Here is a 72089-nt window from a genome sequence, read left to right on the forward strand (position 1 = left end):
TATTTTATCTTGCAGGGTTGTCCCCTGTGGTGCATGCAAGTGTTAAATTGAGTTGAGAAATGTGCTCGCAGCACTTCTGTGTTTGTGATCGAAAATTAGGTCATGATCGTGACTAATTGAGGGGAAGTAATTATCTCACAGACCCTTCATTATCGCACGTCCTATTTGTTGTTTTTGCTGTCAAGCCTAATTTAATATTGTGTTAATTGGCTTAACATATGGCCTTATCCTTCACAACTTTGAAGTGGTAAGACATGCATTCAGCCACTTTTATCAGTTGAGCTTTTACCCAACATTTAGCTTGAAATTGCAAACACAGGGAACCAGAAGACATTAGACACCGGACAAAGCAAACAAAAAAGAACAGAGCTTAATGTAAGGAACTAGATGAGGGGACTAATAAGAAACTGCGGAAATCAATGAACAATCAACAAGAGGGAGAAAATAGGTCATGGGGAGCACATGGGGAGAAAAACAAAACACAAAGACTGTGTGACATATCGCCCCCCTTGAGAGGAGGATGACGAGGGTGGAGACAACGGAGGAAGGAGCCAAGGAGCCAAACCAGAGGAGTGGAGTCCCAAGGTGCAGGATGCTTGACAACAGACCAAGGCAGAGCCAGTGAGACAAGGGAGCCTGGCAGAGCCAGTGGACTGTGGGGCCGCGACTGAGAGGAGGAAGCTAGGAGCCATGGTGGAGCCACTGGGTCGACGAGCTGAGGCAGAGTCCTAGGTTGTACTCACACTAGGCACGGTTGCCATGAACCGGGCCCGAGTACGATTGTACCCCCTCCCCACTCCCCCTCTAGCCTGCACTCACATAGGGTTTCAGCATCCGTGCTGGAGCGTGCTTACGCCACTATGGTGTGACAGTTTCAGGATAAACAGGAAGAGCTCTCGCTGAACGCAATTTAGTCCATCGCTCTTTTTACTTTGTGGATAGTAATTTTGAGTAGTTTGTTCCGCGGTGGTCCACAGCCTATTGTTAAACAGGTCTATCGCCTTTGTGGCACGAAAATTTTTGCACAATCGTGCTGCTCATATGAGGAGGTTTGCAAGGTACCAGCTGAAGTGCAGCTTTGATTACGGACTATAAAAACGTTGATTACCTCGCAAAAACGCGATGTCACATGTCCTGTTCCGTGCTCCAGCACGGTTAGCACTCACACTGCATGCGAACCGCGCCCGAGTCCAACTGAACCGTGCTCTAGCCCACCTCTTCCAAGCGGGCCAGGGACGGCTAAACGAGCCGCGCCCGGGCACGGTTCGGAGCACTCACACTAGTCAAACGAACCGCGCTTTGGTGGTCAAACGCACCTTAAATCAAAGAACAATCAACAAGAAAGAGAAACTAGGTCACAGGGAGCACATGGGAAAAAAAGACAGTCCTAGGTGTGACATATCAAGAGTGGCCAAGGAAGCAAGGCTGCAAATGTCCGACTACAAATAATTTTGTCCTATGAATTATTACATCCTGAGTCTGAAGATTTATTTATCATTTTGTAATATTACTTCTAAAACCTACTGAATTTCAATTTAAAACAATATATCAAACTAAATTTTGTTCAATGTGAGTAGTGCTTGTTCATGCAAACCTTGTACCCACAATGCTTTAAGGTAGTCGCCAGTGCTTAATGGTAAAAGTTGATATAGAAAAAGTTATTAAAAATCATTCATTTGTCATCATAATCATCATAATACACATTATCATTTATGTCTTGTGCAGTCAGTGAGGATGTTGTACAGTAAACTGTAAAATATGATGTCTGTTTATTGTTTTATAGGTATCAAATTACATTCTATTCAGCCAAAAGTTGTATTGACCACTTTTATGGTACTTCGCTGGATGTGAATTCATACATGGGTTTGGACAAACTAGAGGGTGAGTTTTTTTTTATTTCTTGTTGAACTAGCCCTTTTAATTGCCAGAGTAAGTCCAAAAACTCGGTGTTCAAAGGTAGCCGTCTACTTGCGAGTGTAAATGAGGACATGGGCACAGCGGTGACTCAGCCTGGGGATTCGGTCCCCTGGTGGGACTTGCAGTAAACAGCAGCGATATGTCTCATCAGTAAGTCCCCACAGACAGAGGTATACTGGGACACATCACCTTCGTGCCACTTTCAACATCCCTCAGCCTAAATATCAATCATCCTTCCTCTCTCTCCTTTAGCCATTCACAGCAGGTCATGTTTACCTGAGCATTACAGCCATCTCCGGCTTTTGTGAATGACTTTGAAGAGTCCTGCGTGAGCTGCCCTCGCTGTGCCATTGAATGCCGAAGATTGTTTCCATAATTCATGGATCCAAACTGTGCTCTCACCACCAGGACTGCCAGTATATCTGTGCTCATGTTTTGTATTTTTCACACCCTGTGGACTGGAAGTGACCGCTGATGTGTCACAACATATCAACAACCTGAGTCCACTCTGACAGCTCCAAAGCTGCAAGCCAGTGCAGAATGTTCACTAATAGGAGCCAGTCAGCTGTGAGGCTAGTATTTCAGTAGCAGTAAATTAATAAAAAAAGACAAATTAATATGCTAAGAAGTTTAGTTCTACTTCATTTTTTAACAGAAATCCATTGCTATCCACCTTTTTCTACCTTTTAGAGTAACATTTGTAACATGGGTCTGATTTCCAGTCTCATCCTCATCCAGCTATTTTTAGCTGTACAAAATAGTTTGTTTTGCTGCTTGATTTTGAGTTTGTAGTAACACTGGTTTGTAGTGCAAAACAGTTTTACCTTTTACTGCATTCTTCTTGTTATTTCCCTATTGCAGATAATGAACTGGAAGTCTCACCCATAAGCTTACTTCTGAGTTAAATCATTGCTTAGTATTATTACATCTGTCTGTACAGTGGTTCGAAATCAAGCAATCACTTAAATAGGACCTACCTGACAAAGTGAAGTAGACCAAAAGATCCTCAAAAGCTACACATCATGTTGAGATCCAAAGAAATTAAGGAACAAATGAGAAAGAAAGTATTTGAGATCTATTGTTACACCCGGCTCAATGATGTAACATAAAGGGAGACGACACAGCGAAATAAAGCCAAACGTAATATTTATTATAACAAAATTAAAATTAACATAACTAAAACATCAGTATCAGTAGGTTCAATCAGTGTGAAAAGAGAGTGAATGGATGCAGTAAGTGTTGTCAGTGATAGGGAATGGATGCAAAATGAAACAATGTCACAAATTGGAGCGCAGCTCTGGCCAACTGCCCGAGGAACAGCGGTGCCGACGAACTCTCGCACGGTGTTTAAATAGGAGCGATGACGACCATCAGGTGCGCTGAAGTCACGCCCCAATCTCAAACCTAAAAAGAAACGAAAACAACCAAACCAAAACAATGCTGTCCTAACACAAGTAAACACATCATGCAGTTTTTAAATGAAGGGTTTTTTTATGAAGGGAAAAAAATCCAAACCCACATGGTCTTGTCTGAAAAAGTGTTTGTTATGTTAAAACATAACTGTGGTTTATCACACCTGAGTTCAGTTTCTCTAGCCACACCCAGGCCTGATTACTGCTACACCTGTTCGAAATCAAGCAATAGGACCTACCTGACAAAGTGAAGTAGACCAAAAGATCCTCAAAAGCTACACATCATGTTGAGATCCAAAGAAAGTAAGGAACAAATGAGAAAGAAAGTATTTGAGATCTATCCATCTGGAAAAGGAAGGAAAGGAGGTGAAGTGAGGCCAAGTATGGTGACCCGTACTAGGAATTTGTGCTCTGCATTTAACCCATCCAAGTGCACACACACAGTAGTGAACACACACACACACACACTGTGAACACACACCCGGAGCAGTGGGCAGCCATTGCTGCGGCGCCCGGGGAGCAGTTGGGGGTACGGTGCCTTGCTCAAGGGACTCACCTCAGTCGTGGTATTGAGGGTGGAGAGAGTGCTGGTTATTCACTCCCCCCACCTACAATCCGTGCCGGACCTGAGACTCGAACCTGCAACCTTTGAGTTACAAGTCCGACTCTCTAACCATTAGGCCACGGCTGCCCCCTGTTATAAAATGTTATAAAGTAAAATGTTAATAAAATGTTATAAAATGTTATAAAGCCATTTCTAAAGCTTTGGGACTCCAGCGAACCACAGTGAGAGCCATTGTCCACGAATGATGAAAACATGGAACAGTGGTGAACCTTCCCAGGAGTGGCCGGCCGACCAAAATTACCCCAAGAGTGCAGCGACGACCTATCCAAGAGGTCACAAAAGACCCATAACAACATCTAAAGAACTGCAGGCTTCTCTGGCCTCAGTTAAGGTCAGTGTTCATGACTCCACCATAAGATAGAGACTGGGCAAAAATGTAATTATAGGACGAAAACCAATGCTAAGCAAAAAGAACATAAAGGCTCGTCTCAGTTTTGCGAGATGATCCCCAAGTCTTTTGGGAAAATACTCTGTGGACTGATGAGACAAAAGTCGTAAAAGTAACACAGCATTTCAGAAAAAGAACATCATACCAACAGTAAAATATAGTGGTGGTAGTGTGATGGTCTGGGGCTGTTTTGCTGCTTCTGGACCTGTAAGACTTGCTGTGATAAATGGAACCATGAATTCTGCTATCTACCAAAAAGGACAATGTCCGGCCATCTGTTTGTGACCTCAAGCTGAAGCGAACTTGGGTTCTGCAGCAGGACAGTGATCCAAAACACACCAGCAAATTCACCTCTGAATGGCTGAAGTCCTGACCTGAATCCTATTGAGATGCTGTGGCATGACCTTAAAAAGGCAGTTCATCGAAAACCCTCCAATGTGGCTGAATTACAGCAATTCTGCCAAGATGAGTTTGCCAAAATTCCTGCACAGCGCTGTAAAAGACTCATTGCAAGTTATCGCAAACGCTTGATTGCAGTTGTTGCTGCTAAGGGTGGCCCAACCAGTTATTAAGTTTAGGGGGCAAACATTTTTTCACACAGGGCCATGTGGATTTGGATTTTGTTTTCCCTTCATAATAAAAAAACTTCATTCAAAAACTGCATGCTGTGTTTACTTGTGTTATCTTTGATTAATATTTAAATTTGTTTGATGATCTGAAACATTAAAGTGTGACAAGCATGCAAAAAAAAATAATAAAAAAAAAAAAAAAAAATCAGGAAGGGGGCAAACACTTTTTCATACCACTGTATGTTTGAAATGAAAACTGATTACGCTAGTATGAAGGAAGCCAGAAGCATCACAAGCAATATAATAGTCTGAACTCAATATATAACAAATAAACACCATAGGAAAAATTATTTTATTCCAGACAGAAAAGAAAAAATAAAGTGGACAGAGTAGCTTGCAAAGCATCAAAAATAGAAACTGATCACACACAACAACAAGCTTAGTTGATTCAAATGGGAGCAATCTAATTTTGTCACATATTTAAACCCTCATAGTTAAAAGCACCACAAAAATAAAAACCTGTCACTGATTCTTTTACACGCTCTATTTGGTGTACAGGTATGTCACTTCTCTTTCATGACCAAACAAAAACATTTAAAACCTATTTCAAGAGAGTGGCCTTTGTGACAGATTTATAATCAGTTTGAAATATTTTGCCAATGTAAAATCCACAGAACATATGACAAAAAGCAAAAATAATTCATTTGAAACCACATGGGGTTGAGGAAACAATGACACTTTATAGAATACATAGAAGTATTATCTTTCTGTTTAGCTGCAAACAACAAAATGTTCATTATAAAAAAAGAACCGTTAGATCACCTTTAGTTAGATTCACTAAACTCCTAATGCAAGCATGAGACAATATCAGCCTTGAAAATACAAATATGATATCAATATCCAAGCCAAATACCAGATGAAACTAAATAACTCCATAACTGAAAAAAGGACAGCAGGTTTCTTTAGAGAAGTAACTGTGGAATGTGAAATGGATCATGAAAACATACATTCCATGAATCATGCACATCTCTTTTTGTAAGAAAGCTGAAACACAAACACTATCCAGCTATCTGTAGTGTCTCTATAGTGAACAGTATCTCTTGGCCTCTGTAAGTTTCAGTCTCTCATAAGGATTGATCCAGAGAGACATTCTGCTCAAAAGAGCCCATGTGTGCTGTTAAGATCTCACTGCAGGGGGATTGTATTGAGTGCTGAAACTTCAAACCAGCACTTAAGAAACCTGCACACAGATGGAATAGTAACATTTGTTATATATCTCTAGATACACAGGCAGGCATATGACTCAATGCTTTGCACTAATGTGAACATGAATAAAACTATGGCTTCTTAAAAACATGTATGCTTCCGCAGAGTACTCATGTGTGCATGCATGATTCTGTTGGGTATATACAACAATTGATAATTAATATTTTATGAAGCATCTTTATTTGAAATATACATTTACATTTAGTCATTTAGTGGACGCTTTTATCCAAAGTGACAATAAACGCAATCAAATCAACAAAAGAGCAATATTATGTACTGTAAAGTCTCGGTTAGTCTAATGCAGTATATGTAACATATTTATATATAATGAATAAGAAAGGGCCTGATTGTCCTAATGTTGCATAAGGCAAATCTGCAGGACCTGGCAGTTCTAACAATGTCATCTGTGAAATTCAGCTGATCATCAGTCCATGGGCGTATAAAATTTCTCATGAGCAATTTTTGAAGGGGACACAAATAATATATATATAATACATTCAAATTGTACTTATAAAGATACACAACAATAAAAACAAGGAATTAAAAAAGGTTTAAAATTTTATTTAAAATGAATTAAGACACTTAAGAACAGAATAGAAATTGATTATACAAAAAATACAGTGGGGTCAGTTCGGACATAGCACAGTGCTCATTTAGTAAATTCACAGCTCAACAATATGCTAATTGTGGCCGTTAATGTTAAGTTAACATTATGCCAAGTCATCACAAATAAAACAATGCATGCGAAACGGCTTTGGCGTGTTAGTTGCAGTGCACTATGCAACAAGCTATTGCAAACAAGCTAACGTTAACTAGATAAGTAATATTTTAATTGCTAATATAGCTGTCACGCCAGGCCAGCAGAGGGAGCCCTTACCCCCACTGACTGTTGCTGCTCCCTCTGCTGCCTCTATGGTTACTTCCTGTTTATCAGACATAAAAGCCAGCTCATCACACACACACATCGCGAAGTATTGTTTTGCTCCAGCGGACTCTACCAAGCGTTTTCCTTTGCTCTCAGGTTTCCTAGTCTCCTTGTTGTTCCCTAGCCATAGTTCTGTTTTTGTTTTCCCAGTCTTAGTCTTAGTTTTCTAGTTTCTTGTTTTCATTTCATTGTTTCATTTGGACTGCCCACTTGGATTTTGACCCACGCTTGTTTATTGGATTACGCTATTGGATTATCTTCGCTGTTCATGTTTGCTGGTGTTTTCGACCCTGTCTGCCTGTCTACGATCATCAAAATAAAGCCTTGCATTTGGATCCTCACTCTTGGTCGTCCCGTTTGTGACAGAATACTTCGCCACACCCGGATCCAGCGGCTTTATCCACCAGCAGTTCACCATGAACCCAGCCACCCAGATTATCCGTCTCCGTCAAGGTGAGCGTCCCATTGAGGAGTACATTTTGGATTTTATTACACTGGCAAAGGCTACTTCAATGGATGAGGCCTGTTTAATGATATTTTTTCGTGGTGGACTTTCCGAGCCATTTGGTTCCCTGATGCCACTACACCAGCCTGGCTGGACCCTCCAGCAATACATTTATTTAGCACTGCAGTTGTTTGGCTCTCCGTTCACTATGGGTGTTTTAGAGGAGCTACAGCACAAGATGTCTGCCAGCTTAAAGCCTCAGCACAAGATGTCTGCTAACTCTGAGCCACAGCACAAGATGTCTGCTAGCCCCGAGCCTCAGCACAAGATGTCTGCTAGCCCAGAACCACAGCACAAGATGTTTGCTAGTCCTGAGCCACAGCACAAGATGTCTGCTAGCCCCGAGCCTCAGCACAAGATGTCTGCCAGCCCAGAGCCCCTTCAAAAGATGGCTGCCATCCCAAGACCCGTTCACAAAATGGCCGCCCATCCAGATCCTGTTCACAAGATGGCTGCTCTTCCAGACCCCGCTCACAAGATGGCTGCCTTTCCTGAGCCTGTTCACAAGATGGCCGCCCTTCCTGATCCTGTTCACAAGATGGCCGCCCTTCCTGATCCTGTTCACAAGATGGCCGCCCTTCCTGATCTTGTTCACAAGATGGCCGCTCTTCCAGACCCTGCTCACAAGATGGCCGCCTTTCCTGAGCCTGTTCACAAGATGGCTGCCACCCCCAAGCCTGTTCACAAGATGGCCGCCATCCCCGAACCTGATCACATGATGGCTGCTGTTCCTGAGCCAATTCCCAAGATGGCCGCCCTTCCCGAGTCTGTTCACAAGAAGGCCACCGTCCCAAAGCCCGTTCACAAGATGGCTCCCGTTCCTGAGTTCCTGGTCAAGATGGCCGCCACGCCAGAGCCTGCTGCAAAGATGGCCGCCACGCCAGAGCCTGCTGCAAAGATGGCCGCCACGCCAGAGCCCGCTGCAAAGATGGCCGCCACACCAGAGCTACCACACAAGATGGCCGCCTCGCCAGAGCCTGCACCCAAGATGGCCGCCATGCCAGAGCCTGCACCCAAGATGGCCGCCACGCCAGAGCCTGCACGTCAAGCCATAATCCTGATGCCAACGCCTGCTAATGCTACGTCAGCCAAGCCAGCGCCTGCTCACGCCACATCAGCCAAGCCAGCGCCTGCTAACACCACATCAGCCGAGCCAGCATCTGCTAACGCCACGTCAACCAAACCATCGCCTGTTAACGCCATGTCTGCTGCTCCGGTACAGTCAAGTCACGACACAGCTCCTGTTCTTGTCAAGTCAAGTCACATCATGGCTGCTGTCTCTGCAAGGTCAAGTCAAGTTACAGCTAATGCTCCTGTCAAGTCAAGTCAAGTTACAGCAGTTGTTCCTCCTGAGCCAAGTCAAGCAGCACTTCCTGAGCCAAGTCAAGCAGCACATCCTGAGTCAAGGCAAAACACCCCAACACTTCCAGAAGATAAGCAAGTTACCACAGCGCTTACAGCGTCACATCAAGACACAGCAGTACCACCTGAATCATGTCCAGCCGCCGCTGCCCCAGCAGAGCCAACTCAAGTCACAACCACTCCCTCAAAGCCATGTCAAGTCACAGCTGCTCCTGTCACGCCAAATCAAGTCACAGCTGCTCCTGTCACGCCAAGTCAAGTCACAGCTGCTCCTGTCACGCCAAGCCAAGCCACAGCTGTCCCTCTCACGCCAAATCAAGTCACTGCTGCTCTTGTCATGACGAGTCAGGTCATAGCTACTTCTTCACTGCCAAGTCACATCTCCCCTGAGCATCCAGAGCCTTCACTCCTAAGCCATGCAGAGCCAACGCTCCCAAGCCATGCAGAGCCAACGCTCCCAAGCCATGCAGAGCCAACGCTCCCAAGCCATGCAGAGCCAACGCTCCCAAGCCATGCAGAGCCAACGCTCCCAAGCCATGCAGAGCCAACGCTCCCAAGCCATGCAGAGCCAACGCTCCCAAGCCATGCAGAGCCAACGCTCCCAAGCCATGCAGAGCCAACGCTGCCAAGCCATGCAGAACCAACGCTCCCAAGTCACACAGAGCCAACGCTCCCAAGCCCCACGCCCAATGACCCGGAGGGCATTCCTCTGCCAACTGTGTTACCTGTTATGGCTATCGCCATTTTGAGTGTGTGGGCTGCACACTGCGCCCCAGTTGCCTCTTCGGCCCATGAGTCTGCCCACAAGTTTGTTCTGGAGACCTCATCTACAGGCATGTCCGCTGCGCCTATACCTCTTTCGGAGGTGGCGTACATAGCGGAACTTCACGCCCTGCCCGCTCCGCCAAGGCTTCACGCTCTGCCCGCTCCGCCAAGGCTTCACGCTCTGCCCGCTCCGCCAAGGCTTCACGCTCTGCCCGCTCCGCCAAGGCTTCACGCTCTGCCCGCTCCGCCAAGGCTTCACGCTCTGCCCGCTCCGCCAAGGCTTCACGCTCTGCCCGCTCAGCCAAGGCTTCACGCTCTGCCCGCATCGCCTGTGCTCCCTGCTCTGCCAGCACCGCCAGTGCTCCCTGCTCTGCCAGCACCGCCAGGGTTCCCTGCTATATCTGCTCCGCCAGGACTCCTTGCTCTACCTGCTCCGCCAAGGTTCCTTGCTCTGCCTGTTCCGCCAAGACTCCTTGCTCTGTCTGCTCCGCCAAGGTCCCTTGCTCTGTCTGCTCCGCCAAAATTCCCTGCCCTGCCTGCTCCGCCAAAGTTCCTTGCTCTGTCTGCTCCGCCAAGGTCCCTTGCTCTGTCTGCCCCGCCAAGACTCCCTGCTCTGCCTGCACCGCCTAGGTTCCCTGTCATCTCTGTCTTGGCGTCTGGGGCCGTTCCAGAAGTCTCTGTCTGCCCAGGAACTGCCACGAAAGTCGTTCCTGAAGTTCTCGTCTGCCTGGTCACGGCTATGGAGGCCACGTTCTCCCATGAACTCTCTACTTCTCTCCTTGCTCTGTCTGCCTCCTCTATCTCTGTTCTCCCCAGGTCCCAGTCCATAATGCGGCCTCCTGTTCCGCCCTGGAGGGCTTCTACGCCTCCTGTTCCGCCCTGGAGGGCTCCTGCGCCTCCTGATTCGCCCTGGAGGGCTCCTGTGCCTCCTGCTCCGCCCTGGAGGGCTCCTGCGCCTTCTGCTCCGCCCTGGAGGGTTCCTGCGCCTCCTGCTCCGCCCTGGAGGGCTCCTGCGCCTCCTGCTCTGCCCTGGAGGGCCGCTCCGCCTCCTGCTCCGCCCTGGAGGGTTCCTAAACCCCTTGCTCCGCCTTCGGCTCCGCCCTGGAGGGCTTCTACGCTTCCTGCTCTGCCCCGGAGGGTCGCTAAGCCTCCTGCTCCGCCCTGGAGGGCTCCTAAGACTCTTGCTCCACCTCAAAGGACTGCTCTGCCTCCAGCCCTGCCCTGGAGGGCTCCTGAATCTCCTGCCCTGCTCTGGAGGGCCTTTGCCCAACCTGTTCTGCCTCAGTCTCCTGGCCCCCCCACCGCTCCCCTGGACTGTTTCCTCCTGTTGTTTTTTGGAGCGTCTGGAAGCCGCTCCTTGGGGGGGGGCTATGTCACGCCAGGCCAGCAGAGGGAGCCCTTACCCCCACTGACTGTTGCTGCTCCCTCTGCTGCCTCTATGGTTACTTCCTGTTTATCAGACATAAAAGCCAGCTCATCACACACACACATCGCGAAGTATTGTTTTGCTCCAGCGGACTCTACCAAGCGTTTTCCTTTGCTCTCAGGTTTCCTAGTCTCCTTGTTGTTCCCTAGCCATAGTTCTGTTTTTGTTTTCCCAGTCTTAGTCTTAGTTTTCTAGTTTCTTGTTTTCATTTCATTGTTTCATTTGGACTGCCCACTTGGATTTTGACCCACGCTTGTTTATTGGATTACGCTATTGGATTATCTTCGCTGTTCATGTTTGCTGGTGTTTTCGACCCTGTCTGCCTGTCTACGATCATCAAAATAAAGCCTTGCATTTGGATCCTCACTCTTGGTCGTCCCGTTTGTGACAATAGCAGATTCATGGAAAATTACATCGGTAATCAGCATTTTTGTCGCAACTAATTAATGAATGAGTCTGCATCAACTACATTAAAGAGAATCGCTTTATTTAAAGTGAATAAAATACCCTACTTACTGGAGTTCAACATTAATTTAGCCGCAGCCACACACCTGACTCATGTGTGTAGAGCAGGCAGTGGGCCAAACCACTGTGAGGAAGGGGTGGGGGAACTCAACTGTTTCTAAATGCATTTGATGCATTTCTTTTTTTTTACATACTCCAAGGTTTCAGGCTGTCCTCGAAGGTGTTATGGTTGATGTGCCTAGCTGGATGGAGAAATTGTGATGAAGTGATGGGTTTGCTAAAACCACAAGCAGTTCTGTCTTGCCAAGGTTGAGTTGAAAATAATGGAACTTCATCCAGCAAGAAATGTCTGTTAGACTTGCTGAGATGTAAGCAGCTATCATTGTATCATCAGGATGGAATGACAGGTAGAGTTGAGTGTCATCAGCATAGTAGTGATATGAAAAGCCATGTTTCTAAATGACAGAACCCAGTGATGCCATGTAGACAGTGAAGAGAAGTGGTCCAGTAACTGAGCCCTGAGGCACTCTAGTAGCTAAATGTTGCAAGTTGGACACCTCACCCCTCCAAGATAGCTTGAAGGACCTATCTGAGAGACTCGAACCTCAGTTCCTGAGACAGAAGAATATGATGATTCGCTTTCTGACCCTCCATAGCAAAGGTCCTACCATGGTAATGACACAAAAATGTAGCAAGGTCTAATAAATAGTCCATGTGACATCAGTGGTTCAACCGTTATTTTATGAAGCTACAAGAATACTTTTTGTGTGCAAAAAACAAAAATAAGAATAAAGTTATTATTTAAAGTTATTGTTTTCTTTGCGCACAAAAAGTGTTCTCGTAGCTACAAAAAAATACCAGTTGAACCACGGATGTCCCATGGATTTGAACAAAGTCCTTACTACGTTTGTGTGTCTTGACCATGGTAGGACCTTTGCTGTCTATGGAGGGTCAGAGAGCTCTCGAATATCATGAAAATTGTCTTAATTTGTGTTCTGAAAATGAACAAAGTCCAGTTGTGGATGAAGTACCAGAAAGCCACATTTAAGTAAAAAGTACATATATCTTACTAGAAAATTACTTTGGTAGAAGTTGAAGTCACTCTTTAGAATATTACTTGAGTAAAAGTTTTAAAGTATGTGATATTTATTGTACTTAAGTATGAATGTTTTTATATTAAACATACTTAGGCATTGAAAGTAAAGTACAAGTAAATGCAAAATAAGAACGGTGCAAATAAATATATAAATAATAAAAAGTGTTTATACACATTTTGAGCAGCAAGATTGTGTTCCGTTTTAACCATTTTGTATCTTTTGGTAAGCATAAGAGTCACTTCATCCAGTACTAGTCTCTTTAACAGTCTCTCAACATTAGAAAACATTTCTGGAAACTGCATCAGAAGTGCATTTAGATGTATTTACACAGTGATTGAAGCTCAGAGGGGACATGGATACATTCAACCTGCAGTTACAAATGCATAAATAGTTAAAAAATAGTTACTAGTTAAATATGCTATTTTTTAAAACATAAAATATTGAATACTGACATTTGAAATTATTTAAAACATGAAAAAAATGGTGCCAGGTGGCAGTCAAATGATTCATTAAATGGCTGATTCAGTGACTCACTGAATCAATCATTCAACCGATTTGTTAAAAAAGCTGATTCATTTAATTTGGAAACACCGTCCTGTGTGTTGCTCAGAGATGCAAAACAGTGCTGTGATCTTTGTTTGGAAGTATTTTGTTGGCAATATTGCGTCTAAAATGTAAGTCACCTAATGCTAATTGTATTAGATGAAATTGTCCACTGTTGTGCAAGCACTTGTTTTAAAACAAAGGTTTTTTTTAGAAGTTGCAGGCGTCAGACCACTGATTTGTCAAAACTGCTTTCTTGCTTGAGATAAGTATTTTGTCTGTTCAGAATTTAAATATCTGGGAAGTGTCTCTAAAAGTTAATGCTCTGTCGTGTTGGAAGTATCCCCTACACTAAACCCAATTCTAAACCTACCTGATAGTGTTAACAAATGCAAAAGTTATATAAAATCGCATATGTTGATACAGCCATGCAACTTTCTTATGCAAATTAATTAGAAAATTCATGCATATGAAGCTGTTTATGTGACGACAAAGTTCAAAAGTATCAGTTCCCTTCCAGGTAACTCGAGCTGCGTCAAACCGCTTTGGGAACACCTCCGGCATGACCGCGTCCTGAATCATGTGTGCAACTATCCAACGAGAGTGTGAGACGTCACGGGTGTCATGGCGTCACCGACTGGGAAGCATAAGAACACGTGCGGTGGAGTACAACGCCAGCTTCTGTTGTTTCAGCAAGCGCTCTGTGTCTGTGTGTGATCGCTCTCTGTTTTGTACAGTTAGTACAGCTTTTGTTTTGAAAGTGATGTCTGTCTTAACTAAGAGGGTTAAAAGCAAGCAGCACTACAAGCTGTGTGTCCCTCCGTGCACTCGTTTCATAACGAGTGGGGATACACACAGCTTGTGTGTTGCTTGTGTGGGTGCCAAACATGCAGCATCAGCTCTCAAGGGGACTGATTGCCCGCATTGTTTGAGCATGCCACTACGTGTGCTTCGGTCAAGGAAGGCTCTCTTTGAGAAGGGAGTCTTTACCAGCGTTCCTCGTGGATCTGGTCCCTCTTCCGCTGAGGCGGGGCGGCGATTGCACTTGTGGGGTTCGCAATTAGATCTGACAGAGGGAATGGAGATGGGCGAGTCCCTATCTCTTTCCTCATCTGCTAGATCTGCTTTTTTCTCTTTGGGTTCGGAAGCCAGCTCTGCGGTTTCTTCCCCCCAAAGAAATGGCTCGGCACTTCTCCTCTCTTCCTCTGAGGAGGTTGATGTGGAGGGTGTCGATGACGAAGCACCGCACCCCCAGTCCCCCCAGTATGAGGAGCAGTTGGAGGTGGTTTCTCGTGCTGTGTCTGCTCTAAGCTTAGACTGGCCTGCCGAGAAACAGGCTGAATCGTGGAGAAGCAAGCTCGATGAGCGTTTTCTGCGATCTCGGCTGTCACCTCCCCGCAGGAGCCTTCCATTTTTCCCTGATCTCCACACTGAGGTGTCGAGGTCATGGGGAAATCCCTTTTTGGCGCGTCTCTACAGCCCGTCTGCCGCTCATTATTCACACGTGGCGGGCTGTCAGAGCGCGCTTATGGGGAAATGCCTCGGGTGGAACAGACGCTTGTGGGCTATCTGTCCCCCGATGCTGCATCTTCCATGAAGGCTCCAACCCTTCCCTCTAAACCTCTCAGAACTACTTCTGCTCTGATGGGAAAGGGTTATGCGGCAGCAGGTCAGGCTGCTGCGTGTCTGCACACCATGGCGGTGTTGCAGGTGTACCAAGCCGACCTGCTTAAACAGCTGGACGAGGGGCGATGGAGCTCCTCCTGGCTCCTCACACCGGGAGGTACAGAAACAGAGCGTCGCCTCCCCCTTTGGGTAGGGAGCAGAAGCACCAGCGACGCTCTAAGCCAAGCTCTTCAAAGCCCCAGACTGACCTGAGGGAAGTCTTGAGGGCCAAGAAGAGCTCGGCCAAGAAGCCCTGACGGTCAAGGCCCAGTGCTAATGAGGACAGTCCCCTCTGGGGAAGAGCGGCCAACACCTCAGTATATGGTGCCCATCTCTCCTCAGTGTCCTCAGGGAGCCACTCTGCCAACCCTGCCACCCTTGGTCTCATAGCGGTGCTAGGAGGCTCGCGACCTCCTCAGAGGTCCCTCGAACAGCTAGCTGGGTTACTCAGTCCCAGTTTTGGGACCCCCGGCTAGCCGTTCCTTTAAATCCAGAGGTCAGTCTCGAGAGGCTAATTCCCCTAGTAGACTTTCTGGCAGCGTGGAAACTTCTGCCAAACGTCTCTCAGTGGGTCCTGCGCACTGTAGAAAAAGGTTACCGCATTCAGTTCGGTTTGCCTCCACCCCCTTTCAGCGGGGTCTTTCCCACCATGGTGGGTCCCGAGCAGGCTCTGGTCATGGAACAGGAAGTAAAAACTCTCCTGGGGAAGGAGGCCATCGAGGTGGTCCCTCCTCATGAGCGAGAGTCCGGGTTCTACAGCCGGTACTTCATTGTTCCAAAGAAGGATGGAGAGCTGAGGCCTATTCTAGACCTACGTGTTCTAAATCGCTTGGTCATGCGCCTCAAATTCAAAATGCTGACGGTGAAACATGTGGTCTCACCCATCAGGTTCGAGGACTGGTTTGTGACTATAGATCTCATAGATGCCTACTTTCACGTCTCCATTCTTCCCCAACACAGGAAGTTCCTGAGGTTTGCTTTCAGGGGCGAAGCCTACCAATATCGGGTTCTTCCTTTCGGCCTTGCACTCTCACCCCGCACTTTTACGAAGTGTGTGGATGCAGCACTGGCTCCTCTGCGACTCCAGGGCATCCGCATACTCAACTATATCGACGATTGGCTGATTTTTTCCCAATCACTACAGATGGCAGTTCAACATCGAGATGTTTTTCTGTCACACATGAAAGTGCTGGGGTTAAGACTAAATGCCTAGAAAAGTGTGCTTTCTCTATTACAGAGAACCACTTATCTCGGTCGCGAGAGTGAAAGAGGGCCGGTCACTCACTGTAAAGCAGTTTCAAAAACTGCTGGGTCTGATGGCAGCCGCGTCCAACGTGATTCCTTTTGGCCTGCTGTACATGAGACCCTTACAGTGGTGGCTCAAAGCCAAGGGGTTTTCCCCGAGGAGAAACTAACTCCGCATGTTCAAGGTCACACGGCGATGCTTTCGTGCTTTAGACATGTGGAGAAAACCTTGGTTCTTGACTCAGGGCCCAGTGCTGGGAGCTCCTTGTCGCCACGTCACGCTTGCGACAGATGCATCCCTCACTGGTTGGGGAGCAGTCATGAGTGGCTGCTCAGCCCGCGGTCTGTGGAGGGACCATCATCTCACTTGGCATATCAATTGCCTAGAGATGATGGCCGTGTTTCAGGCTCTGAGGCACTTTCTCCCAGACCTAAGAGATCACCATGTGTTGGTGCACACCGACAACACAGCAGTGGTCTCTTACATCAACCACCAAGGAGGTCTGCGCTCGCGCCCCTTATCCAAGTTGGCGCACCAGATCCTTGTGTGGGCCCAAGGGAACTCCTCTCACTGAGAGCAGTGCACATCCCTGGGCACCTCAACTTGGGAGCAAGTTGTCAAGGCAGGGGCTGAGGCCCGGGGAATGGATGCTTCACCCCGAGGTGGTAAAGCAGATCTGGAGAATTTTTGGCCAGGCTCAGGTGGACCTCTTCGCGACCCAGCAGAATGCGCAATGTCCCTTCTGGTTCTCTCTTCATCATCCAGCTCCTCTGGGGCTGGATGCTATGGTACAGACGTGTCCGAGGCTACGTCTGTACGCATTTCCCCCGATTGCTCTGCTCCCGGGAGTTCTGGCGAGAGTGCGCCAGGACGGGGCCCGGCTCCTTCTAGTAGCCCCGTGCTGGCCGGGTCGAGTCTGGTTCTCGGATGTAATATCCCTTCTAGACGGCTCTCCCTGAGAGATTCCCGTCAGACCAGACCTTCTCTCACAGGCAGGGGGAGAGATTCTCCACCCTTGCCCGGAGCGATGGAAGCTTTGGGTGTGGCCCCTGAGGGGGCACAGTTCGTAGCTTCGGGTCTCTCAACTGAGGTTGTAGAGACCATCCTCCAATCCAGAGCTCCCTCTGTGAGGAAACTGTATGCCTTGAAGTGGAAACTCTTCACTTCTTGGTGCGGGGACCGCCAGTTAAACCCAGTTGACTGCCCAGTTGGTTCAGTGCTGGAGTTGAAGGTGTATGTGGTGGCCATAGCTGCTTACCACACCCCTCTTGGTGGCTCCTCAGTGGGCAGACACCCCCTTGTTACACATTTCCTCCACGGTGCGCTAAGGTTGAGACCTCCAGTACGCTCTCGCGTCCCTCCCTGGGACCTGGCTGTGGTGCTTGAGGCCCTGTATAAGCCTCCCTTTGAGCCTTTAGAAGAGGTCTCCGACCGTCTTCTTATCCTAAAGACTGCCTTTCTGCTGGCTATTACCTCCCTCAAGAGGGTTGGGGATCTTCAGGTCCTCTCAGTGGCCCCTTCATTTTTGGACTTTGTGCCTGGTATGGCCAAAGCCTTTCTGTACCCCCGAGTGGGGTACCTTCTGAAGGTCCACACGGTAGCACCGCGGCCTGTCGTACTGCAGGCCTTTCATTTCGACCAGGCGAAGCTTAATCGTATGTGTCCAGTGCGAGCACTGGACAGGTATGTCCACAGAACTGCCCTGTGGAGGAAAGCTGACCAGCTTTTGGTTTGCTACGGCCCTCCGAGGAGAGGCCGTCCAGCGGCTAAGCCTTCCATAAGTCGGTGGATTGTGGATGCCATCACGGTAGCCTATGAGTCTTCTGGTCTCCCCTCACCATTGGGAGTCAGTGCTCATTCTACCAGAAGTGTCTCTTCTTCTAAAGCCCTACTTTTGGGCCTTTCGTTTGCCAACATCTGTAATGCTGGGGCTGGTCTACGCCCCTAACCTTTACCAAGTACTATGGCCTGGATCTCAGAGCCTCTCCAGGCTCTTTTGTCCTCTCGCCTTCACGGGATGGGACATCCTAGAGACACTTCCCCCCTCTAGCCCTACTTTTGGGCCTTCTCCTAGCCCTACTTTCAGGCCTTTTTATCGAGCCTCTCATGGTTCCTTCATCCCCTTGCTCACAGGCAGGGACATTCCTCAGTATGGCAGCGTGGGCATTCTTGTTCCCAAAGCGTTTTCGACGCAGCTCGAGTTACCTGGAAGGGAACGTCTCAGGTTACGTATGTAACCCTAGTTCCCTGAAGGGAACGAGACACTGCGTCTCTATCACATCACTGCGAAGGTCTTATGGGTTTGAAATGGCATGAGGCTGAGTAATTAATGACAGAATTTTAATTTTGGGGTTAACTATGACTTTAAGTTTTGGAAGCTGCTCTTGCAAGTCTTAGGGCTTCAACAACCAAGAGCAGGATAATCTTGTTTGAATGTCCACTACTAAAACCAGACTGGCCCTTCATTATTTTATTTCTCATCTAATCTTCAAAGACATTGCTCTGAAACAATATCATGAAACTTGTTTAATTGTGATTTTCCACTTCATACAACTCTGAATCAAACCATATTCTGCCAAAACCTTAATGTCTGACATTGATGTTTTTCTGAGACAGCAATAGCTTTTTTGAGTGCATTTGCTTAATTCTCGTTAATTTGCAACCATTTTTGGCTTGGCTTGTTTACCCAGGAGTATATGTTGTTTACAATCAAAGTCCTGATGAAACAACAAAAATAATGCTTTATTACATTAGATGGTGTATAATTGCATATGTAAATTGCATGGTGACTGTACACAAAATATTTGACATTCCTAATGATAACTTTTGTTCAGGTTAATTGCACAAAAGTTAATTGTCATTCATTTCAGTTAAATATACGCTCATTAAAATGCTGATGAATATGTCCTTGCCACAGGACAGGCTCTGAGCTGGGACATGCCTTTAAACTGGTTGGATATTGTGTCCTATGTGTTTTCATTAGCACAGCTAACAACTTCAGAACCCCCCCCCCCCCACCACCACCACCACCACCACAAAATCCATATTAAAATGCTGCATTGAATTTGGGGTAATTAAATATTCTCTTGGCATGATTACTTTGTAATGACTGAACTACCATTCAGCTAATCACAGGCAAGTTTCATGAGCATCAAGTGGAACCTAACAACTGTTTTTGCTAAAATTTCTTCCTCTTCTGTTCAGCTGAAGTAAAGCAAGCCATATAGACAGAGATATGTTTAACATTATTGTTGTTGTGGTTTGTATGCTGGAAGTTAAGAACTGCATTAAAAAGCAGCTGTGGGATGTGATCTCATTGATATTGTTACGGAGACGGTGAGAAGGTGGATCCAAATGCGAGCTTTATTTGACAAGATGTAGTCACAACAGGCGGGGTCAGAGATGGCAAACAGTAACAAACGAAGATAATCCAAAGTGTAATCCGTAAAACACAGGCAGAAGGTCAAAATCCAGATGAGCAGTCCAAAGTGAGAAATAACAACAAATCTATGAAACTGGGATAAACTATGGCTAGACTAGGAAACAAACAGAACTGAGACAAGGCTAGGAAACAAGGAAACTATGAACAAGATAAACGCTACAATAAATGCTAACAACGATCAGTACACACAGAGGGGGAAGGGAAGGCTTTATACCAAACACTAGGGGTCACATGACAAACAACCAATGGGAGACAGACACATGGGGCAGGAGAACCAATGAGAACATGACACATAAGGGCAAAGCATGGTGGGTTGAGTGAACACATAACATCAAACAGTCCATATTGGAGTGCCCTCTAGTGGGGCTGCCGGTCACTTCGTAACATAGCCCCCCCAAAGAGCGGCTTCCAGACGCTCCCAAATGACAATGCACAGACAGTCCTGGAGGGCGGTGGGGGGGAGCAGAGGAACGACGGAGGGCCAGGTCCATGTGGCGGTGGAGGAGCAGGAGCCCACCAGGGTGGCGCAGACGGAGCGGGAGCCCACCAGGGCGGCGCGGAAGGAGCGGCAGCCCACCAGGGCGGAGCAGACGGAGCAGAAGCCCACCAGGGCGGTGCAGACGGAGCAGAGGCCCGCCAGGGCGGCGCAGATGGGGCACATGCGGCCTCCATGGCCGTAACAGGGCAGATAGGAACTTCAGGAACGGCCTCCATGGCCGTAACAGGGCAGATAGGAACTTCAGGAACGGCCTCCATAGCCGTGACAGGGCAGACAGGAACTTCAGGAACGGCCTCCATAGCTGTGACAGGGCAGACAGGAACTTCAGGAACGGCCTCCATAGCCGTGACAGGGCAGACAAGAACTTCAGGAACGGCCTCCATAGCCGTGACAGGGCAGACAGGAACTTCAGGAACGGCCTCCATAACCGTGACAGAGACGACAGGGAGCCTTGGCGGTGCAGGAAGAGCAGGGAGCCTTGGCGGTGCAGGAAGAGCAGGGAGCCTTGGCGGTGCAGGCAGAGCAGATGGCCTTGGCGGTGCGGGCAGAGCAGGGAGCCTTGGCGGTGCGGGCAGAGCAGGGAAATCCGCCATGAACGCCGCCTCGAAAAGAGGCATTGACGCAGCGGACTCTTTGACTGGCGAGGCTTCTGGAGTGTGCAGTGTCACAGTGTGCAGCCCACACACTCAAAATGGCGATGGCCATCGTGGGCAGTGCGGTGGTTAACAGGACGCACACCGGGCTTGAGAGGGGAAGGCTTGGAAGCGTAGGCTCTGCGTGGCTTAAGGGCGTCGGTTCTGCAGGTATGCCTGCAGCCCGTACTGACACTAAAGGAGGGTCCATTATGCTGGCAATCAAGACCTGCCGAGGCTTTGGCAGATCAGATGAGGCGTGGCGTGGCTCAGGATGCTCGGGCGAGACGTGACTTGGGTCTGGACGCTCGGGCAAGACGTGACTTGGCTCTGGACGCTCGGGCGAATGTGTAACCTTGCTTGACCCTGAAGTAACAACTGTGACTTGACTTGGTTTTAGTGGAACAGCTGTGACTTGACTTGATGTTGGGTGAGCAGCTGTGACTTGACTTGGCCTTAGTGGAACAGCTGTGACTTGACTTGGCTTTAGTGGAACAGCTGTGACTTGACTTGGCCCTGAAGGGATGACTGTAACTTGACTTGATGTTGGGCGAGCATCTGCAACTTGATTTGGCTTTGAGGGAGCTGCTGTGACTTGACTTGGCTTTGGCTTTGAGGGAGCAACTGCGGCTTGGGTTGACGTTGGAGAAGCAGCTGTGACTTGACTTGGCTTTGAGGGAACAGCTGTGGCTTGACTTGACCTTGCTGGGGCAGCTGCCACTTGGCTTGACTTAGCTGGAACAGCAGAGGCTGGGCGTGACTCCGGAGGTACTGCTGTGTCTTGATGTGTCTCTGGGAGTGCTGTAGTGTCTTGACTTGACGTAGGGTGTGGTATGGTGTCTTGGCCTGACTCAGGAAGTGAAGTTGTGTCTTGACTTGATTCAGGAAGTGCTGCTTGACTTGACTCAGGAGGTGCTGCTTGACTTGACTCAGGAAGTGCTGCTTGACTCGACTGTTGAGTTAACACATAACATCAAACAGTCCATATTGGAGTGCCCTCTAGTGGGGCTGCCGGGCACTCCGTAACAGATATAATTTAACCCTTTTTCTGGTATTCTTCTCACAGCTAGAGAGTAGGATTCTCCTCAGTTTTTTCGCTCAGTAGGTACGTTTACTGCCCTGTGGCCTGCCCTCCTGCTATGACTAATTGCAGTGTTTTTTCCCTTTGTGTGTGTCTGTGTAAGTGTGTGCTCTAAACCCTAAAATTTCAAATATGCTGTTTTTTCCAATTGTGAAAAGAGCTTATGGAGCTGTAAACATATTATCTTCTTTCTGTGTGTTCTTTTTATCCTTATTATTATGGACTTTAATATTCTCAGTTCGTTCTCAATTAAAAAAATGCTTCACATAATCATGCAATGTCATAACTGTTATGCGAAGAGAAAAGGACCCAGAGGCGAAGGCCGGGGAAAAAACTAACAAAGTCTTTATTTAGACAAAAGGCTTAGAAAAAACTCTGGCTGTCTGCTGTCCTCTTTCAGTTGAAGCGCAGACAGGGCGAGAACGACTCAGGAAGAAACTTGAACAGAAAGTCACTGTGTAACAGGTGCACGCAAACCCCGGTGGCGCGGCGTAGAAGAATTCCTCAGCAGGCACGGAAGAGCCAGCAGCGAGAGTCCAGTGACAGGATAGTCGCAAACCAGGGAGACTGGGCAGACACAGAAGACTCCAGACAGTTACTTGGTAGATGACAGGTAGGACAAAAACACGACAGTGTTAGACTGGACTGGACAAGATTTAACTTGACTCGGACAGAAACATATACGAGAGACAAGACTTCGTAGATCAGCATGTAGATGTGAAGAGCAATAATCTGGCAGTGAAGCCCAGAAACAAACAGGTAGAAATAGAGAGCGTAATTAGCGCATAGTGGGGATCAGGTGCCGAAGCAATCGGCGCGAACCCAGATTGCAATAGCTGACAGCTGGGGAAGAGAGAAAGTGAAAGCGATGACATAGATAGAAACAGACTAGATGACGAGACTCAAACCCGGCTCGTGACAATAACTAATAAGTATTAGTATCAGTAATGGTAATGTCTAAGCACATGTAACTTCTATTCAGTTAAAATAATAATAATCTAGGATATGTTTCTTACGTTTAAGTTTTTTTCAACTAAAGCACCCAATACAGGCAATGGTGTGAAAACAAGGATGTTGAGGACATTTTTTAAAACATATAAAGTGAATAAACTAATCTGCTAAACTAACTAATCAATTAACCTTTTCATAGAAACTATAGAGAAATTTATATTTTGCCCCCTCATTGAAGTCGTTGGTTTATGCATACTTATTTTAGCAACTTGTTGGTTCTCTCTGGACATTTCTGAATCCAAACTGTTTTCCTATAGGCCTTGTTCAGATTATTAGCAAAAATCAGATTTTTTTGCATATCCAGATATTATCCAGATGAGTTTTTGAAAGTCTGGACAGCAAAAAAAAAAAAAAAGAAAAAGAAAAGAAAAAAAAAAACACACATGAAATCAGACCCCCCCCCCCCCCCCCCCCCCCAAATATGATTCAAACCACATATGGAGGTGGTGCTCTAGCTTTTCACATCATATTTCAAATTGTTTTTCCGTCACTCTTAACGTGGCACACAGCAATAACATCAAAACCGATGATGGAAATGTTGGAAGACACTGCACCCCTTGCTGCACAGAGAAGCTGGTCGTGACTACAGCATGCAACATCACAATACTGTATATTGTATACTGGTCTCCTGTCACTGATTTTTTCTTGTGTGACAGAGGATTTCTGGACTGTGACTCAACAAGGCGCTTATTTGGAGAGCAAGATGATGCACCTCCACTTTTCCTGCATCCATACTGAAAGCCTTGTCACATATGTGGGTATGCCTACGTCACTACTAAAGCAGCCAATGCAGATTGATTGGTTATGTCTGGAGATACAAATTGGATTTGATCATTTGCAATTTATAGTGCGGACAGTCTGTCTGAAAAGATCTGCAGTCTGAAAATAGCAACTTAAGTGTTGTACTTTCAACTCAAGATAGAATGCTGTCAGTAGCCTACCACTATACTGCTGACTTGAAAAAAATCGAATCACTGTTATATTTACAGTGCATATTATTTTCGTATTTTATGCTGATTAACAAAAGGCATCAGGAACATACATTCTGACCCCCTTTATGAAATCCTAAACAGACAGTTTTCAGTATGTCAGTCATGTCAGATTTAGACTGTTAGAAGTATAGTGTAGCTTGTTGAAAAAAAAAACAGTCATTAGTTGATCTTAAACTGGTGTAAGCTGATTATAAGCTGGTCATTAGCTAGTCATGAACAGGAGCTAGTTGCTTAGGACCAGGACCTGATCAGCTTAAACCAGCTTATAACCAGCTCAGGACCAGTTTAAACCAGCTGCCATGCTTCAAAACATACCTAACCAGCATATGCTGCTTTTTTTCAACAGGGTAGTGTTTGAGTAACTGGAACACTACAAAGAAGAGTGAACTGTAATTTGGTGAACTGGTTCATTAAAAAGAACCGGTTCAAAGAATAATTCATTAACGAACCAGATATCACTATCATTATCATTAGGATGCATGGAGGTGCTAGATGGTGAACTTACCTTACTCCATACATCCTGGTTAACAACCTCCCCAAAAGTGGGTGCTGGTGTTTCAGGAGGGAACTAATCCTACACCAGGGGTGCAAAACAGTTCCTAGAGGGCCACAGCTCTGCAGAATTTGGCTTCAACTTTAATTAAACACGTCTGATCCAGCTAATCAGGTCCTTCAGGCTTATTCGAAAACTACATAGTATGTGTGTTGGAGCTGGGTTAAAACTCTGCAGGGTTGCGGCCTTCCAGGAAATGAGTTTTGCACCCCTGTTCTACACGATCCTCCAGGTAACCCAAAGTGATGTCTGGACAATTGGGTGGGGCAACACAATGGGATGGGGGTTTCATGCTCTAGTTAAAATCTTTCACTCCAAAATATCACTTCGAAAGTGACATTGGTTGTGAATGGTTTCATGTTGACTTAGGACATAACTACAAAGATAACTTATTTCACAGGCACAGAAAATATCGATTTCAAATGTGATGAAATAGAAACAGTTTTACCCTGTAATTGTATTAAACATTACACCAGCAGACGTTTGGTTATTCTAGTCTTGTGTGAACTAAAAAAAGCTTAAAGTGAACCCAATTTCCCATACACAATCATTGTTAGTATTCAGCTTCCCTAAAAATACACCAAATTGGATTTAAAACCTCTACTACAGCTAAAAGCAAAGCAACAGTGCCACTGTAACCCAACACTAGGCCTGAAGCTTCTGTAGACTGCAAGAATATGAGGAGGATCTGTTTGAGATGGCTTTCTGCTTCATGTAATCTAGTTTGTGGGCTTTTAAGAGCGGCCTGCCCTCCTTAATATCTTTACCGTATGTTACCATAACATTTTTAGAAGGAAGCTAGGTTAATCTTTCATTTTGGCTATTTTGAAACCTGCATGGATTTTGAACATGATCTTTTGGAAGGAGTCTCAGATCAGCCATAGGCAACACTTTTGTTCCAGAATATCATTTCCTCTGTACTTGCGAATTGGAGTTTGTAACTTTTGTCCTGTGGCTTGATTTGGAATTCTACACCACATTTCCTCGCCTCCATGTGCATCTATCCTGTGTGTCTGACTTCATAGAGCTATCCTCAAGCTTTGAAATGTCAGCATTGGCTTCCTGTATCTAGAATATATCATTTTTATTCTTTCTTTTGTGAGTGTGTGTGTGTGTTAATGTGCAATACTACACAACAGCCATGTTTTTTTTTTAAAAGTAGATACATATAAGATATTTGATTACAAGGTGTTGTGTTGCATTATTTGCTGATCACCTATAAATTGAGCAGTGTTTCAGAAGCAACATTTATAGCACTGAAGACATACTAAAAGAGTTTTACATGCATGCCAGACCTCTACAGCTCATATCACACGCTTATCTGTCTCTGCCGTTGATAGTCCTTCAAATCCATCCCATTATGTGCGCTATAGAGTTGTCAACTGAACAGTGTCATTATTATGACAATAAACAAACATAATTTGAAAATGTCACTGCAGAATTTCCCCATCCGTCTCCTTTCTACAGCAGCACACCCAGCATATTTCTCGAACACAACTATTCTATGCAATGATTATGTAAGATTGAAACCCATTTAAGGAACCAAAGACTTGCACTGAGAGATGCTGAGTTCAGAACTCCATTAAAGGGATTAGTCCCCCCCCTCCAAAAAAACCCTATCATTATTTACACACACTTATGTAGTTCAAAATCTGTGTGCCTTTCGTTTCTTTTCATGAAACGCAAAGATATTTTGTCTATGAAAAATCCAGAGAACTACTGGAGCCCTCTGACTTTTATTGTTCATTCTTGTTCCACAGAATGACATGTGAGTAAATGATGACAGCATTTTTTATTTTTGGATGAGCTATACCTTCAAGTGTTCTGAGATATGCAGCCTCTGTCCTCTGTGTTTGCACTGCAAAATAAACTCTAAATCTAAAAAGGACAAGGAAAAATGTATGATATATTTTCTCCTTACATTTCTACAACACCATAACAACACCATCTGCATTGCTTTTCTATTGACTTGATGGCTGAATATATATGGAGAAATGAAGCAGCAGAACATTTAATCATATATTCTCATCCTCTTGTACTGACTTGATAACTTGACAATGCGCACTGTACAGAAAAGTGGTTTCCTGTACAGTATGAAAATCCACAGGAGTTATCTATAATTCAACAGTATTCTACTGGTTTGTAATTTAAAATTTGTCTATACATATTTTAGTAACCCCTTAGGGTGGTCACTCAAATCGACAGACGCGGCTTGGGCTGGTTCGTTGCACCAAATTACATGCCTAAAAAATAGCTGATTCTTCAATAATCCTGTAATTAAAGTGCAAATGCCCACAGTCAGTCTATATAGGCGAGCAATTGTTGTATCGAACTGATGCCCCAGTTAAAATGCAGTTGTGTTCACTTTTAAACGATTGTATTGCTTCAATACGAATACATTCTGATTGGATTGATACAGGTGGAAAACAAAAAGGAAAACGAAAAGCAATAGTTTCATCATGCTGTTTCTCATTGTGTTCTGAACTTGTATGCTTTTTTGTGTGGAACACAAAAGGAGAACTTTTAAGAAATCTTAACACAGCTCTTTCCCAACAATTTTTAGTGATCATGTCTTAAAGGTTTATTTCAGTTCCAGAATAAAAATTCCCTGCCTACTTACCTCCTCCCCCGATGTCATCCTAGATGTTCCTGCCTGATCCAAGCTGAGGAATAAGGGTCTTATCTAGTGAAACAATAGGTAATTTTGTAATTAAATGTAACATTTATATACTTTATAACCACAAATGCTGGTCCTACACTAGCTCTGCGATCTTCACACATGGGTTCGTTTGTGCATGATTATAAAATGCATGAAGTCAAGCTAGTGCAAGACAAGCATTTGTTGTTAGAAAGTATATAATTTCTTTTCAACTGAAGAAAGAAAGACATGAACATCTTGGATGACATGGGGGTGAGTAAACTGATATTCTGGAAGTGAACTAATCTTTTAAAAGCTTTAAAGAGGACACAAAACACCATAAAAGTGGTCCATACCACCAGTGAGTTATATTCAGAGTCATATTCTTAAGTCATATGCAGATTAGTTCATATGCAGATTCACTGGTGAACCAATAGTTTGTCTGTAAAAAGTCACATGCCACTGCTTTATACAGTTACTCTTTTAAGGCAACAGGAGTGCATAGTTTTTCCATCTCTCAGTTTGGAGAAAGCAATAACACTCTGGAGAATAGCTGGGCGTGATTCTTTCAGCTCACGTAATGAATCCTCACATTCCCCCAACCATGAAGTCACTGACCTGCAAGCTTAAATTGGGTCCCAGGTGTACAGTGAACCCTCTCTCTGCTGCGCCATGGGGAGTTTCAGGTTTGATTGGAGAGGTCAGCATGTCTCGCCAGGAGCCTGCTGGGGTCACAACGCCTCAGTCTAGTTCAGCTTTCATTTACGACCCATCCAAAAGATAATCCTGCATGTTACTTGGACTATTTTAAAGCAGAAACCTTCACTTTCCAAGTGAACTAATCCTTCTAATGACTGTACTGAATGTCTTTGAGAAAAATGGATCAATATCCCAGACTGTAAGGAAAGCAGAACATTTGAAAAATTCTGTCCACTTTTCTGTCAAATATTTATCATTATCAGTCCATAATAATGGCATGGCTACATACACATGCAGTCAAACATATTGAAACATTGATTCATATGTAATCCATTGCTCTTTAGGGTGGTTTGTTAGTCTTGGCCTCACAGCACAACAAGTTCCCAAAACCCCTTGCCATTGCGCCAGGCCATCTTGATCAGTTGAATACAGCTTGGTGGCCAACTAAAACCAACAAAACACTTTAGGCTGTGTGTGTTTTCTTTTTCATCAACAATGATCTCAATATTTTATTGATTCTGATATAATATTTTTGTCTTCCCATATCTTATCCATTAAGTATTCTCATCATATTAGAGCTTCAATCCACTGAGGCTCATTGAGTTTTAATGCATTTTTAAGTATATGGGTAGTTGACAAATAGTTAGCCAGTAATAGCCTTTTTTGTAAAAGTACATTTTTGAAGAAGAAATGCATATTTATGTAGGGTGTTTTATGTAGATATTTATAGTTATGTAGAACTTTAAGAAAATATAAATGGTCACTTTGACAATTCTTTCACTGATTTTTTTTTCCCTGAACTGTACTGTACCATAAATGTGTCCTATGGTGTGACATAGTAAAAAACAGAAAAAAATTTTTTTATTTAATATAATTAATATAATTTTTCACCATGACTTGTTGGACAATTTCAAGACAAACTTTGACAACAAGAAAACTTTGCTGTCATTTGTTTAAAACTGCTGAAAATCATTCCATTTTATGATGAGTGATATTTACAGTCAAGCCCAAAATTATTGATACCCCTGGCAAATTCTGACTTAAAAATAGTTTTTTTCAACCAGCAAGTTTTTTTTTTTTGGACCGGAAATGGCACAGGCTTCTCCCAAAAGATAATAAGACGATGTACAAGAGGCATCACTGTGGAAAAAAAAAATATTTCTCAGCTTTTATTTACATTTAAACAAAAAGTGGCATGTCCAAAATTATTCATACCCTTCTCAATAATCAATAGAAAAGCCTTTATTGGCTATTACAGCAATCAAACGCTTCCTATAATTGCTGACCAGCTTTTTGCATGTCTCCACTGGTATTGTTGCCCATTCATCTTTAGCGATGAGCTCCAACTCTTTCAGGTTGGAGGGTCTCCTTGCCATCACCCTGATCTTTAGCTCCCTCCACAGATTCTCAATTGGATTTAAGTCAGGACTCTGGCTGGGTTGTTTTTGTCTGCTAACTATTTCTTCACCACTTTTGGGTGTTTTGGGTCGTTGTCATGCTGAAATGTCCACAGGTGCCCAAGGCCAAGTTTCTCTGCAGACTGCCTGATGTTGTTGTTGAGAATTTTGATGTATTGCTCCTTTTTCACAGTGCCATTTACTGTGATTAGGTTCCCTGGTCCACCGGCTGAAGGCTTCTCTTTTTTACGCCAAATGAAGGCAAACAATTCAATTTTTTTTTTCATCTGACCATAAAACAGAAGACCAGAAGTCTTCTTCTTTGTCCAGATGAGCATTTGCAAAGGCAAAGCGGGCTTTTGTGTGCCTTATCTAGAGCAGTGGTGTCCTCCTCGGTCTGCATCCATGGAACCCAGCGGTGTGCAGTGTCCGTTGGACTGTCTGCCTTGAGATGTTGTCATGTTGTTTTTTTAAAGATATTTTGAGATAAAAACAAATCTGTGGTTCTTTGATGTGTGTCACACCATAGGATATGACGTCACACTAAAGGACAGCAATGGTAGTTATTAGGTGTTATTATATAGTTGTGAACATGTCAAAGGAGAGAGAAAATTTAATCTTGATACCAACAATATCAACATTTTTAAAACAAAACAAAATACTTTTCATCAACAAAATTCCGTCTATTAGTCAATCAGCGTTTTAGTGAAACTTTTCTACACTCCCACCCCCCTTGCTGCATGTGTGGCACAGCTACAGGGGTTGGACAAAAAAACTGAAACACCTGGTTTTAGACCACAGTTAGTATGGTGTTGGGCCTCCTTTTTTTGGCCAATAGAGCATTTCGTCTTTGGAATTGTCATATACAAGTCCTGCACAGTTGCCAAAGGCATTTTGAGCCATTCTCCTCTTGCAGATCAGGGGTCAGGTCACTACATGATACTGGTGTAGGAAAATGTTATCTGACTCGCTCCTCCAAAACACCCCAAAGTGGCACAATAATATTCAGATCTGGTGACTATGCATGCCATGGGAGATGTCCAACTTCACTTTTCTTGTTCATCAGACCACTCTGTCACCTGTCTTGCTGTGTGTACTGGTGCATTATCATCCTGATGCATGGTACCACCTTCAGAGTACAATGTCTGAACCATTGGGTGCACATAGTCAACGTTCACACCTGTTCTTACTGGTTGAATGTGCAGTCAGTGAAGATTGGCCACCAGGCTGCAAAAATATAGCCATGAAACCTCCAACATTATATTGGCCAGTGTTTCAGTTTCATTGTCCAACCCCACAGAGTGGTCTTATGAACAAGAAAAGTGAAGTTGGACATCTCCCATGGCCTGCATAGTCTCCAGATCTGAATATTATTGTGCCACTTTTGGGTGTTTTGGAGGAGCGAGTCAGATAACATTTTCCTACACCAGTATCATGTAGTGACCTGACCCCTGATCTGCAAGAGGAGAATGGCTCAAAATGCCTTTGGCAACTGTGCAGGACTTGTATATGACAATTCCAAAGACGAAATGCTCTATTGGCCAAAAAAAGGAGGCCCAACACCATACTAACTGTGGTCTAAAACCAGGTGTTTCAGTTTTTTTGTCCAACCCCTGTAAATATGATTAATATTCAAACTATATTCATTAAGATGTGAATTCATTTTAACTATATGGCTATTCTTTTTAAGGCTTCATTTTGTTTGTTTACTTTCTGCATCAATCTCTTAGGATCTCCTCCCTTCTAGTGGATCCTTTTTAATTTGCTGTCTATTTCCTCTCTCTTCCACTAATTTCTCTCCCTCAATTCTTTCTGTTTCAAAAACAATAGTATAATGTAGTTTAATTAATGTAATTATTGCTAAACAAAGTTAAACAAATCTTATGTAATTATTTAAAAAGGCTTTTTAAAGAGACCTTGTCCTCTGGTGTGACATCGGTCACAGGCGTCACACCGGTGGACATTATCGGTCATACCATATGACATTTCAGCCTTTTGTGTCAATTAGTAACCTTGCTATTCCGAGGTACCTATCATTAGCAGTTTGCAAGACACTTTTGCGTAATTTTACATAATTATGTAGTTTAACATACAGTTTTTAATTAAAAAATATAATTTAGGGGTGTCACACCAAAGGACAACAAAACACTTTTGTTAGCACAAAAATTTAGTATGTGCACATGTCATGGGCTTGACAGGGGGCTTCAGTAACATGATCATGAATGGGGTCCTTCAACTAATTAACATTTTTTTTTCCTGAAATGGGCAGAATTAAAATCAGGATATGGTGTCACACCAGAGGACATGGTTTTCAGAGACAAAATGTATCAAGTTTGTAACAAAGGATTGCCATTTACTAAAATAGACACTTGTAGAATTATGCCAGAGGTATTTTGTTAACATTTTTACGCTTTTGTTTTTATTCAAAAGGTTGTAATTGTTTTTTTTTTTTAACTATGTTTGAAACAGTCACTGTCAGGGAAGCAAACGGACAACAAGGTAAGTTACGTGATGTATGTTTATTTAAAAAACAGCAGTGAGATGGTGAGCAGGATGGTGGATCAGGTGAGTAAGAGGTTCACAGGCAGATGGATTGGATACGTAGATTGGATACAGATGACTGATATATTTTCCTTGCAGGAGGACTGGATGGCGAGCCGTGATGACCACGCTGGTGTGGCGATGGACTGAGGAGCTTATGGCACACACCCACGCTTTGTTCGCTTGGAACTGGATAAGAGGATCTGCACAGAAGACTCGGAAGAAGATCAAGACAGGTGAGTAGAAACAGGTAAGTGACTTTTTACTGAAGACTTTGAAGAAGGTAGTCGTAGACGAGAGCGGTGTCCGCATGAAGCAGAGCATCCGTTTGAGTCCGTGTAGTTGAGACGAGCCCAGACAATGAGTGAAGCGTGGGGTGTGTATTTGTAGGTGGCTGAGTGATTGCGTGCAGGTGAGCGTGATTAGAATTCAGGTGAAGGTGAGCGTGGAGTGATTGTGAGGGAAGAACCTGACCAATCCGTGACAGTCACATCATAGGACAATTTTGACATTTACCTCAAGAATTATAACAATTAAATAAGTCTGTAGCTTTTACAACAACAGGTTCGTCTAGGACAAATAAATGTTTACCGATTTACTGCATTTTTAAATAATTACAATATTAACTTTACAGTTGCAAAGGAAGATAAAAACCAGGCTGCTGTTACTCATGGTAAAAATAAAATATGGAATAAAATACATATACAACTAAACACTGTATAGTTGTCTGTGAAAAACAACTTTTTGGGGTTTTATGTGCTTTTCCAGTGTCAAATTCTGATTTATTGTAGAACATTAAATCGGCAGAATAAGGTATAACTGCAGAGCTGACACAACATCAGAGAATATAGATCCAAAGACAACATCCATGTATTAACATCTACTTCCTGAAGAAAGTTGCACTGAACCTGCTGAATTTGAAGATGACGGAAGGAAATCACTCTTTCCTTTGATGGAACATCACCTTCTCAAACAAACAACTACAAAGTGCATGAAAGAGCAGAGAAATCAATTCACAGTCTACATTAGAGCAGCTGAAGAGGTTTTCCTGTGTGTGGTCCATGTGCAAAATGAAAGAGAATTCTTTCATATCTTGAATGTTTCATCTGCAGTGAAGTGAGAGCTGCACACCTTATTCATTCAGTTCCGTCTTTTTTCATGGATATATTGCTCTCTCATAAATCAGCATTGTTAGTCATTAGTTTTGCTTCACAGCTCAACATGCATGCTATCTTTGTTTACCTGAAATAATCATTTGTTCAGTGATTTCTTGTTTTGTGTGCAGAATTGCTTCAGTCTCTTATTATGGCTCTGGGCTTTATAAAAATGTAAATTTTATTTGTCTGGCAAATTCATGTATGCTTTAAAGAACCAAATTATAATGTGAAAGTGATCAAAACATATCTATCACTGACAAGAAGTAAACAAAATCTTTAATTTTGTGTTGCATTGGTGATGTAATGAAATAATCATCACAGTGTTTTTTCTTTTTCTAACATTAAGGCTGCACCTGGTGTTCAAATGATATGAAATACAGAAAAGACCAAATTGCACAAAAAATACATTTGCAGTTCTAGAATGCAATAAAAATGGAAGACAACCAGCATGGAGATTCTCTTCTCCTTTTTTCACCCAAAGGCCTTGTAGTTATAGTGTAAAATTGAATATGAGTGTAAAATATAGATAAATATGTTATGTGTTAATATTGCTTTTGGATTTTGGTTGAGAAGCAGGACTGTAAAATTATTATTACCTTTATAGTTTACTCCTAACTTCTCTCTTTTTTTGCGTATATACACTTATTAATCTTTGTACATACTACATGACATATATAATAACCCTATGGTAATTAGTTAAGCATTAGTCCAGCATTCTGGATTTTATTACTATATTCAGAAGATCATGTGTTCTATATGCACTCTTAATTGACAAGCCAATTCTGCAATATCTGCAATATGCTTTACCCAGTAACAGCTAGTCCTAGTCTCTGATGGAATTTAATAGGTTTTAGAAACTAATGCATTTTATTTCTTCTGAAAAATGTTGTTATAGGTCTCCTATAGACCTTTGTAAAAAAAATCGGCCTCCTATGAAAGCGCTAGCTTAGCAAAAACAACACTTGACATCTGTAATATGTCCCATGGGATGCATTAGGCTTGCCAGTTTTCCAATGTCAAGCGCTAGAGAAATCCCTGGGCAGGCATATAGTGTATGTCACTGTGATTTCCTACACCAACACATAAAGCCATAAGTTTGAAGCCCACCGCTGCCGGAACATAATTGCCATTTAGACTCAATTCATTCCCTTTACATTCTCCAGTAAATCACTGAACAAATAGTGCTGTTAGGTCACAATGTTACTTCTGGGTTCACAGCACTACACCAATCAGTCAAAGCAATAGACTGTATCCTGCTTAAACACCATTAAATCTCTTGTACGACTGCTCAAAGACTATCAAACAACTGGAGGGAATTCAGCAGGGAGGAAAAAGAAATACGCACTGAGATGTTTTGTGGTAGAGATTTATCAAATGATATACTGCTTCAAACGGCAACAACAAAAAGGACGTCTGATTTTCTCACAGTGATTTTACATTTCTGTGCTGTTACATTTCAATAGCATGATGAAAAGAACCACATTTACATTTTTTGATGATATGTCATGTGAAACCTAAGCCTACAGGTACTTGACTACATGTTCTGAGCACCGTTTGAGCCTCTTGAGTCAGAGCTGAAAGCCTTTAGAAGCAAGTTTATATTCAACAAAACTGTTTTATCAAAAGAAATCAACAGATATTTCAGATTTCTTCATTCTTCAACAATCTGTTATACTAATTAGATGAATTTGTCTCGGCCTGCAGCTTATAGAGTGTTTTACAGCAACACATTTTAAGTGGTTTCATAGCACCATAACATAAGCAGCATAACACATCTAAAGCATAACATAAGCATCTACAGTGCCTTGCGAAAGTACTCACACCCCTTAATTTTTTTACATTTTGTTACGTTGCTGCCTTATGTTAAACTGCTTTAAATTACTTTTTTCCACATTAGTCTACACTCCATACACCATAATGGCAATTGAAAAAACAGGTTTTTAACATCTTTGCAAATTTACTAAAAATAAAAAACTTACATGATTCCTTTGCATAAGTATTCATACCCATCTGGGACAGTTGAAATTTAGCTCAGGAACATTCATATTGCTTGTAGATGTTACTAGTGAATGAAGTAATGAAGTTAACCTGTGGTGAATTCAATTGAACGTGTATAATTTGGAAAGGCAAACACGTCTTAATAAAAGGTCTAACAGCTGAAAATGCATATCAGAGCAAAAACCAAGCCCTGAGGTAAAAAAAAATTGCTTGTAGAGCCAGGGCCGGAGTGGGACTCCTTTTCAGCCCTGGAGTTTCAAGCCTTAGACCGGCCCACTTTAGTTCACGACTGACTATATTAAAATGACGTCATTTCCAATTCAGTGCAAATACAGTAGCCTAAGTGTTGCTTCACAGTGAAGATTTATTTGAACAGTTAACACAATATAATGTTTAACAGTATCAGTATCTATTTTCTGTTAGAATTAGTGCTCATAAATATCCAAACCTTGAAATGAAAAAATATCAAATAAATACAAATGTATATTAAGCTATATGTATAAAATAAAGATTAAAATAAAATGTATTAAACTTTCTAATGACACTATCATGTCATTTTCAAGTAAACAGCTGCTTTATAAGTTCAAATATTTTTCATAAATGAGAACATTAAAGGGTAAATGTCTAACACTATTCTTTTAAACATCACAATGTCCTTTTCTGCAATATCTGAATATATATTCTGTGCAAAATTGTTCAGTCCTTAAACACAAATAAAGAATAGAACAAGTATTGCACTGTCCTACCTGCCCATTCTAGTGTGTTGGGCTCATGACTGGTGCTTGGTAATGTTACGGGGCCTGGCTTTTCACTCTTAGCAGCAAACTGGACTAGAGGCTGCTGCTGCTGAAGAGCAACAGTACAAGAAAAGATTTGATACATAAACATGAACGGTGATTTGCAGACATCGTTGTTTTGCACTGCTCCTAACTAGCTTGACGTTAACCAGGGGCGGACTGAGACAAAATTTCAGGCCGGGAAATCTCACACTTATCCAGGCCATCCCACACCAAAATTTGAAACCCTGGACAACAATATTTTTCATCATCACATAAAGAAAAGTTGAAATCAACTGGGTAAAATAATTAAATGCTATCTCTTGAACTTCCAATTTGCCTTTTAATCTCTTTTAATCTCTCTGTCTCTCACGTGTGTTTACTTTTTAAACAAATTTTCTTGTATCTGTCACTTTTTTCATAAACACATCTCGACCTTTACAACCACCTATACAGTACAGATCTAAGGTTGGTCTTTTTTAAAGAAGACAATCAGCAGATTATTGCAGAAATACTGAGACCTTTTTAAAGACATGTTTTTGTCAAGATTGTAAAAAGTTGTGATTTTGTAAAATGACACTTGACATTGCTGCTAAGGGGGAGGAGACAGCCACCAGGATGGTTCTTGAGCTTCTAAGCTTTCAAAATTATATATATTTTATGATTAGTACTAAAACATTTGATAGAGAAAAGGGCAACAGAAAAAAGAGGGCCACTACATTAGGACCATGTGTTATTGTCGTAATGTTAAAATTAAAACAACAAAAATTAGCTACATCTTGAATATATCTTTATTAAAAAATCTTAAAACTAAACATGTTTTGCATTATCATGGGTCATGTTTGGCCCTAAGGAAAATTAACCATGATATTATTGAGCCTATGGTAAACATAGTAACCATGTTTTTTTGGGGTTTTTTTAGGATTGATTCCCATTAGTATAATCATAATTTTATACCATGGTGAAAGTATAGTGTAGCAAAACCATTGTATATTGTATAATTATTGTATAACTATAGTAAACATGTTTTGTAAAACCACAGTTAATTTTTATAAGGGTAGCTCCCTAAACCTGTTTTAAAACGATATTTTTTATAGATTAACATTTGTTAGCAGTTCAATACTTAAGTAAACAAAGACAAAACTACAATAGTCTGTTTACAGATGTAACAGACCTGCGCTTTAGGTCCTAAACAGGACAGATTTGTCTCTCTGCTCCACCTGGGCACTTCTACTTCAGTCTCGCGTCGTTTTGGCGGACGGCGGACGCGCGGAGCGCGCGCGAGACGAAACGCGTGCCAGTCAAGACTAACCGATTTATGATTTATTAGATTTTATTATTGAATGGCTAATTCTGAAATAACCACTTTAGTACATTAGGCCGGCAACAAAAACAACAACAATATTAAATAATAATAATAAAAATTGGAGGGTAGCGGGCCAAAAATTCTCCCGATGGACAGTCCGCCCCTGGCGACTGCTGTGAGTGCAGGCAGCTAGGGACACCGGCCCTCGCGGCCAAAAAAACGGACCGGCCCACCGGGAATTCTCCCGGTCCTCCCGATTAGCCAATCCGGGCCTGTGTAGAGCTCAGAGACAGGACTGCATCAAGCCACACATCTGAGGAAGAGTTCAGGAAAAAGTCTTCTGCATTGAAGGTTCACAGAAGCATGTAGTCGTTGTTCCCCTTAATGGAAGTTTGAAACAACCATGACTCTCCCTACAGCTGGCCTCCTGGCCAAATTGAGCAATTGATGGAGAAGGGCCTTGGCTAGAGTGGTGACCAAGAACCTGATGGTCACTCTAGTTGATCTCCACGATCATATATGCAGATGGGAGAAACTTACAGAAGAACAAACATTACTGCAACATTCCACTGATCTGGGTTTTATGGTGGTGTGGCAAGACTCAATCTTCTCCTTAGTAAAGACACATGAAAACATACTTGGAATTTGCATACTTGGAATTCTGTGGTCTGATGAACCTCAGTTCCAGTACCGCCGCTCCCTATACGCAGAGTACGCAGTCTGCGTAGGGCACCAACTCCCAGGGGGGCACCATCCCAGCTGCTCAAAAAAAATCGTTTTTATATATTATAATAATAAATTAATATTAATAATATACATATACAAATAAACAAAAATATAAAAATATAAACGTATGTATTGCATTTTACGGTGAGCGCAGAGTAGGCTAGTAAGCACATGTGATGACGCGCAGCATCTGCGCCGCGACGCGCCCTCACCTCTGTTTACGGCTGCCTATTTGGCCAAAAATGATGATAATAATTGATTAACAATATGCCTGGTCCTGGAAAGAGACATCAACAGTCCGGCGCCGAGAAACGAAAGAAAAAAAAAGCCCAAGATGAAGCCCGTGCATCACTTTCAGGTGCGTTCATAATCCTGTGAAACTTTATTTTATTTTGTCAACGTTAATAATGTGTTTTAATGTCGGTAATAATTTCACGACTAACGCATCTTTCTTAATATGAATACAAGCAGATCTAAGTAAACACAGTGACTTAAAATGCATTATATTAAAACACAGAGGCAATTATGATTATTGATTAATAATGACCATATGGTGTCATTAAATAACAGTGTTAAAATACATAATCTAATACAAAATTAACAGTTTACATTACAATTTTAATAGAAATGCCTGAAAAGGGCACCAAATGCAGTTGTTACACTTACATGATGATCAAATTCCTTGTTTAATATTGACCAAACGTTTAAAATATCCACATAATCTTTCTTATCATTTCCTCAAAAAAAAAAAAAAAAAAAAAAAAATATGTGGACATCATAACCCTTGTCTGCTTTATTGTCAAAGTCTGCTTTATTGTAAATTTTGAACTTTGGAAAGCTCCAGCAGATGACAGTGTTGTTTTTATTTCAGTTTATTATTGTTTATTTTATTAAGATTTCACATTTTTAAAAGTTTTATTTAAAGTATAATTTTATTTATTTATTTATTTTTTGCTGTAGAGATACAATTGTAATTTATAAATGATACAATTTATTTGTGTAATTACTTTTATTTGAATAAAGTTCTATTTTGGCCCCTATAGTAGTTTTTTTATTTTTTTTATTTTATTTTATTTTTACTTCCGTAATATTTGGGGGAGGGGGCCCTGCTCAGTTCAATCATGTTTCTACCATCCCAAAAGTAAAGTGTGCTGGTAGCAGCCTACTGTGGGGCTGTTTTACAGTGGCAGGGACTGAGGGACTCGTCAGAGTAGAAAAAAAGCTCAATGCACCAACATATTGAGATAGCTTTGATGAAAACCCAGTCCAAAGCATTCATAACCTCAGACTGGGCTGAATGTTGACCTTCCAACAGGGCAATGCACCTAAGCACACAGCAAGAGTGGCTTATAGAATGTGAATGTCCTTGAGTGGCCCAGCCAGAGCCTGGGCTTGAACCCAATCAAACATTTCTGGAGAAGCCTGAAAATGTCTGCCAGACCACATCCAAGATGATAGAACTTGAGAGGTGAAGAGGAGAGGTGAAGAATGGCAGATAATAGTCAAATGTTGATGTGCATCATACCCCAAAAGACTTGAGGCTGTAAAGGTGCTTGAGTTAAGGGTATGAATACTTATGCAATGTACTTATTTCAGTTTTGTTTAATACATTTATGAAGTTGTGACCATTATGTTTTCTCTCTCTCTCTCTCTCTCTCTCTCTCTCTCTCTCTCTCTCTCTCTCTCTCTCTCTCTCTCTCTCTCTCTCTCTCTCTCTCTCAAAAAAAAAAAAAAAAAAAAAAAAACTCATGCACTGTGCCGAGAATCTTCACTTCAGTAGTACATACACCAAACTTTGCAGTTTTAAAATCCCATTTCAGTCCTACAAAATGTATTTTTTTAATTCAGTGTGTTGCTATTTGAGTTATTTTGTGTGTGTGTGTGTGTGTGTGTGTGTGTGTGTGTGTGTGTGTGTGTGTGTGTGTATGTGTGCACCTGGTATTCATCACGTTGTGGGGACCAAATGTCCCCACAAGGATAGGAATACCAGTAGATTTTGACCTTGTGGGGACATTTCTCAGGTCCCCATGAGGAAACAGGCTTATAAATCATGCACAATGAGTTTTTTTGACGAAGTAAAAGTGTGCACAATCTCCTGTGAGGGCTAGGTTTAGGTGTAGGGTAGGTGTAGGGCCATAGAAAGTACGGTTTGTACAGTATAAAAACCATTACGCCTATGGAATGTCCCCATAAAACATGTAAACCCAACATGTGTGTGTGTGTGTGTGTGTGTGTATGTGTGTGTGTGTGTGTACCTGGTATTCATCACGTTGTGGGGACCAAATGTCCCCACAAGGATAGGAATACCAGTAGATTTTGACCTTGTGGGGACATTTCTCAGGTCCCCATGAGGAAACAGGCTTATAAATCATGCACAATGAGTTTTTTTGATGAAGTAAAAGTGTGCACAATCTCCTGTGAGGGCTAGGTTTAGGTGTAGGGTAGGTGTAGGGCGATAGAAAGTACAGTTTGTACAGTATAAAAACCATTACGCCTATGGAATGTCCCCATAAAACATGTAAACCCAACATGTGTGTGTGTGTGTGTGTGTGTGTGTGTGTGTGTGTGTGTGTGTGTGTGCTATTATATTCTTGAAAGTTTTTTCTTCATATACCATTTGCTTGATTTATATAACTTAATTTAAAGTTGATAGTGTTTTCTGATTTATAGAGTGATAAAAAAAGAGATCTAAAATCCCCATTGTAAAAGCCTTTAAATATGTCAGTAAAATGAAACGGGAAAACCTGGCTTTATTCAATGTTCAAATGTATGCAAACTAGTGCATATTTAATTCCGTATACAGTATAACATAATTTTGTGTTTGAGAAAGGTCAGTGGATTGCAACCTTGCAAACTTGCAAAATGCGAAAACTTTATGCAAATAAGCAGCAATGCAATGCAACTTCCAACGGGAGTCCAGTCAATGATTTACCATCTGATACAGGTGGATACTGCAATTTAGTAATGCCTATTAGAAACCAACAACACAGTGATTCAGTGACCTCCAGTGAATTAATCCCTCTAAGAATACCCCATAACACCGTTTACCTCAGATATAGCTACCCTGAAGAATTCTCTCTACACCATCTGTCCTGCACAAAAGGACTGTGATCAAAGTGGCTTCTGGTAATACCGTCTAAAGTAAAGTTTGCTTGAGGATACTAATAAACATGGGTTATTTTACTTTTCCAAAGTTCATTGCAAAAGTCACTTGGCTCACAGCTTTAGCCATCTGCAAACAACTGAATTGCGAGCCCTGCCTGCTGCCATCACCCCTAATCCCATGTGGTGCATTTGTGCTCTGCACACAGAGGATTCAAAGATACATCATTTCCAAAAAGGTATTGTATTTAACATTCATGTGCATAACTCTGGGAAATCGAACTCCTGTGGCCCCTAATATTCATTCCAGTGGTGCCAACAGCATAAATGGAACATGATTCGATCTGAATTATTTATCAGGCACTCTTGGAATCAACAGAGTAAAAGATGGCTGAAACTATCCTAATTCTTTCACAATGCTTCCAGAGCAGTTTATCATTGTGTTACCCAAGGGTGTTGTGCACCAATTTTTTTTTTTTAAGTTTAACAACTTAAGTAAGTCTTTAAAGGGGTCATCGGATGCAAAACTTTTACATGTTGTTTGAACATTAATGTGTGTTGGCAGTTTGTGTACACAACCACCCTACAATGAGAAAAATCCACCCAGTGTATTTTTTTAATCTTTAAAAGCAATATCCCCTTTTTAAAATCAGGTCATTCTCAGCTTCTTGTCGCTGTGATGAAACAAAGTTGATTGACATAAGCGTCTTACCTTAGACCCGCCCTCACCGAGCTGAAACAGTCCGAATACGTTTGCCATTGTGTCGACTCAGGTGCAGAGGAAGACTCTAATTGAGCTATTGAGGTGTTCTGTTGTTGGATGTAATAATGAACATAGCAGTTGTCATTTACTCCCGACATCTGAGCCGCTTAAGAGGCAGAGGTCAACCTTACTTTGTAGGAGTAGATACAAGCACCTCACACACAATTGAATAAGAGACACAATTCACACAGCACCAACGTTCACACACATACATGGTTATGCGGTATGTTCCCCTTTAAGAAAGAGAGTAGTTGGGGAACGCGCTGTCTGATGTGTTGTTAAGACGAGCATTCAATAAAACGAGACCGCTGAGTTCAGTTGCATACTGCCTCCGTGTATCTTTGCTAGCACGAAAGCTACAACTTTCATTTTTAAATGGAAAGCACTGATCCCTATCTACATGTGCATCTATGTTCGTGTGAATCATTCGTGATGCAGCTTCACCCACAGCAGAAGTGAGTATAAGGGTTTTTATGCATCTTTGCAAATGGCCTTTTTTAATAATGTGCTTGTTGGCAAGTTTCGCCGATAAACGCGGCTAAAGTAAACATTACAGCTTGTATTCCCTCAGCAGAGAAGGGTGGGGCGAGCAGAGCTCATTTGCATTTAAAGGGCCCATGCGATAAAATGAGCTGATATTTTGCAGAGCTGATTTTGTCTTTGGAGTGTGACAAGCTGTTTGTGCATAGATAAGATCTATAAAGTTGCAAAGCTTAAAGGAACACTCCACTTTTTTTGAAAATAGGCTCATTCTCCAACTCCCCCCGAGTTAATAAGTTGATTTTTACCATTTTGAAATCCATTCAGCCGTTCTCCTGTTCTGGCTATATCACTTTTAGCATAGCTTAGCATAGATCATTGAATCCTATTAGACCAATAGCATCACGTTCAAAAATGACCAACGAGTTTCGATATTTGTCCTATTTAAAACTTGACTCTTCTGTAATTATATCGTGTACTAAGACCGGCGGAAAATGTAAAGCTGCGACTTTCTAGGCCGATAAGATTAGGAACTACACTCCCATTCCGGCGTAATAGTCAAGGAAGTTTGCTGCCGTAACATGGCTGAAGCAGGCGGAGTAATATCACGCAGCACATCGCAGCACAATAGGCCTATTTCACAATATGGCGTCCAAGAACGGAAGTAGGGAAGCGATACTTCCGGTCGCGCTGCCGCCCGTTACGATCGTCATTCATTCACAAAAATGGAGCGCGAACTCGTTTTCTCCCAGTCATTAATAAACGCACCAACAACTAGAATAGCAGATGTTGTCCGTTTTGTTGATAGTTTTCAGGGAGATGTGAGGCGATCAAAATTGGACAAGGGTTATAAATTCTTTTTTGAGCAATTCATTTTTGATTATCAAGGTATGTGTAATTCATTAGACAGCTGTCATGATAGCTAATTTGCGCATTATCAATGTTGTTTTTATGGATTAATTTAAAAGTGGTCTATTAATAATAATAAAAACGTCCTGTTAATAACTTTTGTGTAACTTTGTGTTTGTTTTTTTGGACACTTCAGTCTCAAACATTATTTCAGGGAAAGTGGTAATTAGGGCCAGGTGCTATAGGTCATTACGAAAGCGTGAGGAACCACATCAGCTTAAGGTAAATACGTTCAGTAAGCTAAACGTAGCGATAACAGCACCATCTGCAGTTAGGATTAAGTTAACACAGCATATGATACTACATACCAGGGGTCACCACACTCGGTCCTGGAGGGCCGGTGTCCTACAGAGTTTAGCTCCAACCCTAATCAAACACACCTGAACCAGATAATCAAGGTCTTAATATGTATACTTGAAACTTCCAGGCACGAGTTTGGTGATCCCTGCTACATACCATATAGTATATATAAATACTTGTGTGTATATATTATGTGTATGTAATTATATATATATATATATATATATATATATATATATATATGTGACCCTGGACCACAAAACCAGTCATAAGGTTAAATTTTACAAAACTGAGATATATACATCATATGAAAGCTCAATAAATAATCTTTCTATTGATGTATGGTTTGTTAGGATAGGACAATGTTTGGCCGAGATACATCTATTTGAAAATCTGAAATTTTAGGGTGCAAAAAATCAAAATATTGAGAAAATCGCCTTTAAAGTTGTCCAAATTAAGTTCTTAGCAATGCATATTACTAATCAAAAATTACATTTTGATAAGTTTACAGTAGGAATTTTACATTTTACTTAATTTCCTAATGATTTTTGACATAAAAGAAAAATCAATAATTTTGACCCATACAATGTATTTTTGGCTATTGCTACAAATATACCCCAGCGACTTAAGACTGGTTTTGTGGTCCAGGGTCACACACACACACACATATATATATATATATATATATATATATTATATATATACACACACACACACACACACACACACACACACACACACACACACACATGAGTATATATATGGGGTAAACAGCTCAGTGTACACCCTAAAGTGTTAAATATGTGAAATACATTAAAGTCTTTGTATCACTTTCTTTAGATCACACTTGAAACCAGCACCCCACCTCAACTGACTGCACATACATGCTCGTGTGCTGCTGGGAGAAGTTTATGCAACCATCTGGTTGCATTACATTACCAGACAGCACATTTTAGTACGCTAGGCACCAAGAACGTTCCTACTGCCCTTGCATGCACAAGCAAGCAGCAAGCCTGGCATAGGCCCCGCACCCAGGTAAAATGAAGAAGAAAACTGCTGATCCTTCAAACTGTTTTAATTTGACAACAGATAACAATAAGGCAGTATTAAATATTAAAAGTTAGCATAAATAAATACATTGAAAGTGCATAATGTGCAAATCAGATTACAATCCCGTACAATATTATAAATACATACATGAATATATAAATAAATAACTGTTTCGTCCAGGGCATTACTCCAGAACCAGTGGATGAGCTAGTGGTGCATAAGCCAAAAGCCTCTGGTAGGAGCAGTGTGCAGTCAACTCTGTACAAAGCATATGGAGGTAATCTCCAAATACTAATAAAATACATTTTCAAAATAATTAACAATTAACACAGTGAGACATAAACATTTTCTTTAGGACCTTTGCCTGATAATGATGTGGTTGCTGGAGCAGCTTCCCTCATTCCCCTTCGACCTCAACCACTAATAGCAAAGATTGTTGATGGGATGTCTGCTGTAACCATGGTGTCATCAAAATTTGGAGAGGTCCCAAAAGGTTCACTGCTTTCTTACCAGTGCCCTGCTGTGCAGCCAACGCATGTGTTCACCCATCCAAATGCACCAGATTTCCCCTCATTACCTGTCCTACAATACACACTTCCACAATATCATTTTGTCCCTGGCAGCTGGGCTGAACTCATGCATATGCAGAGCCTGGAGGTGACACCTGAAATGTCAGTGATTATTGAGGAGGGAACACGGGATCAATCCAAAAGCCCACTCTGGTTTAGCATGCGTCGTCTCCGGCTTACAGCAAGCAAGTTCTATGAAGCAGCTCATGTGAGGTCACAGGGTTCTTGCACCATTTTAAAAGTAAAATTTAATGCTTTTTAAGACCTTTTTAAGACCTCAACAAATATAATTTAAGACCCAAAAATTTAATAATTTCTTTGGAATAGGCTACTCAATTTATTGCCTACTAAAATGGAAATCAAAACTTGAAAGTTTTCCATTTGGGATCAATTATGTGCAATGTGTAAACTCGGTAAGTAAAAAAAAAAGTTAAAATATTTTTCTTTGAGACCTTTTTCTTTTCTTTTTTTTTTGTTCCTTGTGATGTAGAACAGAGCCAACGTAACATAGATAAGTTGGATTACACTAAACGTAGTGTGTGCCAGTCAAATTTTTAGTAGTCCAGAATCGCAAATGAAGGTGTTTGTTCTTTGTCTTTTTATTCAAACTTTTGTCAAACATGACGACACATGGCTTCTCACTAACGCTGCACGATAGCTCCTTCTTGATGAATGAAGTGATGCCATATTTGGCGACATATGCAGTTTTATTTTCACCAGGTGAATGACTTTGCAAGCTGCGAATCGGGGAACAAGGCAGCAATCATAACACTGATTTTGAGTCACGGATCGGATCATTTTTCGGATCAGCAAAACACAAACAAAACAAAAATAAAGTTTGTTTTTTTACTAATTACTGAATGCTTTAAGTACTTCTAATTCACAGCAAAAACTACTAGCTGAACTAATAAAGTCAGTAACAAAACAAGAAGAATTACACAAATGACAAGTGTAGATGAATACAACAAAGTTACTAATAAAATCAATAACCCTAGTATTCAGGTGCGGAGATTTAATAATTAATTGTAAAATAACTAATGCTTCTCACTGCAGGTATTTATAGGATGCTGTCTCTTTAAGGCCTAATGCACGTACCGAATACTGGCACACATCTCTTTCTCAGCTGTTTCGCTTCACTGAAGACATAACCGACTGTGTTTACCAGAAGAACAAAATGGGTATTTAGACATGACTCTGTATGTATGTTTCCGTTCAAATAGAAGTTAAAGAGGAATCAATCTGTGTGAATCGCGCCTCTCTCTCTCTCTCTCTGTGTGCGCGTGCTCGCTGTGTGCGACAGCGGTAAAAATAAAAAAAATAAGAAATCATCGTGCGTGTTCCCTTTTTAAATTGTTTGAATTGGTAAATTGGCAAGACAAAACATGTGCTAATTATAAACTTACTCTATGATGGTTAAACTTAACAGTTAATCCGCGAATCACATGCGTGCCGAACCGTGGGGGTTGGTCATCACGGATCTGTTGCACAGCTAGCAATGTACACTTTCCTATCTTTGCATTTTGAACCTCACCTCGACAACCTCGTAATGGAAGCACGCAGACCGACGTCGGTGTCTGTAGCCGACCTACCTTAATAAGCTAATAAATCACGGAGACTGTCATTTCACTCCTGTTTCACACATACTAAATTAATCAACTATTAGATGTTTTACGGTGGACCACTGTGCTTCCCTATCGTCATTAAGCACACCGGCTGAAAATTTAATACCTACAGCAACTTTACGGTAAATTTAAGACAATTTAAGACCTTAATTTCCCGGATTTTAATTTAAGACATTTTAAGATTTTTTAAGGACCCGCGAAACCCTGGGTCAGAATCCACTGCAAAAACACTTGCTGGCCGGATCATCAAAGGTGCCCCCCAGACAAAAGCAATGCGTCGAGGAGTGGAACTTGAGCCAGTGGTTCTTCGCCGCTATGCTGAGACGTTCAGTGTGAATGTTCGTCCATGCGGTCTCATCATCCACCCTGAAGCGCCACACCTTGGTGCTAGTCCAGATGGCAAGGTGGAAGACCCAAATGAAGACCCTCCCTATGGCCTTGTAGAAGTTAAGTGCCCTGATGTAAAAGACATAAGAGAGGCATCACACACTGAATTTGTTGGGGGCCAAGCAAAATTAAGAAAATCACACACCTACCACTGGCAAGTCCAGGGTCAGCTGATGGTCACTGGCTTAGCTTGGTGTGATCTGGTGACACATACTAGGGGTGACTTCAATGTGGAGAGAGTATGGAGAGATGATGAGCTGATCCAAGAAATCAAGGCCAAAGCTGATGAATTCTACTTTGGCACATACATTCACGTTTTGCTAGGGAGAAAATAGACAAAAGTGTTGCCTAACAAATGATGTTTCTATTGTATGTAGTTATTATATTTCTATGTTATATAGTTATTTAGTTTGCAAGAAAAAAAAAAATCAGAGGATTAGTTCACTGCAATAGACTTTAGGATTTTCTATAATTTATTCAACTTAGATTAATCATTTTATGGTAAGAAGATTTATGATATTGTTGAAACTTACTTTTCCCAAGATGGAAAGATGAGTCAATGACAGTCAAGTCTGATTGATGCTGTTGCAGGTAATAGAAAAGAAAAGGAAAGAGAGTTAGTTTGTGTTAAAAATTTTGGTAACACTTTATTTTAAGGGTCCAGAATAATGCATTAGTTAAGCATTAATTAACGGTTAATTTGTTCACAGTTAAGCATTAGTTGAGCATAAACACACTAGTAATTAATGATTAATTTAACATTTCAAGGTTCCCAAATGATGTATTAGTCAAGTATTAATAAACTAGTAAATCACGATTAACTTGTTCACAATTATGCATCAGATAAGCATGAACACATACATAAATAATGATTAACTGAAAATATAGTAAGGGCATATTAACCATTATTTACAAATTATTAAACGTTTAAAAACACCTAAATAAGCAAAAATAAATAACAAAAATAAGCTAGTAAAAAATAAATAATTAAATGTACAGTAAATATATGTTATTTCCACATTAATTATGGCACTTAAGTGATATTTAAGTTTATTCACCAGAATAAGCCAATAATTATGGCTAACCTGCCATTAATACAGTACTAATAAAGCCGATTTGACCCCCTATTCTGAAGTGAAAGTTATATCCACATTAATTATGGCACTTATTGAGTGATATTCAAGTTTATTTACCAGAATAATCCAATAATTAAGACTAACCTGCCATTAATACTGTACTAATAAAGTCGATTTGACCCCCTATTCTGAAGTGAAAGTTATATTCACATTAATTATGGCACTTATTGAGTGATAATCAAGTTTATTTACCAGAATGAGCCAATAATACTGACGTATTTACAGCATCTACACGTACAAATACATATGCATTTTTAGCATTTTAACGTACAATACATACGTTTTGACATCACCTAAAAACAAATCCTTATGAATACTGAAATTGCGGCATTAATTTCATTATTATTGTTGTTATTAATTGTCATACCAATTGCCTTATGTTTTCATTTGCATTATAAAATAGTTGAATCGTTTACTTTATATGAAATTATAACATTTCATACTGTTCTGTGTGATTTCTGCTGCCAGCTCGTTTCCAAGAATAGTTCTACATAATATTAAGCAAGCCTACACTTTAAACTCAAATACATTTCTGCAATCGTTTAAGCATTCATGTAATATTAACTTCGTTTTCCTGCGACTAACAACAGAACCATAAAATACACTGAACACGCATCATAATTACAAAATGAAAAGATTTTATTTTTGCGCTAATCCAGATCTTCAGAATCCATACGACTGCGAGGAACAGACCCAAATTAAAACCTTTATATGGCGATCTTCATCTCCATCCCGAGCAGCGAGTCCAGCAGCAACAGCAATAAACCTGCGCTGAAGTGATTTTTTTCAAATTCAAATATTGCCGCATTAAGAAACAACAGGTTTTACGGCAGGAAAATCGAACACTCATTGGTTCTCGCCTGCCTTCGTCACAGATTACGACATGACGTGTTTCTGGTGAGATGAATGATGCGCGGGCGCAATCACGGAGTGGATCAAGACACTAATATGGATATTATTTTCAGCGATTATCAATTTAAAATATGGCCAGCACCTCAAACAAACCTACTGCATTCTGCCAGAGAGGACTGCGGCTGCAAATGCATCGTCATTTGGATTACTTTTTGGTACGGCTGTTGATATTTTTGCAATAAATCGATGATTGTGATTGCACTTTTAAGTCTGTCATGTTTTGTTTTCTTTATTACTGTACTGAGAGAGTTATGGTTAACGTTAGGTTTAGAGGTGGGATTATAAAAAATATGTTTATTGCAAATTCTTACTGAAATGGCAATTTCTCTGCATATTTTGGTCAGTTACATTTTATATGCTTTTATATTCGCTATAAAATGGGTAGGTTTAGGTTTGGGGGTAGGTTAAGAAGGCTAAAAATCAAAATCGCTTATTAATAAAATTATAAAACTGCAATTGCTATAAAATCGGTTTCGTTTTGGGGGTACGTTAAGGGGGCTAGAAAAAATCTAAATCTAAACGAAACGTATAAATACCCATGTATAAACAATGAGATCAGACTGAATTATTGGCTTATTCTGGTAAATAAACTTGAATATCACTCAATAAGTGCCATAATAATTGTGGATATAACTTTCACTTCAGAATAGGGGGTCAAATCGGCTTTATTAGTACTGTATTAATGGCAGGTTAGCCTTAATTATTGGCTTATTCTGGTAAATAAACTTGAATATCACTCAATAATTGCCATAATTAATGTGAATATAACTTTCACTTCAGAATAGGGGGTCAAATCTGTTTTATTAGTACTATATTAATGGCAGTTTAGCCATAATTATTGGCTCATTCTGGTGAATAAACTTGAATATCACTCAATAAGTGCCATAATTAATGTGGATATAACTTTCACTTCAGAATAGGGGGTCAAATTGGCTTTATTAGTACTGTATTAATGGCAGGTTAGCCTTAATTATTGGCTCATTCTGGTGAATAAACTTGAATATCACTCAATAATTGCCATAATTAATGTGGATATAACTTTAACATTAGAACTGTAGAACCTGATGCATCAAATAGTCCTTATTACACTATTTTAGCCATATATAATTGCAAACCAGCAGTAATTAAACATAATTATTAGTTTATTATTCGGTTAATTTAATAGATGGTAAATCACAGAAATATATTTACATCACTACAAAAATATTAAAATAATAATGGCTTATTAATTTGTAAATAATGGCTAACATGTATTTACTGTACATTCAGTTGTTTATTAATTACTATCTTATTTTTGTTATTTATTTTTGCTTATTTATGTGTTTTTAAACGTTTAATAATTCGTAAATAGTGGCTAATAAGCCCTTACTATATTTTCAGTTAATCATTATTTATGTATGTGTTCATGCTTATCTGATGCATAATTGTGAACAAGTTAATCATGATTTACTAGTTTATTAATACTTAACTAATACATCATTTGGGAACCTTAAAATGTTAAATTAGTCATTAATTACTAGTGTGTTTGTGCTTAACTACTGCTTAACTGTGAACAAATTAACAGTTAATTAATGCTTAACTAATGCATTATTCTGGACCCTTAAAATAAAGTGTTACCAAAATTTTATTTGATAAAAGTTTGATGATTTTCTTTCCCAAATAAAAAAAAAAACAATCTTAACTTCTAACATTTGATCCAGAAAATGACATACAAAATAATGGAACTTAAAATCCTGTCTGAAAAGGGTAACAAAAACTCAAACTTACCAGAAGATAGACCACAGTGTCACAAAGTAGGCAAGGTTAGGACAAGCTTCTGTTAAATGAAACAAAGATAATGTGTGTTTTAAATGTGTGTAGGTGATCTATTAATGCTACTTAATATTTTGCCACAGTTAATAAGAACATTGATCAACATACTGAAATAGAAACTGAAAATTAGAGAAATTACTTGAGTAGCTCTTTACAGCAGAACACAAGATCCATGGGCTGGGTTGGTTCCACATATAGGGGGTGGAGATTATGGTAGGTTTAGGGGTGGAGATGGGTGGGATTAGGGATCGGGTGGAGACAGAAGGTTTAGGTATATGTAAGGTGGGAGGAGTTGGATCTGGATCCATGCTTGCCCCCTGGATCTTGACAGAGAGAGAGAGAGACAGACAGAGATTTTAGTACACAAATAATTTAAGGTACATAATTGATAAAATTATGTAGTGGGCTTCGCTTATTAAACAGGGTGATTAAACTTTTTTAAGACGCTGTACCTGCTCTTGTTGAGTGGCAAGGTTAAGAAGTGGCCGATGTTACTGTCCGGTGAGCAGGAGGAGGTGGAGGCCGATGTTACTGGCCGGTGAGCAGGAGGAGGCCGATGTTACTGGCCGGTGAGCAGGAGGAGGCCGATGTTACTGGCCTGGCCGATGTTACTGGCCGGTGAGCAGGAGGAGGCCGATGTTACTGGCCTGGCTGATGTTACTGGCCGGTGAGCAGGAGGAGGCCGATGTTACTGGCCTGGCCGATGTTACTGGCCGGTGAGCAGGAGGAGGCCGATGTTACTGGTCTGGCCGATGTTACTGGCCTGGCCGATGTTACTGGCCGGTGAGCAGGAGGAGGTCGATGTTACTGGCCTGGCCGATGTTACTGGCCGGTGAGCAGGAGGAGGTTGATGTTACTGGCCGGTGAGCAGGAGGAGGCCGATGTTACTGGCCAGTGAGCAGGAGGAGGTCGATGTTACTGGCCTGGCCGATGTTACTGGCCGATGAGCAGGAGGAGGCCGATGTTACGGCCTGGCCGATGTTACTGGCCGGTGAGCAGGAGGAGGTCGATGTTACTGGCCTGGCCGATGTTACTGGCCGGTGAGCAGGAGGAGGTCGATGTTACTGGCCGGTGAGCAGGAGGAGGCCGATGTTACTGGCCAGTGAGCAGGAGGAGGTCGATGTTACTGGCCGGTGAGCAGGAGGAGGCCGATGTTACTGGCCGGTGAGCAGGAGGAGGTCGATGTTACTGGCCGGTGAGCAGGAGGAGGCCGATGTTACTGGCCTGGTCGATGTTACTGGCCGGTGAGCAGGAGGAGGCCGATGTTACTGGCCTGGCCGATGTTACTGGCCGGTGAGCAGGAGGAGGTGGAGGCCGATGTTACTGGCCTGGCCGATGTTACTGGCCGGTGAGCAGGAGGAGGTCGATGTTACTGGCCGGTGAGCAGGAGGAGGCCGATGTTACTGGCCTGGTCGATGTTACTGGCCGGTGAGCAGGAGGAGGCCGATGTTACTGGCCTGGCCGATGTTACTGGCCGGTGAGCAGGAGGAGGTGGAGGCCGATGTTACTGGCCGGTGAGCAGGAGGAGGTGAAGGCCGATGTTACTGGCCTGGCCGATGTTACTGGCCGGTGAGCAGGAGGAGGCCGATGTTACTGGCCGGTGAGCAGGAGGAGGTGAAGGCCGATGTTACTGGCCTGGCCGATGTTACTGGCCGGTGAGCAGGAGGAGGCCGATGTTACTGGCCTGGCCGATGTTACTGGCCGGTGAGCAGGAGGAGGCCGATGTTACTGGCCTGGCCGATGTTACTGGCCGGTGAGCAGGAGGAGGCCGATGTTACTGGCCGGTGAGCAGGAGGAGGTGGAGGCCGATGTTACTGGCTCACAGAATGTTCACTCCATCCAATATTTTATCTCACCTTCAAGATCTAAAGGACCCTGGTAATTTGCCATCATGCAACAGCATGACCACATCTGATTGACTGTGCCTGCTAAAGTGAGGGGAACAGGGGAATCCCAAATGTGGTACTCTTTTACTCGTCTTATTGCACATTCAACAAGGATGCGGAGTCTGGCAATGGCCTGGGTTCTCTCAGTTTCCTCTCTGCTAAACTGGTCTCTGTGCTTGAAAGGGGGGATGATTAATTTTGCCCTAACATCCTCCAGCAGCTTTCCAATGAGGAAGCCCTTATCTGCCATAACCTCATCACCTGGCTCCAGTAAGTCCAAGATTCCTGACTGCCTTGTCAACTCCTTGTCAGAGAAAGAGCCAGTGAATAACTTTGACGCAAATGTGATTGCACCACAAGGTGCCACTCCAATCAAAGCTTTAAAGGTGGTATGGCTCTTGTAGGCTGAGAATGTTTCAGAGTGGAGGGTAATTGCCTCTGGGCACTCACATCTGAACTCTGTGCAATCAATGATGACCCTCACATTTGGGCAGTACTGCTGAAATTTCACAGGCATCGTCCGTCTCACCTGCTCCTGGGACATCCAGATTTGAACTGATCCCAACACAAGATATAAGTAGTTTGCCCACGTTATTATAACTCGGCTCACTGTAGAAGTGCTTACTTGAAATACCTCGGCCAAAACTCTCTCTCTAAGACCAACAACGACTCTCAAACTGTCACGGTTCATGCATCTGCCGTGTTCTCAGGTCTTGTGATCATGTGTCTGTCTGTGTTGTTTATTATGACATGTGCTCTGTCTTGTCAGTGTTGTTTATTATGCCATGTGCTCTGTCTCGTAATCATGTGTCTGTCTGTGTTGTTCGTCATGCTCATTCAGCGCAGCTGCTAATCAGTCCGGCACCAGGTGTCAATCATTACAGACTGCTACATATACTCACGCCATTCTCTTCTCCCCTGTCCGATAGTTCGTCTTGGATGTTGGATGTTCGTGCTCGTGTCTGGTTTGTATCTTGTTTTTCGTGGATTTGTATTTCGTCGTTGGATCGTCTTCACTTCACAGGAAACATCACTTCACTTTGACACTCTGCCGTCCAGTCCTTGCGTCAGTCAGTCGAGAGATCTCACCACCACAGAATCACCGTTTCACCACATCTGGATATTGTTCACCATCTGTTACTTCATTCTTCAATAAACATCATAACCTGCACTTGTTTCCCTTTTGTTTATTTCCCAAACGTTACACAAACAAAACATGAAAAACTCATCAATAAGCTGCACTTTGCGCTGGGGGCTTGGCTTCACAACCTCCTTCTCTACAGCTGAAATTCCAATCCTCTTGGCTTTGGACCAGTAAACAATTTTGGAAGCAGAGGGCTCAATAGATCTCCAGAAAACGAAAAAGATGTTTTTGTTTGAGAACCTCGTGAAACATCTGAAGTCTTCATCAGACACACACCATCTATCCAGCAAAGATCGTGAGATGGTAAGGCTTGACACCAGTTCCTCCAGCTCCTTTATTTTCTCTAATGCCTCATCCAGAGCACCTAAATAAACATAAACAAAATAAAACTTTTTTAAAGTATAATGTTAAACATGGCAATTCATTATAAGAGTACATTTCTGACGGAAAAAACACCCAACTCAATTTGGTAAAATAACTATTACAGATTTGTGCAATTATACAATAGTTTTAACATCACTGTAAATTCTTTATTCACCCCAATATTCTCACATGCCATTATTATAACAAATCTGAATTTGCTGTATTTCATTTGTTTTTGCAATGTTTCTATCATTGGACATCAATGCTCCAGCAACATGATTAAAAACCACTGAGTAAATCCACAGAGAGCAGCATAAACTGGAGCTGACATGAGTAAAAATTAAGTTATAACTGGGTTTAAATCGTGTTATTGGTTCGCACTCTCACCTCACATTGTTAGCATAACTGTGAGCATAATTTTATATTCATAGCATTGTATATATTAGAAAATTATATAATCTCTATTTTATTAATAATTACCTACTGTTCAAGTATTTATCTTTGTCGACTCTGGACTATTTGTACGTTAGTTATTGTATTAGCTAATATGGTACACTCACCTGGCGGAGGGCGGCTGTTATAATCGTGGTCCTGCACCGGCAGCGCCGTATCAACGCTCTCCATTTCAACATTTGCTTCCTCCTGCTCACCACAGATACCTCGTTTTGCCGTCCGTGTCTGGCGTGATTTAACGTCTCCCCAGTTGTTCCACGAAAACCTGGAAGGCACAGCCTGCGGTGTGAGATATTTTCGACCGGACTGTGGATGGACGCAGACTTCATCCTCCGTAAAGTGCATAGCACACACAAAAGTGCTGCCCTTCTTCACTGTAAATGCCACCCCCCTCATCCCTTCGTATGGCCCAGATCCAACGTTTTTTCATATTTTCGTCACTTGGAAAGCTATGAAACGATAAGTACGGTTGTTTCTTTTTCGAATTGAAACACAACGGTACGCAACAAGATTGACTACTTTTAGTCTCCGCCATTGTTCTTGGTGCGCTTTTACCGGAAAAGAGTTTTCCCTACTTCCGGCTTGTTGACGTCACGTTGTGAAATAGGCCTATGTGACCAACTTCATGCACAGGGAGCGTTTCTCATTGGAAGTTACCTAGCTGGGAACTAATTTCAGGCGCTGCGTGATATTACTGCGCCTGTGAAAAAATGTGAAAAATCTTTAATTCCTATATCAGAGGCCTCCTAAAACAATATCTGAGAGGTCAAAAAAAATTTTGCTCATTTTTTTTTTCTATATTTGGGTCTTACAGGGTTAAAGTCTCAAAACCAAAGAGATATTTATAATAAAAGTTAAGACTCAGCCACACCTTGTCCACGTCATGGGGTGAATAGATTAGCATTACACCGACCATATATATATGAAAAGAAAGAAGGCGTAACTTTTAACGGCTGTAGTAGTGTTGCAACCGCCATGTTGTGGAGACACAGTGTGTTTCATTGCGAAAGCGAAAGTACTTGCCTTCTAAATGTCTATATATTTATTTTATATACATTTTATTTTATAATTTTAGATTTAAATATGACGAAAAAAACAATTAAAATCTTCACATTTATGAAATCGAAATTGCATATATATTTAAATATGTAAATGAGAAAAAACGAATGTAGCCCCGCCCACTGCTGATTGCATCATTCACATTTCGCAATGGTTCAAGCGAAGGAGAACGGTGTTTTTCACGTAACTAATGGTGGACAGAGAAGTGTTTCGTCTCAAATTGTGATTCTGGAGCGGATATGACAAAGAGAACAGTAAGAATTAACTTAAATGCTGTTATTTCAGTTAAAATCGCTGTTATTAGAAAGAAGTTGTTTAATGAGTTGTATTATTTCCATAAAGTAATCGGGGAGCTGAGAAACTGCGTCTGAAACCAGTGTAAAACAACCTGTGTGTGTTGCATCAAGGATTTTCTAGTTGATATCACTTTTCTTTGGTAGCTAAGTGAGTTAAGTTTATTTCGTATGAGTTAATATTGTTGGGACGTTCTAAAACGCTTAATGTGAAAAACACTTAACGTGAAAAACGCTTAACGTGGCTTAACGTACGTAAAAAACAACCAGGAAACCCCAAATTTCTGTCAAACCTTACTTGTAACAAACACTAACTACTGTCAAAAGAACGAGCCCTTATTCCACAGATAAAGTGAATAATATCACGTTAAGCGTTTTCTCCCCCATAGAAGGCCATTATAAGGAAACAGCTTTTAAATGTCCTCCAATTCTGGAATGACCCTTAACGTGGTTTAACGTAACTTACCTCAACAGCGATCAGGGAAGACCAAATTTATGTCAAATGTTACATATAATAAACACTTGCTGCTGTCAAAAGAATGAGCTCTTATTCCGCATATAAAGTAATCGCTCCCCTAGTCAATTACAAAAAAAGCTTAACGTGGTTTAACGTATCTTAACAACGACTGGGAAAAAACAAATTTATGTAAAATGTTACATATAATAAACACTTGCTGCTGTCAAAAGAATGAGATCTCATTCAGCATATACAGTGAATAATATCACGTTAAGCGTTATTTCACATAGAAGTAAGTTTAACGTGGACACTTCGACGAATTGAGAACATTGTAATTTTGTTCAGTTTAATTTTTGTAATAAGCATGAAAGTTAAGACAGGTAGCCTACATTTTATCCTGCTGTCTGTAATGATCAGTCCTTTGCGCAGACCTCAGTGAAGTTGGCACGCATAAAAAAAAGAAATATTCACCAAAACTATCATTTGTTTGTGCTCGATTTGTGCTGTTAAATATATTTCCCCTTCCTAGAAATAACAAAAACAATTCGAGGCAGTGATGTCTCTCTCCACCCTGCTTGGCAGACTTTAAAAATAAATTTAGTCCCAATAGAATAGAATGAACATTCAATTTTTTTCTCTACCGTAAAACATTACAAATTTCTGGAGAAAATGTGATGGCACGCAAAGTTGGTCCAAATTCATAACTTCTTTATTATAAGTAAAATTTGACAGAAGATGTGGTTAAGGTGCGCTAAACCAGGCTAAGCTGAGACCTTATAATGGACTTCTATGGGGAACGCGTAACTTGATATTATTCTTTTTATGCTGCTAGTTCTTTTGACAGCAGAACGTGTTTTTTTTTTTTCTATGGGGAATAACGCATAACATATTCAATATACGCTAAATAAGAGCTCATTCTTTTAACAGCAGCTAGTGTTTATTTTGTAAGAACGAGCAGCATAAAGAGAATAATATCAAGCTACACGTTCCCCATAGTCCATAAGGACTCAGCCTGGTTTAGCGTACCTTCTGTCAAATTTTACTTATAATAAAGAAGTCATGAATTTGGACCAACTTTGCGTGCCATCACATTTTCTCCAGAAATTTGTAATGTTAACTTAACTTGATATATTCCCTGGTGAAAAAAACAGCTAAAACCAGCCTAGGCTGGTTGGCTGGTTTTAGCTGGTCAACCAGCCTGGTTTTAGCTGGTCGCCAGGCTGGTTTTAGAGGGGTTTTGGCCATTTTTCCAGCCTGGCCAGGCTGGTCAGGCTGGAAAACCACCAGCTAAAACCAGCCTGACCAGCCTGGCCAGGCTGGGAGACCAGCTAAAACCAGCTACTTCCAACTTAAACCAGCTAATACCAGCCAACCAGCCTAGGCTGGTTTTAGCTGTTTTTTTCAGCAGGGTTCACTTTATATGCGGAATAAGAGCTCATTCTTTTGACAGCAGCAAGTGTTTATTATATGTAACATTTGACATAAATTTGGTCTTCCCTGATCGCTGTTGAGGTACGTTAAACCACGTTAAGCTGTTTCCTTATAATGGCCTTCTATGGGGGAGAAAACGCTTAACGTGATATTATTCACTTTATCTGTGGAATAAGGGCTCGTTCTTTTGACAGTAGTAAGTGTTTGTTACAAGTAAGGTTTGACAGAAATTTGGGGTTTCCTGGTCGTTTTTTACGTACGTTAAGCGTTTTTCACGTTAAGTGTTTTAGAACGTCCCATATTGTTCACTCTTTTGGATGGATTGATTGAATTCAAAGGACATCACGATTTATATGTTCTGTAAAAGTGTTCAAAAAAACGTGCAAAGAGGTATAATATGAGTTTATATATTAGTTAAATTTACGAGTTGCTGCTTTAAAGGTGTTTTGTTAAATTACTTGGGCAATAAATGTGACGTTTGTAATGTAGTACACACGAGGGATTAAGCTAATCATGCGGTTCCATGTGCTATTAGCTGTAAGTGTGTATTGAGTGCCCTTGGATTAATTGAAAGTGTTATTTTCAATATTAATGTGATGTTCTGTTAAAAGAATGTTTTAAAGAAAAAACAGAGTGAGTATTGATATTTGCATATTACTGTGCTTTACATGTGGAAAATGTATAGTTTAAATGTTAAAGTTGTCAAATGGGATTTATTTAATTCTAATTGTGCTTTTGCCTTGTTTTTTGCAAGGTTGGGTTTTTTCCCTCTCCTTTTCTTTTCACCACAATTGAGTTCCTGTATCTGAGTGCATCATTGGAGTGGATGAGAAGTTCCAGGACTTCTTAATGCATGTGTATGTTGTTTCTGCCATCTACAAGGAGCACCACGTTGGCAGAGACTGGCGAGCCAGGCTGTTTCTGAACTTGGACAATCGTTGTAAAGCATCAGAGTGGTAGGATTATTTCATGCACTTTCATTGGACATTGTTGCGGAAGACAGGATCGGTTTCCCTTTCCTACATGGATTTACATTCAGTAAATGGACTTTGAACTGAGTTAGGCTTACCACAGTAAGCTAATTTACCTCATAACGCTCAATTGAAAGGGTTTGGAAAATTGTTATTTCTGTTTTTGTTTTGATCATTGTTTTGTTATAATTGCTATTCTGTTTTCGGGTTTATTCACAAAAATAAGAAGTTTTGAACAGAAGCAACTCAAAGGGTAAATTCAATTTGTATATCTGATACAGAGTATAATTTGGTGTGCAGATTTTATATAAAAAAAAGTGAAACAAGATAAGTCAAAAGACAAATTTGATCTTAATTAAGCAGTTTCAGAAAGAAACACTCAGGAATCAATTAAGTTGAAACCGATATATTTTTATTTGTTTTATTTTGTACAATCAAATACAAATAAGGAAAATCCTTAACTTTTGATAACTACAACCTGTGTCGGTGGTTATTTCCCTTGTCTCGTTGCAACGCTGGCTCATGAGCGAGTGTAGTCTTCTGATCTGGTCCAAGATCTTGAACTGTTGAGTAGCTTCAAACCTCAAAGAAGTTTAATGCTCGTATAGCACCAGGGAGCCTGCTACAAGGAGACGACTAGAAATCAGTGGTTAAGTTATATTTACAACACTGTTCAGTGTTTCCCACAGGTTTGACGGCAATGTGTGGTGGTCAGCCCGGGGGTGGGGGGGGGGGCTGTTTGGGGGGGATGGTTGCAGATAAAAAGAACGATTGGATAGGGGATACGATTGGATCCCCTAAAGAGATTTCCTAATTCCTAAATGTTAATAATTAAAAAAAAACTGTTAATAATTGGTTACACAGCACTTTATTACATTAATTTAACTCCATATACAACAGCCTACTTGCTGCACAGTCTGCAACTTTTGTTAGGGCACCTTATTTTGCGACATATTATTGATATTTAACAAATCTATTTCTTTCTCTCCCTGACCTTGTCTTTCTGCTTGAGCAGCACTAGTTGAAGCCTGAAAATATTGTAAACAATAACATTACTAATTACACTGGTTGGACTAAGCTCTGTTTCAGACTGATACCTCCGGTTCAGGATGGTCCTCATCACGTGCCTTTTTCAGTCGCGGAAAATACTTTTCAATACTCATCTGGATTGAAGCAGCAAACATTCAGTGTAAGAGTAAAGAAACGACATAATTTATAATATGTTTGTTTGATTCACAGCTGCTACATATAGTGTTTTGACCTCGACAACCCAACTAGGCTAGCCTACATTTTACCGCAAACTTGCGACTAGTTAACTTTCTAAAGAAGGCGCAATCGCGTTTGCTAAGGGTCGGGACTTACAGTAACATCAACACAGTGAAACTATTGTATTCAGAATATAAAATATTTTTTATAGCACTTTTTAATCTGTGATTGTGTGCTAAAAGTGTTCACGAGATACCAACCTTTCGCCAGCCGTCTTCTCTCCACAGATGATCCAGACAGATGTGGTATGCACGGAGGGGAGGGGCTGTGTGCGTGTGTGCGTTTGAGGGAGAGACGCGTGCCGTGAGTGACAGAGATGGACAGAGAGAAGGGAAAGGAAATGCAGTTGAACGAATTCGCTGCCTGTTTTAAATAGCGTACAAAAGAATAAAGAAACGCAATATGTGACGGTCGGTATTGTTTTTTTGTTTTTTTTTGTTTTTTTGGTCGGTGTTGAATCTGTGGCGGTCGGAATTTAATCTGTGGCGCACCGCCACAGATTCGTCTATGTGTGGGAAACACTGCTGTTCCGGAACAGTGCAACGCAAATAGTGGGTGATGCACATTTCACGGAGGAATGTTTCCTGAACCTGGGAGAACAGCTTCCAATGCTAGCTGTACACAAAGGGTTAAGGCTATAAAGTGGGGCAATTCCAATGTTGCAAGGACAGTCTGCGCTACTGACTGACGGCCTGTAAGTACTTTTTCATATTTAAAGAATTCAGTACTGACTATTTAAACGCAAGTTTTGAGCAGTGTAGGGTAGGGATGGCTCGATACCACAATTTTGACTTCGGTACGATACTAGGATCTAATACCTTGGTATCGATACCAAATCGATACCATAGGTAAAAAAAAAAAAGGAAACAGGCAAAAATAGGTGAATTGAAAACAGTTTTATTAAACACAGTGCTTGAAACTCTATGAACAACTGTACAAAGAAATTGTTACAAAAAAATAATAAAAACTACAATTTTGATTTTAGAAGAAACAAAACTGAAGAGATCTAATTAAAATAAAGTAATCTCTTAATATATTTTCAGTCTTTATCACAAAGAAAATGTGAATGCAACCAGAATGCAACAACAACAACAACAACAAAAAAAACCTACAGAGTAGAGGATACAGGTTGGATTGTGATTTTGGGACTGAATAAAATGGGTTCACATATACATATCTTTTCAGTCTTTATTTTTTTGCTAGCTCCTTTGATAGCTGCAGAGCGCGTTTCATCTGTGTGATCCATCACCGTTTGTCTGTTATCACGCTTGCCGGTTTTACGCCAGTTTGCGGAACACTGCCGCATAGTGGTGAAAATCGGAACAGCGGATGAAATACCGAACTGAGCAAACTTTTGATATTGTACCATTTAAAAAATAATAAATACCGGTATTTTCACAGTACCGGTATACCGCACATCCCTAGTGTAGGGTAGTGCTTGTTGTTTTTCGTTCTACAATTGCAAATGCAGACATGGTGTTTTGTTTATACGGGACAACGCAACGCAACACGTAAAAACACTCACCGGATTGCTGGCCAATCAGAAAACACTTCGGTTTCCATCAACGTTGAGTTTTGTAAAAATCGAAGTGTTTCAGAAAGGCGGGGTAGAGAGGAAAAACAATAATGTACAGTATGTGGAAAATATTATGTTTTTTTTTACCTCAACTGCATAAACACATTGCATTACAACAAATACACTAAATAATGCTCTTTTTAGCAACACTGGTGATTTAAAGCATGCTATCATCCAACACCACAGAAAATAGGCTTTCAAACTAATGAAAATCAATATTTATATAGTATAATAGTAGTAAATTAATCTCTCTCCCAAGTGTCCCACAAAATCATAACAATTAACATTATACAGAGCCAAAACTGTATTGGTTCTCACATGTCTTGATGTTTGGTCACATCCAGTAAATGTAATCAGAATGAGGATTACATTTGATTTATTCATCATACAAAGTGTTGAGTCAAGTAATATGTCCCCATAGATAACGTATGGAAGTCTCCATGGTTACAGTTTTGCCATAAATTGATATTGTGGTCCAAAAAATAAAATAAATAAAATAAAATGTCTCATAATCCTGGGTTGTGTTAATCTTCTGAATTAAGCAAGAAAGAGTGTATACACTGGAGCTCAGCTTCAGTTCTGCAGGGCACAGGGTGCATGCTTCTCTAATTAACTTTAGCTCCCTCAGCCATAGAGAGCTACATTTTTTATTTTTATATTTTGTAAAGAAAATTAGAGATTCTTCCCTGTGTAAATCACACTGTCACTATGCTAGGTTACTAGTGTTATTGGTTGTTGCCACTAGGGTTGTCACGATACCATAAAAATGACTTACGATACTATACCAGCTGAAGTATCACGATACCAAGTAGTATCACGATACCATGCAGTATTCTGTTATTTTACAATTCAAATCTACAAAATGAATAAAAAAATTCATGAATAAAAAGATGTAAATGAAAACAGGCAAGATTTTTCTCTGAATACTTCACTAATGTGAATAAATGACTGGCTATTGTTATCCATGAAATCATGTCAACAAAAGTCATCTGAGCACTGCACAGAAGCTTCATAGAGTGACATTTAGATGTGGTATTTATGCATTTAGACTGTACTTATAATTGCATAAATAATGATATAAGATAAATGTTTTAAATACAAAACTCTGAATATAGAAATATGTTGGAAAAGAATGGAACATGACGGGAAACTTAAAACCGCCAGCAGATGGCAGCAGTGTTCATGATTGAATCACTGAGTTGTTCAAACGATTCTTTCAAAACGGCTGAATCATTCAGGGGTGAATCAAATGACTCGTTTTTATGAATGGCTTAGTGAATCAGTGATTTGCCCAAACTAATGCGAATTCAGATTCGAACACAGAAACGAAACTAAAACATCTTGCTCGTGTCTTATTGCTGAACTGTCACGGGCATTTTTGCTGCCATATCTTAAAATGTCCAAGTTATATATATATAATGATTGATAAGAACCAAGGTCAAAACCACTATGTTAATGAATGGAATTGCATTCGTGATCGCAAAGATGCTTCCAGAAACAAATTATTACACATGTTCTAGTGGGCAAATGAATAAAAATACGAAAATTCTGTCTAGTAAAATATTTTGATGTTTAATAATTGATTCTTGGGCTGATATTTTTTAAATAACATTAGACAGTCGTCTGAATCAGACCCTCTCTTCTGAAACTGCAGCGTGAACAAGGACGTGCGCGTGCAGCTTCTCATTTCAAACTGAACTGAAGCATGGTGAAACACTGAATAGCATATAAAGCCTATACACTGCTTGTACTACACAAAGCACAGCAGAAAGACATTTTGGCAGTCAACTTGTAATGTTTCTGCTGGCGTGCATGAACGTTTTAAACAGTGTTCCTGCCGTGCATACAACATATCTTATGGTGCTACCGTTTGGACGATACTACCGTTTCAAAAATGCAATGGCACCGCGGGTATTTGTAAGCTTTAGTATCGCGATACTACCGTAGTACCGGTATACCGTGCAACCCTAGTTGCCACATTGCAAAACAGTGTCTATTTTTGTCAGTGTCTATATGATTACTGTCCATGGAAAGCATGCAATAAATGGACAATTAATTTAAAAGAGGTGTTTGTGTACATATATCTACTGTAGATGTTTAATAAGATTAAAGTAGTGTACAGTGCAAAGCATCCAGATCACAGTAATCGGCTGCATTCTCGACAACCTAATAACTCATTCTTAGTAAATCCCCCAGTGTAAGGGGTTTGTTCAAATACCCGAAAAAGAGTAACAGTATCCCAGCTAACAGAGAGCGTTCTGACAACTTTCATTAATGTTTTTGTTAGCTGGGAAGGCTTGTTTTAGCAAACAGTAGTAATGATTCTATTTTACTAAACAATACTTAATTATTTGTTCTTTTTTAAACAAATATTAACAAGAAACTCTATGTTTGGCTCTTGTTTCCTTATAATTATGACCATATTCTCTCAGAAGTCTCAAATCCAGTTTTGCCTTCCCCATCACACACACAAAAGCATTCAATGGAGCTCTGCTTGGCATTGTAAGCACTGACCACCATCTGTTAACCCTTGGGAAGTGTTTGCAGTTTGCTGGAATCAATTTGGCTGTCATCTTCCCTATGGACTGGTCCATCTCATTTGTTTGTTAGTTTGGTCATTTGTCTTTCTTTTTCAGGTTGGAACGTCTCCACATATTACGATTTAGATCAGTCGCCACATGGTTCATTTGAGGTAAGAGACAGGCGGTGAGCATTGTTCATGGTGTGACAGCCCTGTCTATTGTCTACACTAATTTCATGAGATAGGAACATTCTTGTACTGAGCTGTGATGTTTGTCTAGCAAGCTCAAAAAGGTTTAATTACAAATCCTCTCGCAGGAGATGATCCATAGATCTTTTTAATTCCAAATGAATGTTTCATTTGTCGCTATCTATCTTGCGTTTTCTCGAAGGACGGGCGCTTAAATTAAAATGTAAATTAATTATTCAGGATTTGTTTTGTAATGCAAATTAAATGAGATTCTATTAAATGCAAAACTGTCACATTTGTTTTAATGTGTAAGTCTGTCATATTAGCCAGGAATGTTCAATTTCAGGCCGGTTGCATTCCTTTGGGCACTCAGTGACTCATGATGATTTGAGAGGCCCACCATGTATGAGTATGACAGTATCACAGCTTTTCAATCAAAGTAATATTTTAGTCTTAATGGATGTGAAATGAATGTGGTTTAAAAAAATATATACTGCAGTTCTTTGTCATATATTCATATATAACGTTAGCAATAATAATAAGTTTTTTAAAGCAATAAATAATAATAATACTAAAATTAAATAAACATCAAATAGAAGAGCTGCTACAGACAACACATACAACACAATTAATCAGTACAGGGATGTTTTCCTGCTGGAAAACCAAGCTTAAGCTGGCAGCTGTGTTTTGGAATATAATAGCTGGTTTCTAGCTCGCCATTGGCTGGCTGACCATCCATTATGTTCCAAAAACCAGCTTAACCAGTTTAAGCTAGTGTGACCAGCTGGTAGCCAGCACGTTGCTCTTACAAGATGGTACAGTCATCAGCTAATGACTGGTTTGGACCAGGTACAAACCATCTACCATGTTCCAAAACACATTTAAAAGCTTAAAGTGCCCCTATTATGCCTTTTCAAATATGATATTTTATGTAGTGTGTCATGTAGCTGTATGTGAACATAAACTATCTGCAAAGTTGTGACGCCGACAGTGCACGATAAATGAAGTTTTTGTCTATCAAAAAAAAAGAGTAGGCTCACATTCGCCTAAACGAGTCGTCAGCAATTCGAATCTTTTTCTGTTACGGCCACATGTCACGAACTAATACATTTGCATAATGTCCGCCCACGTTCTATGTCGCGAACAACTTGCCCGCCCACAAACAGTACAATTTTCACGTGGATTACATCATGTCAAGAAGACGCTGTATCCTGCGCTGTGAGAGTAAATTTGTTTTATATGCCCTTCCGAACAGTGTTGTTTTTGACAACCATCTTAGATTTAGTCTTAGTCTTAGTCTTTTGGACTAAAATGCTTCTTAGTTTTAGTCAAATTTTAGTCACTTCTATATGTGATAGTTTTAGTCCAATTTTAGTCGACGAAAAGTCAAAAAGGTTTTAGTCGACGAAAAGTCAAAAAGGTTTTAGTCTAGTTTTAGTCAAAAAAAAAAGGGAAAAAAGTAGTCTTTTAACAAATGAATGTAGGTCAGTAAGTATTTTGCTGTTGGGTAGTGTCACTTATAAGTTCTGAAAATAGCAGATCTATAGTTCAACACAATGTGAGCTTCCGGATCGACTATTTTCACCAATAATTACAATAATGAAGGAATGTTTTAGAACATAAAAGACAAACAAGGATGGAATGCTAAAACGGCTTGCCATACTAGTATAGCAAAGAGTATATAACTGTTACTGTTAAAACGGCTTGCCATAGCGTCAGATACTAATTGGCATGCACAATAAGCGGAAATGTCATGCATTTTAAACGTCTGACGGACCACCCACTAACATTTTCGTCTATTCTCGTCTCGTCAACGAAAACTCACACACGTCTCGTCATGTTTTAGTCATCAACGAGCCATTTTTATCTCGTCATCGTCTCGTTATCGTCATGAAAATCAGTGGCATCAACGAAATGATTTCGTCATCGTCATCGTTGACGAAAACAACACTGCTTCTGAAAGAGTAATCTACAAAGAATGAGTGGTTAACATTCATTTTTTCAACAACACCTCAGCAGTAAAATTCCAATCTTGTGTTGTGTTCGCGTCATTTTACTGATGACTGCTTTTCCAATCTTGGGGAGTAACGTTACAACGCGGGATTCACCAAACGCTTGGTTTTAAAAAATGGATCAGCGCCCAGTTTATTTGGACCGGCTTGCTCCTCTGAACTTATGATTAATAATTGATGATTGTATTTTCTAGCGATCGTTCAAAATGCGTCTTTGTGTACGTTATGGTGTGTAACAACCCCGCACATGTCTTGGTAACCGGCTAACTTGCGTTTCTGTAGTTTTGTTGTTCAGCTGTGAGTGCAATGTAGTCTAAAAATTGTGATTGATGCAGCTTGACTGTCTGTCTGCCTTATTAGTTTAAGTAATGATAATGATAAACGATGGCTTAACGCAGTGTTATGCATTATACAATGTTGAAGTTCACAACGTAGAGGTGCGCCCGGTTCGCTTACAAAAGCAAATTGCAAGCACTTTCCACAGTTAACATATGACAATTACCACTGAGAAACGTCCTGCTCCAGTAGTGCTTGCAAAACAGTTTTGACAGGTCTCCACAGCTGTCATTCAGTTATGGCAATGGGCGTTTCATTTAGTGATGGGTCGTTCTTGAACGATTCGTTCATTTTGAACGAATCTTTAATGTGACTCGGGAAGAACGAGTCGTCTCGGGTAGTGATTCGTTCAGTCGCGCATGCGCAATTGCGCAACTATGAACGAACGACTCAAACCCGAAGACTAGAGAAATGAACTAATCAATTCCGTTTCCGGCTCAGGCAGCATAGGTAAAGCATATGGGGCTGTCACGTGATGAACGAACGACTCAAACCCGATGACTCGACAGATGAACTAATCAATTCTGTTTCCGGCTCAGGCAGCATAGATAAAGCGTATGAGGCTGTCACGTGATGAACGAACGACTCAAACCCGATGACTCGAGAGATGAACTAATCAATTCTGTTTCCGGCTCAGGCAGCATAAGTAAAGCGTATGGGGCTGTCACGTGATGAACGAACGACTCAAACCTGTACAGATAGAGGTGAAGGAGCTAATCATAGACTGAAGACCCAGGTAAACAATGAATTAAGTCTTGTTTGTAGTGTAATCAACGTTTGTACAAGCAGTATATGTGTTATGAAAGTAACATGTAGCTTTTTAATTATATTTTGGTAAAATGAACGAAATGACTCAAAAAGATTTGTTCATTTTGCTGAACGAGACTCAAAGATCCGAGTCAGTAAAATGATTCGAACTTCCCATCACTAGTTTCGTTTTGCGCTGTAGCGGTAGACCAATCATGAAGGACTGCACCATCTGACCAATCACAGCAGTGAGGGCTCACGGAAAGGAGGGGTTTAGGGAGACTGATTCTTCGAACTGCTTCACACGAGTCGTTTACGAATCATTTAGAAACGGGGTAAAATTAAATCTATTTTTGGAGAAAACTAAAGTGTTTTTTGATTTTGCATACATGTAAACCTGTTTTAAGAGACTCATAAAACAATATTAGCTATCTTTAAAATGGCATAATAGGGGCACTTTAAGATGGATTCATGAAGCTTCATGAAGCAAGGTTGCTTTATTACTTTAAATGTTTGGGGCACTTTGGTCACTTTTGTGGCATGTTTGCAATCAGTCCTGGGTCATTTCTGACTCTGGTGTATCCATCATGTTTCTAACATGCTTGTAACCTGAATGTGCAATTTTTTTACCATTTACTTCAATTTGTTATTCTTTTGGTTATATACCTGTAGTATATCAGCGCGAATCAAACAATTTGGGAGAGTCGATTAGAAGTAAAAACACTACAGACTCACATTCCACAAGAGGCCCCCCATCATAAATCTGACGTTTCATAGCTGGCGCCAGAACGCCAGCCTGAAGCAGACCTAACTAACCAAGAACTTAAAATTAACACAAAGACACTTCTTCATAATCAAATCCTTCGAATAAGGAGATTGTCAAATTTGGAGCAAGTAACCAAGATTAATGGTCAAAGAGATGCACATTTTGAACATCACATGATTAAAGTCATTAGCGATATGGTTGGTTTTCCCCCACACACAGGACACAACGGAAATTCCTTCCCTAAACTTTTGACCTCCCAGCTTAGAGAACAGACCCTCACAGAAGGGCACAGAAAACTGTCCATTGATGTACATATGCACCCAAAATTATGCTTAAAGGACTCATGAGCAACTCATCATTTCTCTGCATAATTTCCTATTCATATATGTAACCCATACATTTGTCTATTATGTTTTAATCACTCATTGTGTATGTCCCTTTTGATAACTCTTGAATAGTTTAATGGTTTATATTGATGTTTGATATGTCCGAGTTGGAAATCGCATTCTCAAAATGTTCCTGTAATTCAATTCTTTGCGAAATGTATTATAGTCTTGTTATAGAAATCATGTCCAAATTTATCTCTGCAAAGAGCGGGAATTTGGGATCACGGGACTAATAAGATAACATTGTGATTTGTGGTTTGGAAGGTGAAACCAGCAGCCCACCGGAGTTCAGCCAATGTTCTAATTGGTCAAGACATCATTTTGGGAGGTGTCCAAAGGCTGAGTTTAAAACTCAAGGACACCCTCAAATCTCTCTTATCTCTTGCAACTTTTCTCACTCCTTACAACGCTCTTCACGTGCTTCGCGCCGCCGCGTCTCGACGCCGCCTGGCCTGCATGCCAGCCTCCTCACCTCAAGGAAACATGAGGAGATCACCACACCTCTATCTTTTACTTTAATCTTTTTTTATTTCTTTCCGTTGAGAGTTTCGTGTCTAGTTAAGTTTGTGCAAGCCGCGACCGACTTAAACGTCTTCGTTGACCCGAACTTTATCAGCGCACGCTCAACTCTCATATCCAGCCAACGCCCAAGAAGACATCACATTGACCGACCACCAACCAATCAGCAACCTCGGGAAAGCCCCCTTTTTGAAGCGACGCAACCAAAGGAATTCCCAAAGGCAACGCGCAAGTAACCTCCAGAATCGTACTGAACTGGTGCATTTTGATATAAAGTTTAATAACCTCTTTGAGAGACTCAATACGAGGGTTAATTAAGTGATTGATGGTTGTTCAGGTCTAAGCAAATGCACATTGCTATAACTTGGGACTTCATATTTTCATTCCTTTAAACTCATTCTTTCCTCACTTTCTCTTTCTGCAACCTGTGTGAATGCGTGTGTTTTATGTTAGTTTAGTTTGTATGTGTTAGGTTTATCCATTAAAATCATATTTTTATTAGAAAAGATAAGTATCTTGTGTTTCGTGCTTACAAGTTACTGCCTTAAACTGCTGATTTTGCTACTGTGCTAATATATAGTGTTTTCACTATATTCTGGATAGCAATATCCATTGCAGAGCGTCTGTTAGACGGCTGCTGAATGAATCGCGGGTCGACTCAAACAGCCGTAAAACAGCGATTCTGTTCAAATTCCCTGAATCATATTCGATTCCCTTTGAGCTAAATTATTATGTAATTAATCCCTATCACAATCTTACATACCAATAGTGGTTAATAAATCAGAAGTCTTGCACATTCACAGAAAATAGCTTACTTCCACGTTAAAAAATTAATAGCATTAAAACTGACAGAAAAAGAGTCTATCAATAGAGAACTGGCATTACATTTCATATGACAGGAGCGATATAGCTCTCCTGAAGGAAGTAAGGAGGCAGGAGGCACGAATAAACAAAATCAGCCTTTAATCCACATAACACAGGGGTAATTCCACAATGGAACACAGGAACAAGCACGCGCACATAACTTGTAGACCCGACAGCGACAAGATGCAAGGACAGGAACTAAAGTACACAGGGTAATAGGGAAACACAGGTGCGTGGGATTCATTAACTAAACGAGGACTGCAACATGGCCAAATAAAGAAAATCAGGAACAGAGGTGGGGCAAAACAAGACAAAACAGGTCTATGATCCTGACATATCGCTCCCCTGGATCCAGGAGGCTGCGGTGGAGGCCGGAGCGACGGAGCCTGATGGATGGAGGGACGAGGCGCAGCTGGAGGAGTGGAGTCCCGAAGCACAGGATGGTCGACACCAGACCAAGGCGGAGCGTGAGGGACGAGGGAGCCTGGTGGAGCATGTGGACTGCCGTAGAGGAGGGAGCTAGGAGCCATGTCTCTGAGAATGGAGATGGACACAAGGGTATCCTCCAACCACGACACCTATGGAGACTGGCAGAGCGTAGAGCTCACAACACTAATGGAGGGCTGAGGGTGAGAGGAGGGGCTGACAGACGACAGTGGAGGAGGAGGCAGGAGCGGGTGGGAATTTGTGAGCCTCCTGGCTCTTTGGAATAGAAACCCTCTTTGGCTAGATCAGGGGTGGGGAGCCTTGATCCTCAAGGGCTGGTGTCCCTGCAGAGTTCAGCTCCAACCCTGAAATAAAAACACCAACTTGTATCCTGAAGACCTTGATCTATGATTAGGGTTGGAGCTAAACTCTGCAGGGACACCAGCCCTTGAGGATCAAGGCTCCCCACCCCTGGGCTAGATGTAGGAACAGAAGCCCTCTCTGGGCTGGATGTAGGAACAGGTGCCCTCTCTGAGCTAAACTCTGGAAAGGGAGCCCCCTCTGGCCTGGACAAGAAAACTGGAGTCCTCTCTAGGCAGAACGCGGGAACCGCAGTCCTCTCTGGGCTGGACGTAGGAACCGCAGCCCTCTCTAGGCTGGGATTCACCCAGGTGAACTTTACGGTGAGGGGATCCATGAGGAGGAACACTATGGAAACAAACAAACAAACAAAAAAAAAAAACTGCGCGATCTCAAGAAACAAAAATGGAGGGTAGACACGGAGGTAACTGTATTGGGTCAGGTCTTCTGTCATGATACGCTGTTTAGGAAGCACTCAGGAGCAGGAACAATCACACGCACATAACTGGTAGACCCGACAGCAACAAAATGCAACGACAGGAATTTAAATACACAGGGTAAAAAAGGAAACACATGTGCATGCAATTCATAATCAAAATAAATGAGGACAGGAACATGACCAAATAAGGAAAACCAGGAACAGAGACACGGGCAAAACAAGACAAGACAGGTCTATGATCCTGACAATTACACGATTCCAAAAAAAACAAAAAAAAAAACACTTTCTACTAACTATTCTTTCTGACAACAAAGTTTTTGAATACGACAAACTTGTAATTACGATAGTATATGAAAGCAGCATGAGTACAGGGGGCCCAGAGCCCAATGCATTAAACTCTATGGACTCAGGGTCCATAATGTCAAAAAAATGTCTACTTTACAGAAAATATACATATCATAAACAGTATATTAAAAACATATGCTGTTATTGTTGTTTACCAAAATTTTAAATCCAGGTTTGAAGTTTGGGACCAGCATTCAGTATTTACATATTTGCTTAAAATATGTTTCTGACCTTATGTTTTGCTAGAGGCTGCTGTTTTTATATTTCCGTTTCTTTGAATGATTTAGTGCTTATTCTCTCAATATAATTCGCACAACTTGGGTTCATTAAATCACTTTGCCTGAGCCATTTGAAACTCCTAAGACATTATGTAGATTAATGAAAACATTACAAGAAGATTAATCAGGATATCTGTGAGCTTGTAGAAATTTTGCATGGGGTCAGAAAAGTCTTAGTGATGGACTGGGTTATATTCACCACATGCTGCAGTGAAGTTCAGATGCCAGTGACTGTCAAATATCTAAAAAAACATCTCTTAAGAGACAAGTTATTGGCTGTACACCAGGAAGCCAGCTGCTTTACTTCATTTCTGTATGCTGATTGATCATTGTGAG

This window comes from Garra rufa, chromosome 24 (assembly GCF_049309525.1).
Source record: "Garra rufa chromosome 24, GarRuf1.0, whole genome shotgun sequence".
NCBI lineage: Eukaryota > Metazoa > Chordata > Actinopteri > Cypriniformes > Cyprinidae > Garra > Garra rufa.